A 71,929-nucleotide genomic window follows, 5' to 3' on the forward strand; every position below is an offset into this window, starting at 1 on the left:
CCTCTGTAGCCTGAAAACAAGAACTGAAAGGTTCAGGAGGAGTTTTTACCCACAAACAGTGAGACTCCTCAATCAAAACACAAATCGGACAACATGATGGACAATTCCATACACAGTATATAATTTTCTTTTGAGTTTTATCCTTATTTTTATTTGTATTTTATCATTTACATCTGTATTTACGTAAATACGTACACTATAGCTCTTAACTATTACAGCGTAATATTTTGCACGATATTATACATTTTTATACTTTTATATAGATATTTTTTTATTATAAGTTTAGTAAGATGCACAGTCGGGGGGGGAGTACTTTTTAGCCGGAAAAAACATTTCACTGTGTGTTGTACTAGTTATAACTACATGTGACAAATAAATAAAGAATTGAATAGAATTGAATTGAATTGAATTCCACCAAGCAGGTTATATTCGTGAAAATGCCTCTTTTGCCACATCATGCTGATGCTGGTTGCAGGTAAAAAACCAAGCCGAGTGAAGATAAGATATGATGCAATGTTTTTGGTCTATGACAGGAAATGAAAACACTGCAGCAGTAAGGGCTGAGAAAGCAGGCAATAAAGAGAGAATAAATGGTAAGCATAGAAACTAATGCTTAGGAAAAGCAGAGCCTGAGAGGCCTGGGATGTTTATCTGGGTTTGCTTTACATTATCTTTTCTTGTCACTGCCAAAACAAACTGGTCTGCAGGTAAGTCGTATCCCACCCAAACATCACTGACTGTGAAGCTTTTTCTAATGGCTTTTGAATGATTTCAGGGTTTAAATCATGAACCACGATGCAGTTGTATGATCATAAGATCATTATTGCAGTCTGATCATTGTGCTGATTATGTAAATTGGGACTATTTTAATACAGTAGCTGGATCCAAACAAAGGGATAATCCATCACTGAATAAGCTGACAATCCTAAAATGGGATGGTCCATGTTCTTCCTTTCTGTTCATTTATTCAAACTATCATTTATCAGCAGTCCCTGAAAAATTAATGCATTGTGGGTATAGTGCTCTTTCGCAGTTTAAGCACTCAAGACGCTTACTACAATGCTTTCTCATTCACCCAATCACACAAGCATTCATACAGTGCTTTTTTACCTAAACCTGAGAATTGTTAGCTAGCAGTCACACACTATGATAATTCAGGGCGACTCAGGTTTCAGTATCTTGACACTTGTACAAATGTATTGTAGGAGGCAGGGACCAATCCACTGACCTTCCACTTGGTAGACCACCCACTCTATCACCTGAGCTGCAGCTGAAGGAGCACATAAGAGGAGAGACGTGTAACTGGAAGCCAGAAATAACTTCTCTGGGGGGATTCAGCATACACATTGCACATGCCAAGTCTTCCCTCAAATAACAGTGCTGTACAGCATATAACTGTGAGGCTTAGAAACAAGGCCAGCTCTCTACTGTGTGCATCCTAGCAAAGGAAAGCATGGAAGACGCCTGCAGCGACACTCAGTCCACTCAGCTTCTCTCTGCTTGCTGTGTTTGATAACAAGATATGAGTATGGCACATAGCAGTCCAGAGCCTTCTCTGTGCATGTCGTCAGCTGGCCTCATCATTTCAGCACCTTTTCCTTTTAGCTCTTCATCATCACCTTCCATCTGTTCATTAGCCACCAAATATGAGTCAACTAAACCAGCAATAAAACAAAAAATCCTGAACCATATAAATGCATTTCAATGATCTGCACATGGCTTCTTTAAGGACAGTCAAAGTTCTTCTGTGGATATAGTTTTTGCTTCAATAATGCTGAGGTCCGGCCGTGGTGAGGCCATGACTATGACATAGGGCGATCGTGGCTCAAGAGTTGGGAGTTCGCCTTGTAATCGGAAGGTTGCCGGTTCGAGCCCCGGCTTGGACAGTCTCGGTCGTTGTGTCCTTGGGCAAGACACTTCACCCGTTGCCTACTGGTGGTGGTCAGAGGGCCCGGTGGCACCAGTGTCCGGCAGCCTCGCCTCTGTCAGTGCGCCCCAGGGTGGCTGTGGCTACAATGTAGCTTGCCATCACCAGTGTGTGAATGTGTGTGTGAATGGGTGGATGACAGGTTGTGTAAAGTGCTTTGGGGTCCTTAGGGACTAGAAAAGCGCTATACAAATACAGGCCATTTACCATTTACCATGACTAATATTGTTCCAGTTATGCTTTTACTGCATCGGCAGTGTGTTTGGGATTCCTCTCATACTGAAAATTGTGCTGCCATTCACACACGTTTGACATGGTATTGCATGGTTGTTAAAAATCTAATGGTGCTTTTTTGTTTTCGTAATTAAAATCAGTGCTCCAAAACCATGACAGAGCCTCTGCTGTGCTTCCATGGATTTTCCTTGTCTTTCTATCTGCATTGAATTTATTTAACATTTGATTTTTCTGAGAATCTGACATTGCCACAAAAAAGTTGGCCATGATCCAAAATAAATATTTGTGTTTTTACAAGAGCTTTGGAAATTTCAGTAATAACATTTGTGTGCAACAGCAAATAAATGCAGGATTTCTATGACAAAATGTGTATGAGCAGGATTTTATAAGACAAAGAAAAAATAGCAGCCATACTGTAGTTTCCAAGGACACAGACTTGGGGATATGAATGGAATATCAATGGCCTTTGGTCAGACTTTTCACTCCTTTTCTCTCTCTGGATTAAAAAAGAAGCACCAAGGATCCCTGCTGAAATCCTGTTTGTTACACTCTCATTCAGATGCACATCAGGCCACTGAGTTTCTTTTCAGTCCACTTTTGTGTCACCCTGGCCCCGCAGCTCATTTTCTGTGAATGTGTTCAGTGACTACCAAACAGCTCCCCTCCCTCCTTTTGCTCTGGACCACTTCTCCCTTTCACAGTGACAAAAATGTGCAGAGGATACATGCTGTGCATGGCAACACTGAGGCACATGATGCAGTACAATCGATACATACATACATAAATGTTCTATACACATTTATGTGTGATGATTTTTTGCTCTCTTTGCATGATTATTATTTGCTTGTATGACTTGCATTGTGGTGCAGTGTTTAGCATAACTCCTACTGGGTTCACTGCTGTGAACTAATATGGTAAATTTCCAGGGATCATATGAGACTGCAGAAAGAACAAGAACAGTGCTGAGCTCAGCAGGTTTCCGGTTCTTCACAAATCTTCAGCATACCTTTATTTAAAAAATGAATGGACATAAAAGTTGAGAAAATTGAAGGGAAAAATGTGTTTGCTATTGTGTGTTTAGGAGTCCGCTTGCCTGTGAAGAAAGAGTTGATTTAGGGTGCTGTAACTCAGTAATTCATTTGTGTTTATGGCTCTGTGTCCGTGTGCTCTTTTAATCCACGGGATCAGTGCTGAAATCTAGTTGAAACTCAAATTTGGATTATGCGAGATCTTACATAATGTAATCCCTGAAAAGAAAACAGACAAAATCTAATCTATGTCCTGGCAGAGTACATTGGAATTTTACTTAACCCACAGTGGGAGTCTCACAGTGGGTTTCAAGTAACATCTGTGCAACACCACCATTATTTACCCTGACCTGCTGTCAGGCACAGCTCACCAGCTGTATACTTTGATGTATATCTTCTACATATCTAGTTGCTAGATTGTTTCCTGAAGTATATACAACAGAATACAAGAAAGAAAACCAAACACTGGTGATTCACAATATTATTCGTCATTAGAATTTTTTGAAGTGCTGATTGAAGTCCAAAGATTCGTTGCATACTGTTTGACTTTACATCATCAATGACCAACTTTGGCAATTATATTTCATTGGTTTGTCTCAAATGTCCCAAAAGAATAAAGCAAGTCAGCAACTGAGATCTGTGCCTTGTCATCTTGTGCACTTGTAAAGTAACCCACAGAAATTACATAAAACTGTGTCCTCAATCCAGTTGCTCATAATGAATCATCTGGACTCGGCTGGTATATTTTTGGATCCAGTCTGCTTGACAAGCCTGTTGGACACACGAAGAGGACAGAAGAGGTCAAATGGGGTTTTTTTCTTTTGCTTTAGTGGAAAGGAGCTGCACTGTTATTATTCTACCCTTCAGATGTTTCTTTCTCCCACTCATTCATCACGTTCTGGCGTAAGCCCAAGTGTGTGTTTGTGAGCCTTCTTGCCTCTGTAAAAAGAATAACCAAAGGCACAATAAGTACTTTCCATTGCTATACTGTATATGTGATGTGATGCAGTTGTTATTAGCTATGATTACCTAGTGTGTTTTACTTACTGTAGTGTCTTTAAAATGTGCCAGATTAGTAAGCAAACAAAAATGCACATAGCCTGTAAGAACATAAACCAAAGTAGTCACTTAAAGAAATAATTTTACTAAAACAGCAAGCTTTGTTTTTTAACCTGGTCAGCGTGTACATGTAATAGCAAAGCAGTGGTGTCGTGAAATACACTTACTAGTCTTATAAGCTTCTAAGTCAAACCAAAAAAATTGCTAATTAAAGTTATAATTGGTTCAAATATAACTATAATTATACCTCCAACCTGAGTGTTAGCTAAAAACCGTTTCCTTCTGCAGCTACTTCTTATCTCAGCTTGTAACACAGTGCTTTACATTTACATGACATTTCAGTTTCAGTTGTATCCTATGGCGGTTTGTGACAGGCTGCTAATAATAAAAGCATGTCATTTGTTCCCATTTCTTTAGGTGAATCCACAAAAATGCCAAAGATAGTAGAGTTTGAAAGGAATATAATAGTGTGTTTGCCTTATAATTCCCAAAGAGATTTTAGCTGAAAACTTGACATATCTCAGCATGGTTTGCAGTCTGTCTTTAAAAAATCTGAGTAAACTTGACAATTGGAGGGAAAAAAGATGAAGTAGCCGACCTAATAAACTAACCACAGCACATATCTGCAAGTCATCTGCCTGAGAGAAAATTGAGCAAAGACCCAACACAGGACTTCAGAAATGTGTCTTATCCTTCAGGTGACTCATTTACTGTTTGGCTTACATCAAAAATGTAAGAGGTCAGGAAAGAGGCAAAAGTAGGACTTCAACATCATTGAAGCAGCGTTATCATCTTGACAGGGAACAGGAAGGAAAGGCAGCTAACATCTATCATGTACTAGGCTTAAACATGTTTATTTCTACTGTGAAGTTTCTCATGTTCACACAACACAGACTGACTCAACTCATCTCAAATGGCTATTTTTTTTTTTTTTTTTTTTGCTCAATTTTTAGGCTCAGAAGCTAAAACACATTTATGTACAGGCAGGTATACAATTAAAACTGCACAATACTTCAGGTCATGTGTTAGCCGTGTTAATCTGATTACCTTTCAAGGGTATATTCTACCCACAAAGCCCAATTCCAAAGCAATGTCACCACGTATTTGATTAGTGGTCACTCCTCAAGGTCATGCAAATTCATCCAAACCAGCAGAGCAAAACAACAGATAATAATTTGTGTATTGAAATGTGATGGTCATCATTTAAAAGCCTTTTTGATTTGCTATCAACTGGGTCATGGAGAAAGCATCTTAGCAGGAATCCGCAGACATTCTTTAGAAAGTCCACAAGGTTGAACAAAGGTTGAAAACTTTAGGTGGACATGGAAATGCGAGACATGAAAGTTCCTCACAATTCATCTATTCTGTGGATGAATTGCTGACCATAAATGTCAAACTGTGTGCGGGGGTGGCATGGGAACAATGAAAAGAACAAACAACAAGTGTCTCTCTCATAGATTCCCCTACATTTAAAGGTTTGTAAATGCTACATTGTGTACACCTTATGGCTTTAGCTAAGACTAAAGCAGTAAACAGCTATATATCCAAAGCCTTAGAATTAAGATAAGAAGATAAGAATGAAACATAAAAAGTTAAATGAAACAAATAAAAAAGAACATGATTACTTCCAACAACGCTTTGATGTTAGACAAGCAATCTGGAGGAGGAAGAAATCGTTTTTTAGACTTTTTAAAAGTTGAAAGTTGTGTCACATTAACTTTTCATATTTCTTTATTTGTTCTTCTAGCAAACTGAATACCAGCAATGTAGCCAGGAACTCTAAATTAAGCATGTTTTTATTCCAAATATCAGATGTGCAGCATGCCCAGCATGCCTGTAACCAAGATTACATAATGTCTGAGAGTATAGTGTATAATAGACATACAAAAATCTTTGTTTTTAAGTAGAATAGTCTATTTTCATCTCGACTCCAGTGACTGTATGAAGTTATTCTGAATCCTTCATTCATTTATGAATTGGCTGTTGTTACACGCCAACCTGTGGTCACTGGGGTCTGGTGCCTCCACATACCAGACAGAAAGGGAAATCTTGCCAAGGTCACTGGTGCATCAAAGGGATCGGATGATAGACCTTTTAAATTTCTTACTCGGGCTTTGGCAAAAACTAGTTGCACAACTGCCGAGGGACTGAGTGTGATGTATCGCTGTTGATGTGCAGTAGCAGCTAGGATGACATGCTGTATAAATGTGTCATAAGCTAAGACCATGCAAAGACAGCACAAGCTCTGCTTCTGTTTATCTGTGAAAGAGCTCAGAAATGCTTTTTTTCACCCACACAGTGGTGGGATCATAGCAGAAATACATCAACCAAGTAGAAGTCACCGAAAGTCTAAGGAACGACGAGATTTCTATCTGTATTTGGTGATTTGGAGCACATTGTTTTAGACTGTGTGCCAACATTGTGGAATTCTGAATGCTCCCAATGCTGCATGACCTACTTGCAGCTTCAGCAGCTTAAAGATGAGGGGCAATGTTATGAGCTGACATCTTTCTTCTTTTTGCTTATGTTCTAAAATGGGAATGTCAGCAATGTGGGAATATTTCAGTTCCCTCTAGAGGTTAGTTGAAGTTCAGCTGGCTATAAAGCATGCTGTATGTTGAGGAGAAAAGACTTTAAAACATCATCATCTCTGCAATAGAATCCACTAAATATTAAAAAAAAAATGTCTGAAAATACTTGCAGACTTTCACCTGCCTAATATGCTGTGTCTCTCGCTAGTATAAATCTTTCGAAGTATCCATGAAAACATGACACCCTTGTCCCCAGATGAGCTCACTTATGTAGCTCTGCAGTACACTACTGGCTCCTTGAGACAACTCTATAAATAGCACTGCACGCCTGTTTCCTGGGGCTCCTGGCAGAGCCCTAATGACTGTCTGCTCACCTTCAAAGGGAAACGCAACATAAATTCCCAACTGTGCCATCTCCCATCTTGCACTTATCTTAAATTGTGTCATTGATGAACACAGCAGAAGACACTGACGACACTAGGTTCATGTTGGAACACCATGATCTCCGTCGCCTAGGTTTGTGCCACAGAGTGAGGCTTTGCTGTGATGATGCAGGCTGCCATGAAGATGAAAAGGCAAATGATCAAAAGGGAAAAGCGATTAGTACAGCCGTTCTTGCATCTGCAGACATAAGAAACGGGTATGCTAGATAGCAGGGGGAGGGGAAGCATATTACTCGATGTATTCACTCACCCATCAAAATCATATTATTCAAGTGTTTCAATCAGTTCCGTGGCTACAGGTGAAAAAAAAAAGGCCAGCCATGAAATTTTCTCCTACTAAATATTCCACAGTTAACTGACAGTGGTATTATAACAAAGTGGAAGTGATTGGGAATGACAGCAACTCAGTCGCAAAGTGGTAGGTCATGTAAAGTCACAGAACGGGGTCAGCAGATTCTGAGGCACATAGTGTGCAGAGGTTTCTAACTTTCTGCAGAGTCACTCAGAGCTGCAAACCTCATGTGGCCTTCAGATTAGCTTATGAACAGTGCTTAGAGATCTTCATGCAATGGGTTTTCATGACAGAGCAGCTGGATCCAATCCTCACATCACCAAACACAATGCAAAGTGTTGGATGCAGTGGTGTAAAGCACACTGCCACCGGACTCTAAAGCAGCAGAGACAAGTTCTCTGGAGTGACAAATCACGCTTCTCCATCGGGCAGTCCAATGGATGAGTCTCGGTTTGGCCGTTGCCAGGGGAACAGTACTTGTCTGACTGCTTTGTGCCATGTCTATCTGACAGGGGATTACAGTGTGGGGTTGTTTTTCAGTAGTTGGACTCGGCCACTTAGTCCCAGTGAAAGGAACTCTAAATGCTTTAGCGTGTCAAGACATTTTGGACAATTTCATGCTCCTAACTTTGTAGGAACAGTTTGGGGATGACCTCTTAATGCTCCAACATGACCGTACACCGATGCACAAAGACATGGATGAGCAAGTTTGGTGTGGAATAACTTGACTGGCCTGCACAGAGTCCTGACCTAAACCCGATAGAACACCTTTGGGATGAATTAGACTGTGAGCCAGCCTTTCATGTCCAACATCAGTGTCTGACCTTACAAATGCACTCCTGGAAAAATAGTGAGAAATTCCCATAAACACTCCTAAACCTTGTGGAAAGTTCTTCCCAGAAGAGCTGAAACTGTTATAAGTGCAAAGGCTGGGTTAGCACAATATTAAAGTATTAACAGTGGGATGTCACTCAAGTTCCTATGTGTGTGAAGGCAATATAGCGTATTTTGAATGTTGCAGACAAAGAATGAAACATGTTTGTTTGCGTTTGTGTTATCTGTTAGTCTAAAAGTTACACTTCACAGTGACGCTACTGACTGTGATAGGATGTTGAGTCATTTTGAGTCATTGTGTGGAAATCACCCGCATACACCCGCTATTTATATTTAAAAACAAGTGTAGTCAGTTACGAAGAAAACACCTCCAATGTTGGCATTTCCGTTTTCAGCAGAACCTAATCATTATAATAGATCTCAATTTATTCATATGAAAAAAATAGTTGACCTTTACCTTTAAATTTGGAAGAACAAAAAGCAGACTGGCCTCAGGCTGAAGATGAATTGTACAATCACTACTCAAGTCCACAAGTTTTATGTAAATAATACACTTTAGCAAATAACAAAGTTTGTTTGCAACCACAGCGCACACCATCTGGTGACCTTCAGGTAGAATTCAGCTTTAAGGCACTTTTCATAAGCATAGAGTTAGTGTTGGGGTCATCACCAAGGACAACATAGACGTGACATGGTTCATTTCAAAAACCGCATTTAGGCCTAGACGGCTGGTGGTGTTTTATTTTATTTTTTTTAAATTTCCTTATGTCTTCCCACAGACATGTTGTATCAATTAGGCCCATGGTGCAGGAAACAGTTTACATTCTTTAAAGGACCAAAGAGCAGAATGACCCTCAGTTGGCCTTACAGTTTGACTTCTCAAGAGATTAAAAAAAAACCCACAAGAAAAAAAAATGCAGGAGCTGCATTATCACAGAAACTGGTTTGGTGGAGCTAAAAGGCTTTGGTGTGTTTCAGTCAACAGCCCAGCAGCGGTGACATAAAGGGAATCTAACATCAAGATCCCTGTTATGACATAAAAGAAAGACTGATTAGGAAGGCGTAGATTGGTATCTCAACAAAATTCCACAGCAAGAAACCATAACAACTTGGAGATTTGGATCAGTTGGGAGGAATGATTTGAGCTTGTGAATGGCACAGTTTAAGACGTTGCATAACATATGAAGAGGTGAGGGAGGCTGAGGCAGTGCGAAAGTCAATACAGAGGCATCGTGGCGGGTGCAGACAAAAAAAGAGCTAAATTAAACTGCGTGAGTGATAGGTGAACCAGTAAAGGTGGTGGCAGGCGACGGGGAGACTTGAAGATATAAACGTTCCCACTGCTTCAGATAATTTGAAGTTTTGTAGATGAGAACGGTGTTTAGGCCAGACTGCTAGCCGCCTATGTGGGTGTGTCGGGGGAGCCAACGAGATGTGATCTTGTAAAGATATTGTTATAATATAAACATTAGGGTTGTGGCTCTGCCAGCTTTGCGTCTGGTAGTTTATTTTCCATAGTCATGAAAAGTCACTGTGTTTAGACTGAGTATAGCCATCTGTCACAATCTGGGGTTTGACTGTGGATTCTAGCTTTATTTTTCTTTGTAGGATCTCCTCTGTCATGTTTGTTAATGTTTAGCTTTTTTCCCCTGTTATCTGAACTTTCTTCTACGTGTCTGCATGTGCTTTTTAAATCTCTCATTGCCATTTTTATTTTCTTGTGCAATAAGGTGGAATAATGTGTTTGCAATTTTCTAGAGATATCTTTTCACTGGTCAGTTAGTGTTTGGGATATAAAAGGGATCAAGTTAACATTTTGTCCTCAAAGTTGATGCGACAGAAGGAGGATAAATGTGCAAGGGTGAGGATTTGAGTGCCTTTGATGAGGGCTAAATTGTCAAGGCCGATTGACTGGGTCCGAGCATCTCCAAAACTGCAGCTCTGGTGGGGTGTTCCCAGTCTCCAGTGGTCAGTGTATCTACCAAAAGTGGTCCAAGGAAGCAATGGTGGTGAACCATGTGCTGCTGGTTCTGATAGAAAGGTGCCAGAATACAGAGTGCATCACAGTTTGGTGCATATGGGGCTGCATACCAGCAGACCAGTCAGAGTGACCATGGAAGAAGGTGGCCAGGTCTGAGGAATCATGCTTTTCCTTGGAAGGCCAGGTGTGTGTGTGTTGCTTACCGGGAGAATACCTGGCGCCAGGGTATAATATGGGAAGCAGGCAAGCTCTCTGAGGCAGTGGGATGCTCTGCTTGGAATCCTTGTTTCCACATGGACCCTACTTTGACATGTTCTACCAACCTAAGCATTGTTGCAGACCACGTGCACTCTTACAAGGTTTCCCCTGATGGTTGTGACTTCTTTCAGCAGAATAATGCGCTCTGGCACAAAGCAAAAATTGGTCAGGAATGATTTGAGGAGTACAACAATTAGTTTGAGGTGTTGGCTTGCCATCCAAATTCCCCAGATTTCAATTCAATTGAGCATCTGTGGCATGTGCTGGAGAAACAAGGATCTGTTGCTAACATCTTGGTGCCAGATACCACAGCACATCTTCAAGGCTCTAGTGGAGTCCATGCCTCGATGGGTCAGGCCTGTTTTGGTAGCAAAAGTAATTTGATGCTTGGTTTGTGTTTTTTATGTTTTTGAACTTATGTTAATCTTTTGAGTTAGCTCTAAGCTGTGTATCATATTTACTCAGTTACAGATAGATGACAGATACATATACAGCTGTGCATTTAATGTCTGCCTCCATGTGTCTCCATGATTTTGTCTTCAGCTTTCACAATTTAACAACTTGGAGGGATATCATTAAGGGACAGGTAGGTTGGGATTGATGAAATCATCATTTAAAAGCTATGTATTTACGCAGGATATATTTTTCGGATATTAAAATTTGCGTGATCATCTGAAACATAATGCCACAGCAGCAGTCTCATTATATCTTGACAGTTTTGATATTGAAATTAATATTCATAATGTAATTGTTGCTCAAACTCATCAGTAGGACATATAAATCACACTTATTTCTAGATTTTTGCCCTGTGGATAAAAATAAAAGTCTTCATCCTTTTGCTTTCCATCTGCCAAAGTAAAGTTAATAGTCCCATTATAGTTAATGGATTGTTCTCATAGTTTATCCAGGGCATCCTTTTGCCTCTCCATTGTCTTTGGTTTCTGGGAAGCTGCTAATGGGACGCCAGCAAAGGATTAGGTAAACTGTTATGACTAAAAACAAAAGAGTGTCCTGTTAACAACAACAGCAAACAGACAGGAGAAGAATGACAAGGAAAGAATAAACAAATAAGCACAGACATTTTCACTTTGTCACAAAAATGTAATACAAAGAATGAAAGTTTGAAGAATAGAATCTGATATGTATTTTTCAAACTTTGTGTTTTAAGTTATTTAGGTATTACAAAACGGGGTGATTAAATGCAACGCGAATAAATCTGTTATGCAGTAAATGCAAAACTAATCAGCTGCTGCTAACAGCCACTTTACTGCCTTACCTTAAAGGAGGGTGTAATCAGTGTAAGTGCAAGCAAAGTGGATTTGGACTCCCAAGTGCTTTCTAATCAGCCTAGATCAAGTTCGCATGAACATATGATTGAATGCTTTTGTTGCACACGTTCTTTCCTAACCACAGACACGCTGCCGCACCTGAGCCCAAGTGAAAAAACCTTCCCCATTAGATTCAACTATTTTTAATACTTGCTTTTTGTTGCAAAAGCAATACACTGTTCAATGGTTAAAACAGATTTGTTTTCAACATGATATATGGATATAATGGATAACACACATGCATGCGCTTTGCTGACTGATCCTGCAGAGAAACAGGAAGGAAATGTTTGCTTATGCACAATCAGCTGATGACCGCAACAATGTTTCCTGTTCTAATGACCTTCTGACTGTACTGCAGGTCCACTGTCAGGCTGCAGTAACGTCTGTAGTGTATGAATGAGCCATTCATAGTGGCTTGCTGGAAAATGAGGATATCCACAGATGATTTATCAGAAGAAAGCAAGCTCAGCCAAGGGCATGATTTACCCAAATACCAGTCTGTTAATCTGTCTGCAGCCATAACACACCAACACAGAGCCGTCAAAGTATAGCGGTCTCAGTTTGAGGGTGACAGATGGTCACATGCTGCCATCAGCTGGTCAAAACATATACAGCACTTTTGCTGGTTGTATAAAAATGACCACTTACTGCAGTCATCCGTAAATAAGTCAGTGTTAATGGGTTAAAAATCTTTTTAAAGGCTACGCAATTAGCTTAAACACTAAGTAACTTGAGGGATATTTCTCCAGGCTTCTCGAAGAGCATTCAAAGCTCTTCTTTGGATGTTGGCTGCCTTTTACTCTGTTTTCTGTCCAGATGATCCTACACTGCTTTAGTAATGCTAAGGTCCGAGCTCTGGAGAGGCCAGTCCATCACTGATAGTGTTCCAATGTTCAGCATTGGTAGAGTGTTACGGATCATTGTCATGCTGAAAAATGCCAAACACCTTCCAGATGGTATTGCATGATGGATCAAAATCTGATTGTACTTTAATGCATTTACAGTTTTATCAGTTTTGACAAGATCCCCAACACCACTGGCTGAAATGCAGCCCCAAACCATGACAAAGTCTCCACCGTGTTTTACACATCGCTATGAATAACTGTTCGTATTAATCACTAAACCTGATGGTTCATGATTTTTGCTCTAGTTCTTGTGTAAATTGGCATACGTCATTCTTTTCTCTTTAATTCCTTGATTAAGAAAGGCTTCCTGACAGCCATCTTTCCACTGAGACCATTTCTGGTGTGTTGACAGGGCGCACACACCTAAAGGGGAGGACAAAACAAAGACGAGGGTGACACTACACACAACATAACAAGGGGATATGACGCTCGAAACAGCCGTTTCGACACTGTGCTGAACTTCTTAAGCGGGGATGTTTCCAAACGCTTCTCCGAAGCGTGAGTCAAAACACCCAGATCACGTGACCACGCCTAGGATTTGGTGATCCAGTTCCTGCTTCTAGACATATCCAAGCGCAAACTCCCATTTTTTATTAACCAGAATCATTTGGACTTGTAATTACTGAATCAATGTTTTTTGAAGCGACAATTTTAATTAAATATGCGCATGCGTAAAAGAAAACAATACTCTATTTCATGGATTGTGAAAACTAGACAGAAGATTCTAGACTATCTAGAACACTATATAAGTATACAAAACCTATGTAATTTATATATCACAATATATAAATATCTTTTTTGAATGATTACTAGAATATAGATTGAAGAAAGCAAGAAGGTAAGAGACTGGTGGGTGAGCTCCATTCACTCCTATAAGCAGAAAGAGAGAGAGTTGCACACTTTCAACAGAAAATGTCATTTGTGGCATTAAGTGACTCCTCAATATATTTTTTTTTGGGGGGGGCGCTTTAAAAAAAAAAAAAATTCTCAAAAACAACTGGAGTTATGCAGGTTCACTATAACCAAAACTCCAGACTCACACTGAGTAAAACACAGTGTTACAATATGGAAAATCCATAGCAGTGTAAAGTTCGGGAAAGCTCCCTCATGGTTAGAGGTTGCTAAGCAGAGGATGAGTTAAACATGCCTGAAATGTATTTTTCCGATTGGTCAGAAAATGTGATCGATGTTAACTCCCAGAAAACTCAAACAAATATATCCAAAGTTTGAGGGCTGTGAGCAAAAAAACGAAGACAGCTGAACCCAAAACAGCTGTAATCCTGTGTGACTATTACAGTAAATACGGCAGTGTTTTCCCTCTGTTTTACTTAATGAATAGATTTATGGTGAAGAACGCGAACGTTAACAGATGGAGAATTTTGCTGATGACTACAGTCACAGATTGCGGTGTTTAACAGTCTCAGATTTTTTTTTTCCTTGTTTTGGGGGGAGATTTCTCCAAAACGTGATGATCAATTACTGACGGTTTGGTATAATAAGTAACTTTGTTTGGAATCGTGCAGGGTTTGCCTGCGTCGTTGTTTCACAGAAAAATATCGAGATGTGGCGATAGCAAAGTGGGCCAGCAGGTGTCACTGTTGAGATGGAGTTCAGTGTTTCACGAAGCCTTGCTTTGCCCATCACTAGGGATGGGAAACAGGTGGGAACACAGATGTCAACAATCAAGAGAGACAAGACAGGACAAGAAGTTGAATCACAGACAGATAAAAAAAACTACAGACAAGGCATGAGAAGACAGAGGAAGCATGAAAACTAAAACGAGGGACAGAATACAAAACAGCCTTAACTGAGAACAGGTCAGTAAAAATAAGAAGACCTCAAGCTAGAAACACAAAACACAGAGAGAAAACTAATGAGAACCAGAACTACAGGCTAATCACTGAGGAATTACAACTAACTTGACACAAAGGGATATGAGACAAGAGACAAAAATGGCACTAGACCAGTCATGGAAATTCAAGGGATACAAGGATCAGAAATAAACTAAAACCCCAGATCTAGATGTGAAACAAACCCTTTGAATATCAATATACAGAAGAAATCCTGAAAATTAACAAAACTGAAAACACTGCATGCTAAACAGAGGGATCCTAACATCAACAAACTGGGATTAATTGATTTCATCTCAGGTTCCGTGTCAGTGTTTTGGTGGGTTAAACAGCCTTACATACTTTAACATGATAAACTAATTATTTTTTTCCACAAGAGCTTGGTCTATACATTTAATTTTTAAGCAACATAAGGAACACTACACTGTTTTGGGGTTTGTTTGTTTTGTTTTGTTTTTAGTTAGTGTTATCATTTTATTGCCATTATTGAGGCACTGCAGGCCCATAGAAGTACAAGGCACTGTAGTTGATGTGTTTTCTTTTTTTACGTTTGCACTCTTATGTCTTCCACTTGTTCAGTTTCCTCAACTTTTTTGAGGAAACACTGAACAGCATGCCGAAATCTGCCAGATTATCTGCTAAAAACTCTTTGGGAATAACCATTTGTGGCTAATAATAATATTAATATTTTATACCAGTGGAACTGTCTCTCATGGCATTTTTTGTTTTGTTTTGTTTTTTTGTTTTTTTTGGCAAATTCAAACACAAATTATGTGTTCAAGCTACAGGCCGCTATTAACAAAGTGCTTAAAGATGCAACTAAAAACGGTTTCTTTGCTAAACTGATGTCATGTGTGGACACAACACCCTTGAGTTAGGTGCCTGATTCATAGGTCTGTGTCAAGTTGTTCAACCAATCAGGACTGGACTGAAAACAAGTGACAAAAAACTTCGAGTGTCTGGCTACGTCGAAGCAAACTGTATATAAATGAGGTAGGCTAAATGCTTTTTCATATATTATTCAGAAAATAACCTATGAAAGCCTATGTAGAGAAGTAAAATATAAAGCTATAAAAGACTGCTGTTATCGTTATTGTTGTTGTTGTTGTTGTTATTATTAGTGGTAGTACGCCTTTGTCACCAAGATTGCGCAAGAACTGACCGAATATCGCAGCACTAGGAGGAGTGAATAAACTGAGATCTTTTTAGAGCCTCGAGAAAAGAATAAAAGAAAAACCTGTTTCAATTTCCTTCCTCGGACCTGCCCACCCGTGCCTGCAGCCCACCTTCACGAATCGAGCACACCTATTAGGGGATGAGACTCAAACTTCCACGTTAACCAATCAGCTTTCTCGTTCACCGACGGCCTAGCAGTTGATTGGTTGAAAATCCAGCTTGTCAAGTCTGACTGCACTTGGACATTTCCGCCTTGTTATGTTTTTTTTTTTTTTTTTAACTACAGGGGCTTCCTATGAACATTGTGGGCTTCGTGTGGAGGTGAATCAGTGATCAGTAACTAATTTCGGGTTTTGATGAGGTACTTGAGTCTCGGTGACTTCTGAAATCCAGAGACATGTCGTCTTTAAGGTAAGCAGACTTTACATAAACCTCAAAATCCCTCAGTCTGAAAGTTTTTGAGTTTGTGTTAAGGCTGCATGATCGATAAATAAATAAAATTACGTCGGGTTATTTATTAATACGTTACGTTAGACTAGATTGTTGTTGATAATATTTTCTTTGCTGCGGGTTGTTGGAAGTTGAAAGAGTTTTCTGTTAAGTTACAGTTGTGTAATTGCGTGTTTTGCCATATCACTCCTGTGTTGCTGATTGTGACATTAAGTCTGCTTTCTCAACATCCCAGAAATGTCTTCCGGCGCAGCTGGTCTTGTGATGAAAAGCTGGAGGGAAAAGTTGTTGTCATCACTGGAGCAAACACTGGCATCGGCAAAGAAACTGCCATTGATCTGGCAAAGAGAGGTTCGTCTGACTGAAATCATGAAATTTTAAACCTTTCTTAACTCTCAACTGTTTTTTTTAAAGTGGGGATTATTTGTGTTACGTATCAGGATATGGAATTAGGAGGAAAAGGGAAATATTAGCAGGAAATGTTGACTTTTAGATGCACAGATAAAAGACTACAATGAAGTAAACCTTGGAGGAAACTCGTTCAAACCCCACATAGAAAGGCCTCACCTGACCAGCAGGTTCAAGGTCAGGACCTTCTTGCTGTGAGGCCACATTTGGATCCATTGCACACTCTGCTGCCTCTAAATTGGTTGCAGGTGCGGACGTGAATTTGGTTAATTCATGGATGGATGTTTCTGGCCATCCGTTGAGTATAAATCCATCCAGGGCATGGCGTGCCTCTCACCCTGTTCCCCCATAACCCTGAAGTGGATCAGCAATGGGGATCATAGTTACACACAAGATTTTGATAGTCCTAAAAGTTGGGAAATAATTTTTTTTACTGCTGACAGTGTGTGCTTGTGTTAGATGCCTGTCTAGGGTTTACCCCGCCCTATGTCAGTTTGGACAGTCTCAATAGCAGTTGCCTCTGCCACCATGAGTCCTCCCTAGTTATTGCTAAGCTCCAATAGAACCGCGCCGTGCCATCAAGAAAATGATTACGATAAAAACTGTTTATTTAAACACAGATCTGCCAGTATTGATTCTCCTGTAGATAAATTATAAGGAAGGCTAACACAAGTTCTATTGTTCTGTGTAAATTCTGAGCATGACTCAGGCGTGGCAATCCTCCACTCCCATGATGTAGTTATCATTGTCGTGCAACATGTGGCTGTCAGGAAAAGTAGCTGAGTAATGGAACAATTTGGAACCAGTTCCTGATTTAGCTCTTTAGGCACAGTTCTTGTTTGGTATAGTAAAATTTTTCTTTAGTTTTAAAGTAAAATACAAGGACAAAATGAACTCAGACACAGAGCATGAAGCAATGTGTTAGTGTGTCTTAATTAGAAGAAAAAATGAATAGTAGTGGACAATTATTCAACAATAAGAAGCTGAATTTTTGCACCTACCTTAGTGGGTCTTCTTACAGTCATTTTATTAAATTGTCTTGTTTTGTCAGAACAAAAATATTAGTTACACACAGCCATTCACTCTTATAATGAAAAGGCTGTTTTCAGTGGTCACTTTAGTAGTTACACCTGTTCAAGTGCTTTTTCAAGCAAATATCTAATGAGCCAGTAACATGGCAGACAGCAGTATTAATGTTAATTAATATTTTAAAAAAAGTATTTTTGTATGTGGACATGGCTGAAAAGGCCAACTTTGGTATGTGGTGTAACAGGAGAATTACACAATTAAGGTTCTGCCCAGAAATTAGCAATTGTGTGCTTTTCATTTCGACAGCAGTGTCTGAATAATGTTTAATCTGGGAAGGGTTAAAACGCCATTTCCAAACAATACGAAGTCCCTTATTTTATACTGAGAAAGATTATTAAAAAATATTCAGGACAGTTGCCAATTTTCTCAGGAGTGGATGTCCCAGAAAATTAGCGCCAAGGTTCAGTTCAGTTCTTTTTTTTTTTATTTCAAACATATACATTCACCAACGTTTCATAAAATCATTCCATACAGTTGTTTGAAAAGGAGTAGGCAGAAGTATATACTTATTTTGCCCTACCCCCTCAGGTTTACATCCTCATCATCTAAATTTGAACAACAAAAACGTATACAATGCCTTCAACTTAGAACATAACATCTCAAAAAAATATTTTCACATGTTCAACTAAAACTATATTTAGATTTGCTAATTTGCAGAAGAAAATAAACATGAGTTTGACTGCTGTCTTGGGTTAATTGCATTTTCTTGATTCTTATACTTATTTAATATTTCTTTTTTGAGTTGTATTTTAAACTGGTTTATATCACTAGTGACCTTTATTTCTTCTTTTAACTCGTTCCAGATTTTAACTCCCGCTATTGAAATAGACATCCTTTTCAATGTTGTTCTTACTCTTTGTAATTTTAAATTCCACTTCCCTCTAAAATTATACCTCCCTTCTCTTTCTAAGAACCATTTACTTATTTCGATTGGGAGCATCCCTTTCCTTACCTTATATATTATTTGCACTGTTTTAAACTTCACCAGATCCTGGAATTTTATAGCTTGCATCCTAATAAAGAGTGCATTTGTGTGAGCCCTATACCCCTCCTGATTTATTAGTCTAATGGCCCTTTTCTGCATTATGATTATAGTCTGAATATTACTTGTATATGGCGACCGTGGCTCAGGGGGTTGGGAAGCGCATCTGTAACCGGAAGGTCGCCGGTTCGATCCCCGGGCTCTCTGTCCTGGTCGTTGTGTCCTTGGGCAAGACACTTTACCCTACCGCCTACTGGCGCTATATAAGTCCAATCCATTATTATCATTATTATTATTATTATATGTATTTCCCCAAACCTCTACACAATAACTCATGTATGGTAATAGTAAAGCACAATATAACATATACAATGTTTTCCTATCCAGAAACTGTTTTACTTTCCCCAAGACAGCAATGCCCCGTGCTAACTTTCCCCTCACATAAGTGATGTGTGATTTCCAACAGGCCTTTTGATCAGTGATCACACCAAGAAATCTTATGGCATTAACCCTTTCTAGATATATATTATCGACACAAATTTCAATGTTAATGTTTTTCTTATAGTTTCCGAATAACATAAATTTTGTTTTATTTAAATTTAAGGACAATTTGTTTCTATCAAACCACTTGTTTAATATCTTCAACTCCTGTGTGATCACCTCCGGTCATGCAAGGTCATGCAAAGCTCAGAGAAATTGCAAAAAACCCAAGAGCTACATCTCCAACTCTGTGTTTCTTTGCTAGACATGCTGTGGTGCTGCTTGTTTGTCGGTCTTTCTGCCTGTTACTTTAAAAAAAAAAAATCTTGCTTTTGCAGTTCACTATATGTACTACAAAAGCATACGTGACTATATGTGCCTTTGGGTATCTCAGACAGATTAGTTTCAGTTTTTTTTGTGTGTTTGTCTTTTCCGAGAAATGTGGTTGTTTCTGATATCTTAAGTGATTATTGGTCTTTCTTACTGTCCCCATTAAAAGCTTCGCAAGTTATGAAAAATGTAATGTGCACATTTTGTCATGAGAGAGCACTCTCCACCCACTGAACTACACCTTGCTTTTATGTATTTTCGCCATGCATTCAGTGCATGTGCTGTTTTAACTCCCGTCTTTTATTTTTCTTTGTAGGGGCAGAAAAGGTGATCATAGCATGCAGGGACATGGAGAAAGCAAACGCAGCCGTGAAAGACATCATCGAAAGCTCAGGCAATGAACATGTCGTTTGCATGAAACTTGATTTGTCAGACAGCAAGTCTATACGAGAATTTGCTGAAGCCATCAACAAAGGTAAAATGATTCTCTGGCTAAAGAAACATCCATGTGAACACACATGAAAAGTTGCATATTTTTAAACCCCCCCCCCCTTTATTTTTTTCTTTTACTTTTTTCTACAGACGAGCCAAAGCTGAACATCCTCATCAACAATGCAGGTGTGATGGTCTGTCCCTTTGGGAAAACAGCTGATGGTTTTGAGATGCAGATCGGTGTCAATCACCTGGGTAAATAAAATCAGGCCTCAGTCACACCTGGCCTGACTTATACATTAGTACCGACTAATCCTTCTCCAGACTTTTTGATTTGGGGGGAGAGATTTGACAAATGAAGTTGTACCCAAAACAATTAGCACGTCCCAGGACATTTCCAAGATTTCTTTAAATGGGGTGAAAGAAATCAGAAAATAATATCTCAGGTAAAACTCAAACGGAAGCACACAAAACTGGTTGAAAATTCTTTAAAAGGTTTTTAATAGAGTTAATAAATTACAGTCTGCTTATGACAGGAAATATTTAATTTTACTCAGTGGTACAAGTAAATAACAGTGCCTCACATCCTAAATGACTCGAGGAGTGGTAGGCAGTGGCTTCAAACCACTCTGACCCACAGTGCTATGCAAAAGTCTTAACCCACACCTTCCACTTCCACTCCCTTCTATATATTCTTCTCCCAAGGAAGCAGACTTTTGTATTTTTATTATTATTATTTTGGACCTATAAATCATTCAAATATAAAAACTGACTCAACTTAACAAAGAGCCACTTTCAAATAGTATCTTTTGCCACTTTTATTTTGCAAACAGTCTGTCACAGTAACACATAATTTCTTCCCATTTGTTAGCTCTATCTGCAACAAAATGCCAAAGATGACACAATTTGACAGGCATAAAATTATATTTGTGTACCAACAAGGTGATTCCCAAACATTTAAAAGTCAAAAACTTACTATGAGCATTGGCCCAAGACGTTTTTTTTTTTTTAATGGTATCGTATGAACTTGAGTGCAATTTCCATCCGTGGCTGCATTAACATGTCAACACAATTTTGAGGGTTGCATTCAAATTTCAGGTTGGAGTAGTCCCACCCCTTTTGACTTGCCCCTCCCATCAGCTGTCAAATCCTTCAAAAGGTCACAAATGCATAGAATTTTTCAATACTCATTTCGTGATGTTGAAGTTGGATCTGACGCTTAAGCCTAAATGCAACACTTCTTTCATAATCAGCATTTTTATGACTTTACTGCAGAACAGTAAAGTTTAAGCACATGCTTTAGATATGACAGACAGACATGAAGTAAAAGGTCAACTTCCTGCGACAGTATGTCCTGATTCCAGCTTTTGGAATCAACTGATTCCGGAACCACTGATCATCAGTTGAAATGTTGTTTCCAACATGAATTTGTGTTAACTGACCATTAACATAATGCAACACTGGACAAACATGAGATGTCTCACCAAAATTTTACACATCACAGGTGTCCTCGTGGTTATTATAGAAATGTAGTTTTTAAAAAAGGGTTTTGCCCTTTTAATTATATTTAGGAAAATAACTTCACACATCATAAGTCTGATAAACATGCCCCACCAAAAGAAACAGACTCAAAACTTTTAACTGACATCTCGCACTTTTTAATTTGATGTTTTTGTGCAGAATTAGTGCAGCAGGATAGCATTCCTCTTGAAATAACAGGAGCCCCTTGTGTTGTTTGTTATTTAGTTTAACGTAATTAAATCATAAGCTGTGGGTGGTCTTTGTAACACATTCTGTCTTATGGTATTTATTTGATGTAGTACATTTATTGTGAAAGTCTTTACCAAGTTAAGGTAAGTATTTTGGTAAGTACAGTATTTCGTAATTAGTGAAGTGTCACTATTTCCAAATACCTTACCCTCACTCTGTTTTCTGAAACTGAAAATTGGATTTTTAAGTCATATTTCCTCCTCCTCCAGGTCACTTCCTGTTGACATATTTGTTGCTTGACCTGATTAAAAAGTCGGCACCAGCTAGGATTATCAATGTATCTTCCATGGCTCACTCCTGGGGCTCCATAAATCTAGAGGACCTCAACAGTGAGAAGCATTACAACAAGAATAAAGCCTATGCTCAAAGCAAGCTAGCCAACGTCCTCTTCACCCGATCACTGGCTAAACGATTAGAAGGTAAATAATGCACCTTACACGCTGTCATTTCTTTCTTTTAATTTGCCAGTTTTCTGTTCAAATCAAATGCATGACTAGTAGCTTTACTGTTGGTGATTTCATTCACTTTTTCCTTACTTTTAGGCACAGGAGTGACGACCTACTCTCTCCATCCTGGAGTTGTTCAGACTGAGTTATGGCGTCATCTGAACGGTGTCCAGCAATTCTTCATGAAGATGGTCAGTCCTTTTACCAAAAACTCTGTCCAGGGAGCGCAGACAACAATTTACTGTGCTGTTGACCCATCATTAGAGAAGGAGAGTGGCGGATACTACAGGTACACTTTTTGCTGTAACACACAGAAATTATATTGCAGCTTGTTACACATAATCTAGTAGCATATTAATACAGTGGCTTTCAACACTTAGTAGTTTTAGACCAATGAAAGGTAAACATGATGTTTAACTCATCAGCTCAGAGTAAAGAGTACTTTCTCAGATTTTGCAATCTGGAAACTAAATCAGATGAACAGTAAAGATATTTGCCATGAAGCAGTTATTTAAAGGTGTGAAATATGAAGAGAGATAAATGTCCAGTTAAAGTCAGAGTTTTCTGTGTCCCAAAAGTGTCTCTCTTTTAACCTGGACAAATCACTGTGATGACTTAAGCTGAAAACATGTTCAAGGTTTTAGTGAAAAATGTAATGCATTTAATACCATGTTTTAAATGCAATATAGATTCCCTGGTAGGTGAATACATGTCATATGTGGAACTTAGACGTGAATTACTAACATCACAAATGAAGCTAAGCTGCAACGTTACAGCAGTGTAAACTGTGCACATATTGTCACCTGAATGTGCTTCAATTCATTTGGCAATGCAGAAAACGTATGCATGTTTGTATACTTGATTCAAATCTGCTGCAAAGTCTCATTTTACACTCCTGGCAAAGCAGCTCCTAGAACACAGAATAGAATAGGATTTCCTCATTGTTACAGTAACATTTACAACAAAATTAAGTGCAATCTCAAGAGTGTAAAGATCATTAACAGCAGTCTATAAACTGTAAACTATAAACTGTAAAAAAAAAAAAAAAAAACTATGTAAGATAAATAATACAAAAGCAACCTGTCTCTATTCTCTCAAATTGCACAACCCCTAATTACACCGATCACATTCAAGTGGACATTGTAGCATTTTAATGCTTTTTATAGCTCTGAGAAAAAAACTGCTATTCAGTCCTTCTGTCCTTTCTCTAACTGCACTGTCTGGCAGATGGTAAGAGTTCAGCAAGTAGGTGACCAGGGTGAGATGTATCCATTATGAAATTTTTAGAATGAGAATCACTTTTATTGCCAAGTTTGTACACAGTGTCATGGTGCAAAAAATATTGTTAAGGTTCAACTATTAAGGAAGGAGAGTACAAACAACCATGGTCCAGAAGAGCTTGGTCAAACAATTGATTTTAATGAAATACACGCGTGGGAAGATCACTCCGTACGCAGACAGCAATTGATCTTCGACTAATCAAAGCATAAGCAGATATTTTATACCATCAGGGTTTGAATTTAATGACGCCCCCTCATGCGTCATCAGATACAATATATGCATACGTCAATTCAAAACCACAATGACTTTTAACACAGTTTGAAAAGAACATTGTCTCCGTCTTCATGGCAGATGTTTCCTGTCAACCTTTTGACTGCCGCTTCTCCAAACCCGCAGTTACAAGCAAACATGCTTAACCTCTCACCTATCAATGATTCTCTCTCTCTCTCTCTGTCTCTGTGTGTGCGTGCGTGCGTGCGTGCGTGCGTGCGTGCGTGCGTGCGTGTGTGTGTGTGTGTGTGTGTGTGTGTGTGTGTGTGTGCGTGCGTGCCTTACATGCTCTCTCATCTCACCCGTTGCACTTCTGACCTTTTACCAGAACAGAGGCTCATCCTTATGTGTAATAACCTAACTAAAACTATATGTACTATGTTGAATAAATGTTATAATCAAGAACCTCTACTAAAAGCTTAATAAAAGAATATAAAAGTATAACAGACAATTTGAATAACCTAGTTATTCACATAGCCTCGTCCAAACAGCTCCTCAGAATAACCTGCACTTAGACTCTGCTTTCGGTTTCACTTCTGCAAAAGGCACACTCTGCAAACCTGCAATTTCCTGTCAACTTAGTCTTTCTGAAACACACACACTGTTTAAAAATCTGAATGCAATATCAATGCTGTAGATAATATTATTAATGCAATGGTAATGATGATGATTATTAACAATAGCAGTAAAATTTCCCTGATCTCCACAATATATATAATATATACAACTTTATATAAATATTACAAATAAGTACACAGAAAAGGAGTGTATACAAACTACCTACAGATATAAATATTATAATGTATTAGATATTATAACTATAATGTTTAATATTTAAAGGAGAGCACACATTTGTTAAGATTAAAATGTCCATTCTGCCACACTAGATCTCAAGTTCAGCAGTTTTTTGTGGCAATTTAGATTGATCATTTAACCTGTCCCCACCAACTGCATGTCTTTGGACTGTGGGAGGAAGCTGGAGTACCCAGAGAGAACCCACGCAAACATGGGGACAACATGCAAACTCCAGACAGAAAGACCCCGGCCTGATGGTGGAATTGAACTTAGGACCTTCTTGCTGTGCGGCAACAGTGCTAACCCACAATTTGCAGGCAAAATATATGAAATAACAGCTTCTCTCCATTAAAGAAAGTCGGAAGCAAAATGAATTATTCAAATGCAACGCAGAACAGAAAGTATTTAAAAACTGCAGGATTGTATTTTTTGATTTTGTTAAATAAATAAAAAAGTGTAGATTATTCTACATTATTTGGTTACAACTGAATATTAAATTCCTAAAACATTTTTAATGGCAAACTTTTGATTCATTGGATGTTCTTCATGCTTGCTAGTGTACAAATTTAGAAAAAGAAGCCACTGTTAATGTTGATTTATAGTCTTTAAGCAACAGTGGCTGACAAGCAGAGTGTTATTTGCTCAGTAGATGTTAACAAACATAAAATGTTCGTGTTACACAAGTGAACAAAGTGCTCACGTGATACATCCTTGCTTACAGTGACTGTGCTCCTGCTAACTGTTCTGCGGCTGCCAAAGATGACAACGTGGCGGAGAAGCTGTGGGAGCTGAGCTGTAGTTTGCTCTCTTTAACGTGGGACTGAGACATTCAGAACTGAAAATAAAATCCTGGCAGTGTATTCTGTTTCTTTATTACCTGATGATTTCATTATAATGTAGGCCACGACAATCTTTAAACACTTCATTTTTATCTCAACAACACAGCTGTAAAACTTTATTCTGCACGCTGCACAGTTCTGACGTTTTATTTGTTCCTTGGAAAGAATTTATTATGGTCACATTTGCCTTTCACTCACACAGTGAAACTGGTAACTACACTGTAATTCTGTGAATAGCAAGTGTAAGATCAGTGGAAAGCTTATAATACTGATTTATAAAAAATTAAAAGAAGCTTAAATATTTGGTTTATCAATGTTTAATACAAGGTTTGTAATTAATTGGATAATATCTGCATGATAATTCATAATAGACTGCAGTCTTGTCTACATTGTTTACAGAAACTTTTCTTTTTACTTTCTGACATTAAACAGACTTATGGAGAGCGTTCATTTGTTTCTGTCTGCTTTCAAAAAATGTTTAGGTTAATTGTGTTATCGCTAGTATTATATTAGTCAACTGGATCAATATCACCTAAATTTTTACGGCCTCATTAATCCATAAAAGGATTTATAGTCTAGTTTTTTGCAATAAACAGATCTTATAATTGTTAGCTACACACAGTTGTTAATGTAATTTTCTTTACAGTAAGCTTACTGTAAATAACAGTTACAGTTACTTCACTGTAGATAGACAAACACACAGCAAAAATAAATAAATGTGCAGTAACTACTGTAAATGTAAATTTCTGTGAAATCCCGTCAAAGCAAATTTATAGAAAATGCTGTTTCAGCAGGATGTAAAAAGTGCTTACAAATACGATTCCTGTGAATCCTTTTACAGCTAATTACCCGCATCCATCTGGCAGTAAATTGCTGTAATATTTACAGCAACCTGTTTACAGTGTGTGACGCTTTCAAGATGCTTAAAGTTTAATGGTTATATGTGGCCACAAAAAACTAAACAAAAAATTTGTTTTTTCACTTTCAATAAAATAAATTTTAATCAGTATGGCTGTTATGCTTTAATGTCTGATATTGTGTGACAATCAATGTTTTTCTCCAAAAATGAGTGTTCATTTCATTCACCAATAATTGTCTTTTTTTTTCTGACGAAAACAGGATAACTATGATCACATGTATTGACAGTTTTGTCAACGAATAAAAATGAGGTCGAATCAGAACTAATTGAGCTGTATAGAAAATCGGGGCGAGTTTGGAAGTGATCAAATCAAAAGTAATTTCCTTGTTCAGAAAGGTTAGACCGGTGTTGTGCCAAACAGTGATCATCTGCAAGAAAGTGATTGCCACCCATGGGAGCGCGCACAGCTGCTTAAAGCTGTAGCGCCCAGATTACTTACAACTACTTCCGTGCAACTGATATAAGGTGCGGTAAGCTGAACACAGCTTCAACTGTCTGTTGAAAAATAGTAACGCGACCGCACCGCATTTTCTTGTTAGTAAGGGTAACAGCGTTGTAATGATAGGAATAGTAATTAGTTAGATTACTCGTTACTGTAAAAAGTAATGCCATTAGTAACACCGTTACTTGTAACGCTGTCATTCCCATCACTGGTACCAAGACATTGCCAGCGTTAGACAGTAGTAGTGGGTTATTTGGACTTTCAGTATAATACTGTACAATAGTTAAAAAGCTACAGTCTGTGAACTGCGTGTGCACCAATCATTTGTTTTTGTTTTTTTACCTGTGAATCATTCAAATATAAAAACTGACTCAACAAAGAACAACTTTTAAATAGTATCTTAGGCACTTTTTTTGCAAGCAGCCTGTCACAGTAACACATGAGGGGGAGTGCAATTTCCACTCATGGCTGCATTAACATGTAAATACAATTTTGAGGGGAGCGGTCACATTTCAGGTTGTACTAGTCTAAATCCTTCAAAAACAAATGCATAGAATTTTTCAGTACTCACTTTGTGATGTTGCAGTTGGATCAGATACTTTCGCCTAAATGCTACACTTGTTTCATAATCAGCATTTTTATGACTTTACTGCAGAACAGCAAAGTGTTAACACATGCTTTAGATATGACAGACAGACATGAAGTTTAAGGTCAACTTCCAGATAAGAGATTTGACGTTACAGTGTACTGCATTTTCACTTCCTTTTAGCCACACTCACTTCAAAATTCATTTTCCTCATCGTGTGTTTAACCCTGACATTTCCATAAATAGTAGTTATATTGATTGGCTTCTATAATTAGACACTTAAGCAATAATATGTTTAAAGAGGTAGATAGGGCTTTGGTTAAAAAAAAAAAAAAAAAGGAGTACAGTTTATCGACCCTGCTATCAGAACATTTTTCCCTACCAAGGTTTAGTAGGCCACTCTAATGAAACAAAAAATCTTTAATAACTTTTGTATGGTACCATTTTACAGTCTAAACACAACACTCCTTTCAAGACCAACATTTTTACTACTGCAGAACAGTAAAGCTGCAGGAAAATGTTGTGAACAAAAGGTAAGCCTTTATTTATGGCTGCTCAATATTGCAAACAGGTGGAACAGAGAAAACATGGGACAGGAGGGCACAGAGTAGACACCACACAACACAGAGAAGCCAAATAACAAACCCTAAGAACTAGAACTCCGGAAATACTAGGACAGAAACATAAATACTAACAGTGACAACCATGGATAACAAACAAACAAGAAACACAAATTAACCAGATACAAAACACTGGGTCACCGACCCAGGACCGTGACAGTTATATTGATTGTCTTCTAATATTAGACACTGATGCAATATATTTGAAGAGGCAGAAAAGCCACGGTTAAAATCAAAGAGTACAGTTTATCAACCTTGCTATCTGATCATTTTTCCCTCCTGAGGTTTAGAAAGTCACTCTAGTGAAGATATTTTTTTGTTTCAATAACTTCCTTGCCTGGAAGCTTAGTCGCTTTAACATGTCATTACTGTTATTGTTGTCTCTCACGATAACAGTTTAAAAGAAATCTGGATCTATGTAGTGCCCTTGACTTATTAGAGGGCACAAATGGACGACGCTGTATTACCCATGCAGGCTTCATCGATGCAATATGAAGTTACATTTCAAGTGAGGTACAGGTCAAGGTTTTCTAGTTACCCACATACCTAGATTACAATTCACCTGTCATTAACTGTTGTTTGGCTATTTCTGCTCTGAGACTGGAAAAAACAAAAGATTTAAGACATTTGTGTATACCTTCAAGTCTATATTGAGGACTTTTGACTTGTTGACTAGTTGCAACAATATTTACCAATTCCAGCTTTTGGAATCAGTTGATTCCGGAATTACTGATCATCAGTAAAAATGTTGTTTCCAACATTTCCAACCGCAGACAATGAATCCATGTTAACTGACCATCAACATAATGCAACACTGGACAAACATGAGATGGGTCATCAAAATTTTACACATCACAGGTATGCTCATAGTCCATCCATCCATTTTCTTCTGCTTATCTGGGGCCAGGTCGCGGAGGCAGCAGCCCAAGGAGAGAAGCCCAGACCTCCCTCTCCCCAGCCACCTCCTCCAGCTTGTCCGGGGGCAGCCGAGAGATATAATCTCTCCAGCAAATGGCCAAACTTCTCACCATATCTCTAAGGAAGAGGCCCATTTCCGCCACTTGTATCCGCGATCTCGTTCTTTCGGTCACTACCCACAGCTCGTGACCATAGGTGAGGGTAGAGACGTAGATCGACCAGTAAATTGAGAGCTTCGCTTTTACACTCAGCTCTCTCTTCACCACAACAGACCGGTACAGCGTCCGCGTCACTGCGGCCGCAGCACCAATCCATCTGTCAATCTCCCGCTCCCTTCTCCCGTCACTCATGAACAAGACCCCAAGATACTTAAACTCTCTTAAACTCTCAATTGGGGCAGGAACTCGTCCCTGACCTGGAGTGGTCACTCCACACTTTTCGGGCTGAGGACCATGGCCTCAGAATTGGAGGTGCTGATTCTCATTCCCACTGCTTCACACTCGGCTGTGAAACGTTCTAAGGCGAGCTGGAGGCCATCCCCCATTAAGCTAACAGAACCACATCATCCGCAAAAAGGAGAGAGAAAATCCTGAGACCACCCAAGTGGAAGCCTTCCGCCACTTGGCTACACCTAGAAATTCTGTTCATAAAAATCATGATCAGAGTCGGTGGCAAAAGGCAACCCTGGTGGAGCCCATCACCCACAAGGAATGAGTCAGACTTATTGCCGGGTATGCAGACCAAGCTCTTGCAATGGTTGTATAGGGACTTAATGGCCCATAGCATTGGGTCAGACACCCCATACTCCTGGAGCACCCCCCACAGGACCCCCCAAGGGACACGATCAAATGCATTCTCCAAGTCCACAAAACACATGTAGACTGGTTGGGCAAACTCTCATGCGCCCTCAGTATCCTTGAGAGGATGAAGAGCTCATCCAGTGTTCCATTACCAGGACGAAAACCGCATTGTTCCTTCTGTATCCGAGGTTCGACTATCGGACGAACTCTCCTCTCCAGCATCCTGGCATAGACTTTCCCTGGGAGGCTGAGGAGTGTGATTCCCCTGTAGTTGGAACACACCCTCCAACCCCCCTTTCTTAAAGATGGGAACCACCACCGTGGTCTGCCAATAAAAGGGTACTGCCCCTGATCTCCACACAACATTGTAGCGGCATGTCAACCAAGACAGCCCTACAAGATCCAGAGCCTTCAGGAACTCGGGGCGGACCTCATCCACCCCAGGGGCTATGCCACCAAGGAGTTGTTTAACTGCCTCAGTTACCTTGCCCCCAGAGATTGGTGGATTATCCCCTTCGTTCCCAGACTCTGCTTTCTCCAAGGAAGACATGCCAGTGGAATTAAGGAGGTAAGTATTTCTTCCACCACTTGACAATTTTCTCATTCGAAGTCGAAGTCAGCAGCGCTCTGCCCACACTATACATAGTGCAGGTAGAACACTGCTTTTGGGACAATCCATGTCCCAATTGCCAGTCTTGGTAGCCGGGGATCGGTCCGCCAGGACCTCGCTCCTGGCTGCTGCCTGGCTCACAATGCACCCGCTCATGGTTATTATAGAAATGTAGTTTTTAAAAAAGGATTTTGCCCTTTCAATTGTATTTAGGGAAATAACTTCACACATCATAAGTCTGATAAACATGCCCCACCAAAAGACACAGACTCAAAACTTTTAACTGACATCTCGCATTTTTTAATTTGATGTTTTTGTGCAGAATTAGTGCAGCAGGATAGCATTCCTCTTGAACGGATATAAATCATAAGCTGTGGGTGGTCTTTGTAACACATTCTGTCTTATGGTATTTATTTGATGTAGTACATTTATTGTAAAAGTCTTTAACAAGTTTGGGATACAGTATTTCGTATTTAGTAAATTGTTACTATTTCCAGATACATTAACTTCACTCTATTTTCTGAAACTGAAAATTGACAACTTTAAAGTCATATTTCCTCCCCCTCCAGGTCACTTCCTGTTGACATATTTGTTGCTTGACCTGATTAAAAAGTCGGCACCAGTTTGGATTATCAATGTATCTTCCATGGCTCACTCCATAAATCTAGAGGACCTCAACAGTGAGAAGCATTACGACAAGAATAAAGCCTATGCTCAAAGCAAGCTAGCCAACGTCCTCTTCACCCGATCACTGGCTAAACGATTAGAAGGTAAATAATGCACCTTACACGCTGTCATTTCTTTCTTTTAATTTGCCAGTTTTCTGTTCAAATCAAATGCATGACTAGTAGCTTTACTGTTGGTGATTTCATTCACTTTTTCCTTACTTTTAGGCACAGGAGTGACGACCTACTCTCTCCATCCTGGAGTTGTTCAGACTGAGTTAATTCGTCATCTGAATTGTGTCCAGCAATTCTCCATGAAGATGATCAGTCCTTTTACCTAAAACACAATTTACTGTGCTGTTGACCCATCATTGAAGAAGGAGAGAGGCGGATACTACAGGTACACTTTTGGTGTAACACATGGAAATTATATTGTTACTTGTCATTACCTAGTAGCATATTAGTACAGTGGCTTTCACCATTTGTGGTTTTGAAAGTTAAACATGATGTTTTGCAGCAGCTTATTGTCTTAGAGTAAAGGATACTTTCTCAGATTATGCAATTCAATATGAAGCAAGATAAATGTCCTGTTAAAGTCAGAGTTTTCTGTGTCACAAAAGTGTCCCTCTTTCAACCTACGTAGCTAAATCACTGTGTTGACCTACGTTGAACATATAAGCTATTCGAAAACAGATTATGTTCAAAGTTTGGGTGAAAAATGTAATGCATTTAATAGTCAAAGGAGCTTGCAAAGAAAAGCGTCTGGACTTCTTTAAGTTACTTGAAGACGTTTCACCTCTCATCCGAGAAGCTTCTTCAGTTCTAAGGTCAAATGGTGGGGAGTCCCAGATTGAAACCTAGTGAGAGTATCCCCCCGCAGAGGGACAAAAGGACCCACTGATGATCCTCTAATCGCCTGAGCCAAGGTGTGAAACTGGGTGTGGGACAAGGGCGTAGATTTGGCATGGACGGAAGGGACATGTCCCCACCAATATCCAGCGATTATTGAATTGTCCCCACCAATAATTTGATCTCTCCGAGTAAAGAAAAACAAAACCGATAGAAATTTAAAAACAAAACGATCTGTCAACATCTCATTCACCCAGCGGTGCAGAAAGAGTTAAATTACGCTCTCTACCGGAGTCCTATATCATGTGACAAATATGGCCAATGTGATTGGCTGTGCCTTTCAGGGAGCTCTGTTTAGTTTTAGCAGCGGCAATCCTGCGCTGCGAGGACCTGCAAGGAGGAGAGGAGGATGGCAGCAAAAAGAACCTGGATATAAGAAAGTATTTTTCAAAGAAACCTGTAAGTCACTTAAAGTCAAGTTCACTCATAAAATCTGTCCACCATAATAACGTTACAGGCTATGCAAGGCAATACATGCCCCTCTTATTACTCTTTCTGGGTTGCAAAAGAAACTTTTAAAAAATTTTCAGGCGAGAATGTAGCTGTGCAAACTTCAAATATCTGAACCGGGGAGAACAGCAAACTCCCGGCACATCTTTTTAGGCTTTGGCCCACATCAGTCTAAAATTGTATGTAATCATGAATAACGTGTTACCATGTCCACCAGGAGAGACTGGACAGTATAGATGTAAAACAAATATGCCAGCAGTTTATCTCAGTTAATGAGAGGAGAAGGCATGTGTTTGGCTCCTTCACATAGTGGACATTGAGTTGTTGTGTGGGACACCAGTAGTACATGTCTGTTGCTGTAACAGTAGTTCATGTTTAGAGTAAAACATCTCAACTCACTGACTTGATAGGGGCAATAGTGTGCCTAAAATGTTGCATAATTTTGCTAAGAAATCTTTTACTTTGTGGTAATCTTAGATGAGTAGTTTTATGGACAAAAACCACCAGGTCATTCAGTGTTCTCTTAGTGCTAATGTATAAGAGATGTTGGTGTAGTATAACTGAAGTAATGTTGCTAAGTCCTTCAAGTCATATTATTTTATTGTCATGACTGTATTTTAAGCTATTTTTATTTTTGTATGGAATATGGTTGAAGTAAACTAAAGTATAAAATACTTAGTCAGTCATTTGTTTAATAGTAACTTAACATTATATAATTCACATATAAAACTATGAATTGTAATTTTAAATGGTTTAAAAGGATGTAGAATAGCATATGTAGGCAAGTATATTTCTCCTTCTTTTTTTTTTAAATCAAGAAGCAAAGATGAAAAGGAAAGAACAAAAAAAACAAACAAAAAAAAAAAAACAGGGCAGGGTTCGATGGTTGAATCATCCGTCCCCACCAATGCCAAAACCAAATCTACGCCCTTGGTGTGGGACCCAATCAGCCTAGATTATAGATGGATGGATAGATATAGATCCATCTATAATCCAGTTTTGAGTTCCCTCCCCAGACGCCTTAACGCCCACTCACATCCTGGGCCATCTGACCTCAGGAATTCGCATGACAAGGTGGGGCCAGGTTTCACAATGAGCTCACCCAAAACTCTGGCTGATTGGGTCCCACACCTTTTATGTTAGTGTGCACAGATCCTAAAACAAATAAAGTTTATAACCATTGCCGATATCTGTTATCACTGACTGGGGTTTTAAGCTTTGTCAAGTCAGCTAATGCAAAGAAAACACAACTGTGATAAATTTCCAGTGTAGTACAACTGAATAATCAATTTTCAGCATCATTGCCTGAGCACTTATGGCCAGGCCACACCAATCTTTAAACACTTTTTTATCTCAACAACACAGCTGTAAAACTTTATTCTGCACGTTGCACAGTTCTGACGTTTTATTTGTTCCTTGGAAAGAATTTATTATGGTCACATTTGCCACTCACACAGTGAAACTGGTAACTACACTGTAATTCTGTGAATAGCAAGTGTAAGATCAGGGGAAAGCTTATAATACTGATTTATAAAAAATTAAAAGAAGCTTAAATATTTGGTTTATCAATGTTTAATACAAGGTGTGTAATTAATTGGATAATATCTGCATGATAATTCATAATAGACTGCAGTCTTGTTTACATTTTTTACAAAAACTTTTCTTTTTACTTTCTGACATTAAACTGACTCATGGAGAGCGTTCATTTGTTTCTGTCTGCTTTCAAAAAATGTTTAGGTTAATTGTGTTATCGCCAGTATTATATTAGTCAACTGGATCAATATCACCTAATTTATTACGGCCTCATTAATCCATAAATGATGTCTCACAGGTTTGTTGCCCATGGACAACATCAACAGGCATTCATCAGGTATAAAGTAACTGCATCCCCTTCATCAGGTTTTCATCATCTTTAAACTAGAGATGGCACGATACCACTTTTTTATGTCCGATACCGATATCATAAATTTGGATATCTGCCGATACCGATATGAATCCGATATAGTGTTTTTTTAAATATCTTGCTGCATTTTGTATAAGTTCATACTCAAGTTTAAAACAACAACTACACTAAAGCTATTCTGTTATACCTGTATGTCAAAAAAATAAAAAAAAATATTTCATAGTTCAGCAATACTGATCAATCTAATAAACGTAAACCTACACCATCCTCCCTATTCTGGTATTTTAAAGAGTACTTAGCGTAAATATTAAGCAACCTAACTAATAGGGTTCCAACTCCCAGCAACAACAAAAATAAAAAAATAGGGAACCACCCCTCACGCTCCACCTCATGATGCTTAATCGACGTAATCAACCTTAATTTGATGCAGTGTGGAAAAAAAATGCACAGAAATCAATTATTTTTCAATATATTAAAATATTAAATAGATTCAACATCTTTCTTCAACAAAATTGCAGACTGCACAGATGGTACCTTCCCAAAGAAAAAAGTACTATAGCTTACTAGGGTATATATATTAGACTTAATAGTCACTATATACAGTAATTGACTTCTATTCATTTTACATCAAATTAAAACTTTGGGTGTCAGATAATTATTTATTAAAAGCTCGACATTTTAAATGAGAATAAGAAAGAAAAGTATGTCTTTCTGCTCCCCTTTTCCCTGTTAATGCCCTATCGGCCCCCCTGGCTAAACTTTGCTAGATCCGCCCCTGCACAGTTACCAGTGTCAGCTGCGTAGAAAAAGATCCTGGTGTAGAAAGTAATATTAAATAAATTTTAACAACAGCTTATCAAGCTTAAATGTGCTGCTGTTGTTTATCCACTGGTTTCCTCTTTCTGGTGCAAAGTGGGCCAAAAGCAAACGAGAGAGACGGACTCGCGACAGAAAAGCCGATCAGCAGTTTCATGATTGAAGTAGCAGCAAGAAGAGGCAGTCGCTCCATATATCGCTTGTTAAGCTTAAGGCAGGAATGCTTTACAAACATTCAGAGATGGACTTACACACTTGCTTTACTTCTCTCGGGGATAACTTTGTCGGAGATGAAATGCTGGGTTGCTAGCGAAGCTCCACATGCTATCCAGACCACCAACAGGTCCCGCATGCCACAGCCGCTCTATCACGTGATGCATACTGCTCCAACGTGCTAACGTTCTGAGGTGAGTTACGGCGTGTTGCAAGTTTTGTGAGGTGCTTTCGTGATATTTAATGGATCGGATTACATTTTTTATTTTTCTCCGATATCCGATCCAGTAATTTATGTCAGTATCGGACCGATACCGATACGTAATATCGGATCGGTCCATCTCTACTTTAAACATTAAGCGCCCTCAAGTAATAATAGAAACAGTGATTTAAAAAACTTTAAACTGTGCAAAAAAGTTAATTTTCTTCAAGAGTAATGGATGAAAATCGGCCTGTAGGGCTAAATCTGGCTTATTTACTTAGTAATAAGTAATGTCACATCAAATAAACAAAAGCAAGAAAATATCTGATAGTAGGGCCAAACAGGTCAGGGGGGAAATGCTGCAGACCTGAACTGAACAGATAACAAATTGATAAATGGGCTTAAACTGTGACTCACTGCCAGAACAGGGTTCAAGAGGCCAAGTTATCAAAGGACACTTGAAATAAAACTGACAGCAGCTGGTGGGAATCCGAGAGAGAGAAAAGTGTAGGGCTTATGAACAGGTGAAGAAAACCTGTGAAGTCAACTCTATATTTTTATACTTTGACTTCACTGGAGCAACTTCACATGGTTCACAGTTCAAAATAAGTATGACCATATGGAAAATCTCCCCTCTATATGGCACAGTCTAAAGGAGAGAGGTGCATCTGCTGGTCTTTAAAGGCTCATTGGCGAATCTTCAAGCAGTTTAACAGCTTCACCTCTTGATACATGGTGCACATGAGGAAATGGGGTACCCTCACACAGATCTGAACTAGGGCTGCACAGTAGCTCTGGTTCGTACTGTCGCCTCACAGCAAGGTTTCTGCTGTAAATCATGACTGGGGCTATGTGGGAAACGTAAGTGCAAGTCCTACAAATGTGATGTTTCCTGCTACAGCTTTAAATTTATAGTCTAGTTTTTTGCGATAAACAGATCTTGTGTCATGCACGTTGATTTAATATTGATTATTATAATTGGTATCTAGACACAGTGGTTTCTGTCAATTTCTTTACAGTAAGTTTGCTGTAAATGAAATTATGGAAAATTACTGTAAATAAAAGTTACAGTTACTTCGCTTTAGATAAATAAACACAACATAATATATTTGCAGTAACTGCTGTAAATGCAAATTACTGTAAAATCCAGTCACAGCAAATTTATAGAAAATGGTGTTTCTGTCACAGTCTGGCTGGGGCAGACTGTATGTGTTGCAGAAGAGGACTCAAACGCAGACCAAAACGTGACGTGGATTAACAAAACAAGCCGTTTATTGAGGCTAGAAACGAGGGTACAAACAATAGGGCATAGGTGAACACAAAACACTAACCTAAACTGGGTGAACTAAAACTAAACCTGAAAAGACCTTAAGCATAGTGAACTGACAGAGATACCTGGAGATGAGCAGACGACCTGACAAGGAATGACTGAAAGCACGCGGACTAAATACACACAGGAGGATAATGAGGAAAGTGGGAACACATGGGGAAACAGCTGACACACATGAACATAACGACGTGACAAGGGGAGCGTAACATTAACAACATTGAACCTAGGGACACAGGAACCCTTCAAAATAAAACAGGAAATCTAATGAAACGCAGACCTGACAACATAAGACACATAGATAAGAAACACACGAAGCGAAGGGCAAGGGAGACTTCACAGGGTATGACAATACAAGGGGGAATTGATAAACAGATGCACATAGGAAACATAATAAGCTAGAACATACACTAACAGCATCAAAAGAACTGAAATTCAAAACACTGGGTCATAAGACCCAGGACCGTGACAGTTTCAGCAGGATGTAAGTGCTTACAAACACAGTTCCTGCAAATCCTTTTACAGCTTATTGCTTGCATCCATCTGCCAGTAAGTTGCTGTAAAATTTACAGCAACCTGCTTACAGTGTCTGAGGCCTTCATGATAACGCTTAAAGTTTAATGGTTATACGTGGCTATAAACTAAACAAAAAGTTTGTTTTTTCATTTTTGCTTTCAGTAAACTATATTTAAATCATTGTGGCTGTTATGCTTTCATGTCTCATTTTGTGTGACAATAAATGTTTTTCTCCAAAAACGAGTGTTTATTTCATTCACCAATAATTGTCTTCATTTTTTTTCTGACGAAAACAAGATGACAACTTTATGATGACAACTTTATGATGACATGTATTGACAGTTTTGTCTACGAATAAAAATGAGGTCAAATCAGAAGTAATTAAAGTTGTGTAGAAAGGCGGGGCGAGTTTGGAAGCGATCCAATCAGAATTTATTTCCTTGTGCAGAAAGATTAGATCGGCACGTTTGATATGTTCCCGGGAAACGGGGGTGTGGGTGGAGGGGCTCATTTATTCCCATGCTCTTCTCACGGAAATCCAATACAATTTCAGCATTTGTAAGGAGAAGAGCGCACCTACCAACGCATTTCGTATTTGATGTCAAGGAAAATAAAATGGAGCAACTCCTGCTGGTAAAAACAGACAAACTTTTACACTTTTTATTTTTCAAATCAAATGAGTCAACTTTAGATTTATTCTGCTATCATCTTGTGATGCCTAGTCGACTGAAACAAAAAATAATTTAATGCCTTAATTATGACTAAAACTAAATCCTAATTTGCTGTCAAATTCAACACTGGACCTGCTAAAGGTTAAACCAGCCTGAAGCCTGAACTCACACACTGGGTACATTACTTTATCCGTCATTACTTCAGCTCATTATTATTATTTATTACTGAGACAGACACATTATTTATCATCTAATAATAACTTATGAACGTCTGCGTTTCCTTGTACCAAAACATTAAATGTTCTGCTGTGTTAAGACCCTGAAATATTTTGATCAAGTTAATAAAATCATGGATTTCATTCATTTAATCATTAAACAGAAAGGGAGGGTAATAAAGACAATGCTTGTTGGCTGCAATTCTACCTTGTAATTTTGTGGGGCTGTGGTTTCTTGATAATGGTAATAAGATCATAACACTAACCAGGAAAACCAGTCTATTGTTCCTTATGTTGTTTAAAAATTCAATTCATAGACCAAGGCCTTGGGGGGAAAAATAAATAATTATTCATTGTTTTAAAGAATCTTATGCTGCTCAACATTTAACTTCATATTTTAAATTTCCATAAATTTGTATTTGTATTAATTTATAATTAGGTCAACTGTGATCATTTTGAGAAATTAGAGGAACTTTAACATACAGCATTTAATAAACATCATCCTAATAAGTAAGCTATTTGTTCTGTGGTATTATTAGAAACTATTTCAGTTCAAAAGTTACCTTAGAGATATTGTTACTCCTGGACATTCTTGGCTTTGAATATCTACTATGACCTTAACTTATCTAATCAAGTAATCAACAAAGTTATGTACAATCACTGTGGTATGCACATTGTAATATTGTATATGTAATAACACTTATGGCTTACTTATTACTTACTTGTCTTATTAATTAACAATATGAGTTAGTGTAAAATGTCTTTTTTTTAACCATTTCCAGATGTTTCCAGGATTTTAAACATGATAATTAGTTAAACTGAAACTGTGATAGGGCCATGCTATTATAGAACATATTGACTTGCCCATTAAACGTGGTCTAATCATTTGCGAGGCACCATAAATGTGTGCACTGAAGTCCTTCATCTCCATGGCCACGTATAGCATGAATCATTAATGTTTGATAAAGAAAAGAAGCTGCCTATAAGAACGGCAAGTCCAGCAGTGATACCATCAGTGAGGGAAACTGCCAACGGGATGGATGTAAGGATACAGTGTTGCATGACTAAACTGGACTAACTACACTGTTTCACTAAATAACTCGCTCCACTTTTTTCTGATCTGCTGCCATGGCGACTGCATGCTGACAGACTAAAGATTTCTGTTTTTTATATTTTTTTATTTTTCAGTGATTTTCTGTCACAATGGAAGAAACTGAAGACAGCATTGCAGTGGTGGGAATTGGATGCAATTTTCCAGGCGGTGAGGACACTTTAGGAAGTTTCTGTCTGTCTGTTATTATTTTACTACCTAATTTGATTGTTGTGCGTCACATGGTGTATAGTCAGATCCAGAAGTATTTAGACATGGACATTTTTGTGTTTTTGCATCTGTGCACCACCATGGTGGATTTGAAATCAGTCAAGATTATGAAAGTGCAGACTTTCAGCTTTGATTAAAGGGGTTTGACAAAAGTATTAGATGAATTGTTTAGGAACTGCAGTCATTTTCAGAGGCTCAAAAGTAATTTAACAGGTTGTTACAAAAAACTTGATAGCTGTCCACTGGAACACCCAAAAGATTTGTTCCTGAGGTGAAGGAGGCATTGCTAGGCTTAATCTAGTAGATTCTTAAAAAGACACAAATGGTGGTATACAGAGGCAAAAACTGTACCATTCCCCAAACAGTACATTAAGAACAGTGAAAAATCTTTCACTATAGTTACATAAAATTTAAAAAGTGTTTTATATGTATCTTCTCCCAAAAACAGGAGAGGGGCTTGACAATTTCTGGAAGGTTCTGGTGAACGGGAGAAACTGCTCTGTGCCAATTCCCAAAGAGAGATTTGACTTAAGCAGCTGGTATGATCCTGATGACAACAAGCCGGGTAAATCCCGCACAGCCAAGGCTGCTCTCATTGACGGGTATGGCCCCTTATCTCGTTTAGATCTGCTTATCTGTTTCACAAATGTGGGAGTGTATGTTTCATATTGTTTTATGTTCTTCAAAAAGAAAACGGCATATTGTTCAATTTGTCTTTTGTAAAAATGGATGCAGAAACTTTAATAAAAATATCTGAGGAAATCGCAAAAAAAAACCCCATTAAAAATTAAAAAAAATAAAAAATAAAAAAAATAAAAGTTTGGGAACCACTGTAATATGCCATGTGTTTTAATTCACTTTAGGTTGTATTGACCTATCTTTGTGACCTGGACCAAGTTATATTTGTCATGTCCAGATATGTAAAACTCCTGAATAGAAAGAGAATGTACTTTATTTTTCCACGATTTAGGTTTTTCCTTTCACAGTGTTTTACCAAACTGCAGTGTTTTGTCTTCAGCTCCTTTGTTTTAACCTGCAAATCTGCCCTTCATTTGCCTTAGTTTCCTTTCTTTTGGTGGAGTATTGCACTGAAATTGTGGACAAACCAAAAATAGAAACTGATTATAGGTTTGTACAATAGAAACAGCTGTACATGCATCACACTGTAAATGTAACACATGGGCGACTGTGGTTCTGGGGGTTGGGAAGCTCATCTTGTAAACGGAAGGTTGCCGGTTTGCTCCCCAGCTCTGTCTGTCCTGGTCGTTGTGTCCTTGGGCAAGACACTTCACCTACCGCCTACTGGTGTTGGCCAGAGGGGCCAATGGCGCGATATGGCAGCCTCGCTTCTGTCAATCTGCCCCAGGGCAGCTGTGGCTACAACTGTAGCTTGCCTCCACCAGTGTGTGAATGTGAGAGTGAATGAATATTGGAATTGCAAAGCGCTTTGAGTGTCTAGAAAAGCACTATATCATTATTATCATTTATGAGAAATAATCTAAGAAGGAAGAATTTAAACAGTAATTAGAACATCCCATTGCCTGAATCTGACCTTGTTATTTTTTTTGGTATTTTCAAATCAAATCAAAAATCAAATCAAATCACTTTTATTGTCACATCACATGTGCAGGTACATTGGTACAGCACATGTGAGTGAAATTCTTGTGTGCGAGCTTCACAAGCAACAGAGTTGTGCAAAATACAATAATGTAAACAAGCAAAATACAAGAATGGCTACATCTGAAACTAATAAATATATGTACAATATATAATATATATAATATATTATTATATAATATATAATTTCAGGTTTAATGAATTCGACCACAGGTTTTTCGGCATCAGTGACAGTGAAGTGGAACAAATGGATCCTCAGCAAAAACAGCTCCTTCAGTGTGTCTACAGGGCTTTAGAAAATGCTGGAATTCCAATGGAAAAAGCCAGTGGGACCAGAACAGGAGTGTTTTTTGGTAAGGCACAAAATGCTTGATTTTGTTTTTGTGTTTTGTGTTACAATAATGGGTGCTTGATCCAAAACAAAGCTACTGACACCTTTTTATACCAGAATTGCATTAAAAAATTTACATCCATTCAAATGAATAATGTTAAAATGATAAGTGCATGACCCATGTGTTTTATGTATCTCTGTAGGAATAATGAACAGAGATTATGAAACAAGATCTGCACATGTGCACCCAAGTGTGATCAACCACTGGACTGGCACAGGGCTTGCCATGAGTATTGCAGCAAACAGAGTCTCCTATGTCTTCAACTTCACCGGACCTTCGCTGTCCTTAGACTCCGCCTGTTCTTCATCCCTTGTGGCTCTTCATCTTGCCTGTCAATCAATAAAACAAGGTCTGTCCAGCATAGATAACTTCAGGTTAATTAGCAATAGAGTAACTGGTAGTAAATCATTCTGTAGTGTCGTATTTGTTTAGAAAGTGGCGTTAGCATTTAATTAGTTGGGATGATATGATGTGTTTTATCTTATCAGGGGATTGTGAAATGGCTGTCTGTGGAGGGGTCAGCTGCATCCTTGAGCCAAGACTGTTTGTTGCGCTGAGCAAAGCCAAGATGATCTCACCTGATGGAACCAGCAAACCTTTTTCCAGTAGAGCAGATGGATACGGCAGAGGGGACGGATGCGGAGTAGTTCTCCTAAAGCCACTGAAAAAGGTCAGCATATGCAGATTAATTATTTTTTAAAAAGTCAAATACTTAAGGAATTTAAACATTAAATGGACAATTTGCCAAAGTGCCAAACCCAGACGTTGGCCAATGTAGTAGCTCAACCAGCTGATGATCCATCACAATTCATAGATTACTATAATACATGAAGTACAGAAAGGAATTTATTAGTTGTCTTTCCATTGATTGGCTCTGTTGCACAAACTAATGATGACTTAAATCCACTGAGAAGTACAGCAGGGACACAAACTGTCATATTCATTACAGTTAATCTAGTTTAGCTCAAATCTGAGAAATATTCTCGTTGGAGTTGCAATCTTTGTGAATCATGGAGTAACAGACAGATGGGCGATGGATACCTCGCCATCGCATAGAGCTGTTGGTCCTTCGGGAGGATGAGCTAAAAGCACACCAATGACTCTCTTTAATTTTTTTTCATATTCAGTGATCAATTGCAAATAACTGCAGTGACCAACTGTACACTTTCTATCAAACGTGATTGACCTGCTTGCTTAGCGTTATAAAAATAGTCTCCAACAGTTTGGTTTAGTGTTAAATTTGAATTTCAGCTGATTAAACAGTTTTTTTGCACGGTTAGTTTAGTTTTAATCAACCAGCTTATATATAGGGAATTTTCAAATGTATTTTCTGTAGCTGTACAAGTGGCTCCATAGTACAGTGGTTAAAATATTTCTCTAAAATGTCCAGGACAAACATGGGCAATTGCATTTGGAAGAGCATGTGAAAAAATATCTGTGCCAAATCAAAAATATGGATCCATCCACTGTGTCAATCCATTGTGAAAAAGGAAGCAGTTAAAAGAAGGGTTTCTTTTTTATAGCTTTACACAAAATAAAAAGAAAAGCAAAATAGAGAAAGTTCCACTTAATTTAAGACAAAGTGGAAATCTCTGCAGTATTTATCTCAACAGCTGAGCAACTTACATCAGTGCAATCTAGTTTATATAATTATAACTATAAGCTAAAGTTCAAATATGTCGTGTCACATACAGTGGAACCTCAACTTACGAAATTAATTCGTTCCACAGGGTCTTTCGTAAGTCAAACTTTTCGTAAGTCGAAGTGTGGAGGTATGTAATAACGACAGGAGAGGTCTCAGTGTCTCACTCCAACTTTATTAACTGACTCTCAGAACTTCACATATAGTAAGCGCCAAAATCTCCACCCCAGCATTTCCATTCAACTTGGGTGTGAGTGGAGCCACCTGGTGGTCCACCACACATACCCCCCCGAACACACAGTTAGGTCTCTATTCAGTCCAGGACCCTGGGTCTAAGCAAACGACCCGAACGACTGAACCTGGGAGGGAGAGAACAGGCAGAGGAAGGTCCATCCTGTGAACGAGGCTGGTGAAGGCGAGCAGGAAAGGCAGGAGGAGGCTCAAACGCCGGTGGTCCGGGGGTAGTCCTGGGGGGAAAACCAGAGTCTGTCAACCCCATCGAAGGAGGGCGGCCACGGCGAGGGGCCTGGGCCGGCACTACATTACTGTTCAGAAGAACATGTGCAGGTTTAAGTCTGTCAACACACACAGTCTCCCTTCGACCCCCAAAATCCAAAACAAAATGTTTCTGGCCCGGTTCAATAACCCTGAATGGGCCGTCATACAGCGGCCGCAGCGGTGTCCTGTGGGCATCGTGCCTGACAAAAACAAACTTAGCAGTCTCTAAAGTCATTGGAACAAAGGTGTCAGGCATGCAATGGTGCACCGGACCAGGAACCCGAAGCGAGTGCAAAAGCGGGTTGAGAGATAGCACCGATGGATCGAAGCAGGGAGGAGGATTTTCGGGCAAGAATTCTCCAGGCACGCGGAGGGGCTGACCAAACACTAGCTCAGCTGGGGAAGCGCCGAGATCCTCCTTAACCGCAGCCCAAGCAAAACCCACGGGAGGTGGTCAACCCAATTGCCATCCTTTAAGGAGGCGCGAAAAGCAGCCTTAAGCGACCGGTGGAACCGTTCACACATCCCATTAGCTTGCGGGTTGTATGCGGTTGTGCGGTGGACTTTAGCCCCCAGTCCATCAGCCATGGCCGACCAAAGCTCGGAAATGAACTGGGGGCCTCTGTCTGACGTAATGTCCGCGGGTGGGCCAAAACGTGAGACCCAGGTTGACAAAAACGCCTTGGCCACCACTGCTGCGGTAGTGGACGCCAGGGGGACCGCCTCCGGCCACCTGGTGGTCCGGTCAACAACAGTCAAAAGGTGCGTAAAACCTTGTGACTGCGGCAGAGGACCCACCAGATCGACATGCACATGATCGAAACATTTGCCGGGTATGAAGAACGGCTCCAGGGGCGCCTTGGTGTGTGGCAAACTGGCATTTAGACGGATTAATAATCAGTCCATGCTCCGCCAAACGCTGAGAAACCTGACGCAGATGGAACGTGCTGCTCCTTCGAGCTGCTGGCCACCAGTATATCATCAAAATATACAAAAACAAAGGGCAGCCCGCGCAAGACCAAGTCCATCAACTGCTGGAAGGTTTGGGCGGCACCTTTCAGGCCAAACGGTATGCGCAGAAATTCGAAAAGGCCGAAAGGTGTAATTACGGCGGTTTTGGGGACATCCTCCGTGCGCACGGGGAACCTGGTGATATCCCCGTACCAAATCGATCTTCGAAAAAACCGAGGTCCCCGCAAGATGGGCGGAAAAATCTTGGATGTGGGGAATGGGATAACGATCGTTCTCTGTGACATTATTAAGACGGCGGAAATCCCCACAAGGTCGCCACCGACCATCAGATTTAGGCACCATGTGTAACGGAGAAGCCCAGGCACTGTTCGAACGCTGCACGATGCCCAGACGCTCCATGGTGGCAAATTCTTCCCGAGCGACAGCCAGTTTGGCAGGGTCGAGGCGGCGCGCGCATGCGCGAACACCGGGGGCCCTACTGTAGGTATGTAATGCTCCACCCCATGCTTCGTCACCGTGCTCGAGAAAGTGGGGACAGTGAGTGAGGGAAACTCAGAAAGCAAACACTGAAAAACGTCACCCGAATCTACTGAGTTAGCATGCACCACAGGCTGAGCACCCCGAGTCAAACAGGGTAATGAGGAAAATGACACAGCATCAATTAAACGTCTGTTAGCAACATCAACCAGCAGTCCGTGAGCACAAAGTAAATCAGCGCCTATTATAGGCACAGAGCCAGCAGCAACAACAAAGTTCCACTGAAAGTCGTGGTCGTGAAAGCAAACAGTCACCAACCTTTCACCGAAGGTTTTGATGGGAGAGCCATTAGCTGCTGTTAGCAATGGCCCGCAGCCCTCAGCTAGCCTGTCCGAGCCAGCCGGGGGAAGAAGGCTCTTCTGTGAGCCGGAGTCCACCAGGAAACGCCTCCCCGAGGGTGAGTCCTCTAAGAAAAGCAGCCTTTCCTTGTTGCCAGCGGTCGCGGCTGCTACAGAGCGCTGACATGCCCGTTTCCCTGGGTCTGGAAACTGCAAGGCGGGAGACAGCGGCGTGCCTTCGCTCCAAAACACTGGTGATAAAAACAAAGCCCCTTTCCGCGGTGCCGCCGTGCAGCGATTCCGGCCACCGTGGACGAGTCGGAGGGCCCCTGGAGCATCGGTGAGGGGGCGGGGGAAAACGCTGGTGAGTCCTGAACAATCGCCTGGACGCCGAAAGTCCTGGTAGCCAGGAGGATGCGATCCGCCTCTTCCGCAAGGGAGCGGTAATCCTTCGTGGCCAATAGGGGGGAGTTGGCAAGGCCAGCGCGCACTGGAGCCGGCAGCTGTCGGAGAAAGAGGTGGGTGAAGAGAAATCCTCCGTCAACCACGCCCAGCAAGGACAGCATGCTCTCCATGAGCTCGAGAGCGGTGCCGTCGCCCAGGCCCGCGAGGGAAACGAGTTTCTCGGCCCGCTCAGCATCAGAGAGGGAGTAACGCCGCAGCAGCAGCGCCTTGAGGGCGGCGTACTTGCCTTGGGCTGGGGGGTCCCGGAGGAGAGTCATCACGCGGCAGGTTGACAGCGGGTCAAGTGAGGCCACCACATGGTGGTATTTAGTATCGTCGGCTGAAACTCCACGAAGAGCAAACTGAGCTTCTACGTGCACGAACCATGAAGGAGGATCGTGAAGCCAAAAATCCGGCAATTTAAGCGCTACAGCAAACGCAGCCATCGGCGGAGGTGAAAGTCCGGCGGCAGCCGATGCTTCCAGGCCGGAGCTGGCTTCGTCGTCAAACCTTAGCATGTTCACTACAGGGCTCACCAATGTGGAGGTATGTAATAACGACAAGAGAGGTCTTAGTGTCTCACTCCAACTTTATTAACTGACTCTCAGAACTTCACATATAGTAAGCGCCAAAATCTCCACCCCAGCACTTCCCTTCAACTTGGGTGTGAGTGGAGCCACCTGGTGGTCCGCCATGGAAGCACCTTTTCCATCGCCTTTTGAGTGAGGCGATGCTGGCTGAAGACGAAGTTCTTGGTGGAAGCTGAAGAAAGCATATGCATACATACGTACGTGTACATGTACATAACATTAAAACTAAAAGTTACACTTATGTTAATTAATGTACGTACGTACACTGTGCAATGATATTTTTTTAACATTTTTTTTAAATCGCTCATATTTATGCCTTATGCCGGCCCCATTATGAATGAACGATAGGCTAATTGCAAACGAAAAGCACACGAAATAGCGCACTGCAACAACAATACGTCTTTCACGTGGAACAGCGAAACGCATTTCACAAACGGATTTCGTTACACGGGCATTTTGACGTATCACGGGCAAAAATATTACCGTTAAGTGCCTTCGTAACTTGAATTTTTCGTTAAATGGGGTCTTCGTAAGCCGGGGTTCCACTGTATTTGACTCTGGTGTTAGATGTTCTTTATCAATACACACTTTTATTCCTGTTTCATTTTGATCTTTTTGTTGCTTGACAGGCTCTTCAAGACCATGACTATATCTGGGGTATAATCAGCAAAACTGGTGTAAACCAAGATGGCCGCTCTGTTACTCCAATCACCAAACCATCCATGACACAACAAGAGGAGCTTCTCCGCAGAATCTATTCAGAGTCTGACCTTGCAGATGTCCAGTACATAGAGGCACATGGGACTGGAACCCCAGCTGGAGACCCAACAGAGGCAAGAAGCATTTCCAACGTCATTGCTAAATCTAGACCTCCCGGTTCAAAGACACTCTGGATTGGCTCTGTAAAGAGCAATATTGGACACACAGAATCTGCTGCTGGAGTCGCTGGACTCATTAAGGTTCTCCTGATGATGAAGCATGAGACCATTGTTCCTTCGGTGTTCTACACTGATAAGGCTTCCAGTGTAGATGCCACAGCACTAAACATTAAAATTCCTAAGGAACCAGAAAAATGGGAATGCTCTAGTGCAAGAGTTGCAGGAGTTAACAACTTTGGTTTTGGGGGAACAAATGCACACGCCATTGTCACACAGCACATCCAGTCATATTCTAAGCAAAGGCATGATGAGAAGCAAGTCAAGTATTTTGTCATATCTGCAAATTCTTCAAAATCACTTAACATGATAATGGAAGATACCATCAGTCAGCTACAGGCAGAAAACCGGTTTGATCTAGATTCTTTGCTCTACACGTCAGCTTGCAGAAGAACCCACCAAAAACATAAATACAGAAAAGCCATCACAGTGTCTTCTGTAGTTAATCTAAAAGAGAAGTTAATTGCTACTGTTGGCAAAAATATCAGTGTTGCCTTCTCAGATCCAAGGTTAGTGTTTGTCTTCTGTGGAAATGGTGTCACCTACCATGGTATGTGCATGCAGCTACTAAAAAACGAGCCTATATTCAGAGAAAAGATCAAAGAAATTAAGGAACTTTTCCAAAAGCTCAGTCCTCTGGATATACTGGATACTCTTGAGAGCGAATTTGAGAGCAGCGACTTCAGAAACCCAGACGTTGTCCAACCCCTCCTCTTTGCTATTCAGGTTGGGATTACTACCTTGCTCAGGCACTGGGGAGTCAAAGCTGATGCAATTCTTGGACACTCTGTTGGTGAAGTGGCAGCCGCTCACTGCTCTGGTCTCTTGTCTCTGGAGGATGCAGTAAAAGTCATATATTTCCGCAGCACTCTCCAGAGAAAAGTCACCGGGGGAAAGATGCTAGTGATCAGCAACATGGCTGTATCAGAGGTATCTTCACTGCTCCCTCCTTACTCTGGTAAAATTTGCCTTGCTGCATATAACAGCCCACAGTCCTGCACCCTTTCAGGTGAGGCAGACGCAATTGAGCGCTTCCATAAGGAGCTAAGCACCTCAGCCAATAGTCAGAATCTGTTCCTTCGTGTGCTGGATGTCCCTGCTGCTTATCACAGCCACATGATGGACCCAATTCTACCAGAAATTGTGGAAAAAATTGGCATCTTACAGGCAAATGATCTTGACACGGAGTTGTTCTCAACAGTGACAGGGAAGGAAGTCCAGCAGGGAGATTTCTGCACAGGTGAATACTGGGCTAGAAACATTCGTGAGCCGGTTGCTTTTGAGCAGGCAGTACAGTCAGCAACTAGAGGAAAGAAGCACACTGTGTTTGTTGAGATAGGTCCAAGAAGGGCACTGCAGAGAAACATTATGGAATCTCTGGGAAATGACACGGCTGTCCTTGCCTCTGTGCAGCCAGAAAGAGATCAAGAATCAGTCATGTCTGTTGTCTCTAAACTGTTTGAACTCGGCGTTCAAGTAGATTGGAACACCTTCTATAAAGGCTATGAGACAGTACCTCTGCCTTTTCCTAAATATCAATTTGACTGCTCAGACAAGGATGTTATCATTGGGGCAGCACAGAATAACACAGCAAGCAATCATCCTGTGCTGTGTCAGACGGGAAGTGAAAGCAACATTTTCACTTGTGATCTAAAGTCTGACTCTTCTTTCTATTTGAAAGAGCACAAGCATAATGATGTACCCATCATCCCTGGTGCTTTCTATGCTGAGCTGGGTTTAGCTGCGTACATGGCCAGTGCTAAACCAAAAGTACCTCTCAGTTCACTGCAGCTCAGTGTCAATTTTCACAGACCATTTGTTTTAACACAGAATCCACCTGAAATGAAAGTGCAACTAGAACAAACAGAGAGGGAAACCAGATTCACCGTTTTCTCCTCATCTGTAGTTTATGCATCAGGCACTGTGGTTTCAAAGAAAGAGAGGCTGATTGAGGAGCAGCGCATTTCACTAAGCTCCATCAACAAACGATGCACATCTGTAGTGAGCTTTCAGGAGTTTTATGGGTATCTCTCTCAAGGAGGCTTTCAGTATGGAGACATCTTTCAGAATAAGAAGGATGTGCACTATGGAGATGATCTGAAAGAGGCTTTTGCAAAAGTCTCAGTTCTAGAAGAACTTCAGCCTCATTTGCATGACTACTGCATTCATCCTGTCTTGCTGGATTATCTAATGCAGCTTCTCCCAGTTGCAGTAGAGCACATCTTTGCTGGCAGGCCAGGATTTCCTGCCAAAATAGGAAGTCTTACAGTCTTTGAACCTTTGCAAAATGAGATGACTATTTATCTGAGAGCAGCTGATGTGGGCACTGATCACTTTGGGGTTTGTGGGTGTTTTGCAGACAAGGAAGGCAGAGTGTTGGTTGAGGTCAAAAATGTCATAATCAAGTACCTAGGCAGTCGTTCTCATGTGGTAGATGAGTACTTCTACCACAATGCCTTCGATGTTGTCCCAAATGATCACATTGCTACTCCTCCTCCAAAGGCGTTGGTGTTCTGTGATACTTTAGGGATTGCTGATGGTCTAAAGAAACATTTGGACTCAGCATCTACTTACATTCCCATCACATATGCAAAGGACATCTTGGGCAATGGTTTCCCTTCTCTTCTGGCAAATCTTAAAATCAGAGATATTAGAGAAAACTTTGATGAGGTCTTATTTTTGTGGGGCAATGAAGACTTCACATCACGGCCAGCTGAAATCATCCTGCAGAGTCTAGCTGACTGCTGTGAGATTTTCCGCCAAATAGTTGTTGAGCTAAAGCGAATTCACTTCCCAAAATCAATTAGAGCCATAACCTACCGTTCATCTGACATCACAGTAGATCACGTAAGTCCAGGTTTTGCTCTTGTTGGTATGACACGATCGTTCGCTGCTGAGATACCAGATCTTTCTTTTCAGCTGATTGATATGAGCAGGATCTCTCCTGAGGACATTGCAGCTCTGTCTGATGCCCTAAGGTCATACCCATGCAGCAAGCACCCAGAACTGGTGGTAAAAGATGGACAGGTCTTGAAACCTTCCATTGTGCGCACCCCACTAGAAATCAATGACAATAAGATTGGCACTTATACATCTACAGTGTCTGAACCATGTATTTTTCTGACAGCTGATCCACATGAAATTATGAAACTGAGTGCCATTTGCTCTGACGAGGAGGCTGAGCCGATCAGTGATACATTCATTGAAATCCAGCCCAGTAAGATATGTGTTCACTCATCAGACTATTTCCCAGTCAGCACTTCAAATCTAAAATTCGGCAAAACACTGTATTGGAACAAGCACTCATCTCAGAAACACAAGCTGCTCGCTCTTGACTTCAGCGGTACTGTCATTGCAGTTGGAAAAGATGTAAGAAAATTCAAAGTGGGAGAACATGTTGCTTCCTGTTATCCTGTGGTGGCAGCAAGTAAGATCAAAGTACCACAGGAAGTGTGCTACAGCACCAAAAAGTTCCCAGTCCTCAGAAAAACACCTTGTGTTTCCTACTTTGTGCTAGCATGGGAAATCCTTCATCGAGCCTTGCTCGGAGCCAAGCGTAATATAACAATCATATGCTCTGTGCCTGATTCTGCACTATTGAAAGTCTTGGCACTTAGCGCTTGCAAATCAGGCTGGAATGTGAATGTTGAAACGCAGTGCAATGGGACTTTTGTAGGTGCCAGTCAGTTGGGTGCAGTTGTCATTCTGCCTCCATTTGATGAATCCCTAACTGCTCAAATTTGCAACTTTCTAGGGTTACAACATGTTGTAATCGTATGTGAATCTCCGAAGCAGGATCTAGTCGTTGAGGAAGTGTTCCAAAGTGCAAAGGAAGGTGTTCATGTACAGATAATTCAGATGTCAGTCATTTTCCAAAAGGGATTCCTGAGAACACACAGGCCATACCTTTATCACTGGCTTAAGTCCTTAAACCTTAATGGGAAATTGGCTCTTGAAAGCTTTACCTTTCAGAGTGCAAAATCTGAACGAAAAAGCATTGATTCAGCAAAACCAGACTCATATTTCAGCTCCAAGAAATTGGCTGTCGTAGCTCTAGAAAATGATGTTGGCAGCACACTGTCTGAGATTCCACTTCTTCCAACAAAAAAACGGCTTTTTCGAAAGAGGTCTGTGTATGTAGTGGCAGGTGGTCTTTCTGGTCTGGGCTTTGAGACTGTTAAGTTCATCTCACAAAGAGGTGGTGAGTACATTGTCATTCTCTCCAGAAGCAAGCCCACACCAGAAGTCCAGCAGGAAATCAACAATGTGGAGAAACAGTGTGGAAACAGCATCACCAGCATGCAGTGTGACGTATCTGTTTATGAGAATATGCACAAAGTCATCAATGTCATTGGCAAGAAGTTCCCTGGTTTTCCGATCAGAGGTGTGTTTCACAGTGCAGTAGTCTTGCATGATGGACTGATTGAGACCCTTAACAGATCTCTGTACGAGAAGGTTTTCAGGCCAAAAATAAACGGTGTCCTGAATTTGCACTATGCAACAAAGCACTGTCCGTTGGATTACTTTGTATGTTACTCCTCCATCTCCGCTTTCCTGGGAAATGTATCGCAAACAAACTACGCAGCAGCCAATACATTTCTCGATCTGTTCTGCCAATACAGGCGCAAACTCAGCTTGCCTGCACAGTCTATCAACTGGGGAGCTCTGAACCTTGGTCTGCTCTTGAACAAAGAACATTTCCAGCGTTTTCTGGAAGCAAAGGGAATAATGATTTTAGATGTGGCTGAGATTTATCAATGCTTGGAGCAATGCCTTGTGCTCAACCGACCCCAGCAAGCTGTTTGCAGGTTTCACTTCAGAAACATCAGATACAATATCCTCTCCCAAAATAACGCCTTGTCTATGCGCCTTTCTGCATTAGTTGAGGCAGCCTTCCAAAAATCTAGAGAGACTTACTCTGAAACTAAACAAGCTGTCTCCGTCTCTCCAAAGGACTATGTTGTTTCTCTACTTAGTGAGACTATTGGCATGGAGCAGAGTGAGCTGAAAGATGATTTACCACTTTCATCCTTAGGCATTGACTCTATGCAGGCTATGACTTTGCAAAATTTGATCTTTCAGGGGAGGGGTGTGAATGTGCCTTTGGTGAAACTATTGGATCCCAATGCAACTATTGCAACAATGGCAGCTCTACTGAGTGAAGGAGCTGAAGGCGAAAGTGTCAGTGAGAACCCAGAGTCTCTACCAGATGAAGCTGAAGTTTCTACCAGACTGTGAAAAACTGAAATAGAGATATTACTGTATAAATGCAATCAGCCATCACAACACAATAATGGATTCAATCTATATTTTACACTGAGATTCAATTAAAACGTATTAAAATGGCCATTGTAATAAAGGAAAGTTCATATATTAATCAAACTTTTTTACAGTACAGTCCTCTGTGGTGTTTTTTTTTTTTTTTTTTTAGTTCATGGGTTTATGTTTTTCTAATGCAGTTTTTTAACAAATGTCATCTATTTTACTAACTGGAAGCTTTAAAAGGATATTTTATATCACTGTTTTAAATTCCCAATATGGTACAGAAAAACAGCATTGCAACTACACATGTAACTCTTGATAAATGCTTTTACTGTTAACACACTTACTTTACATAATTTATGTTGTATTATTTTTTGGAATTTAAATAAATGTTTTATCTTTTATCTTGTCTTGTCACATCTGTCACTGGGTTCTCTCTATTTATTACAGCTTGTTTGATATAAATTATTCTCCATCAGGTGATGGTCAGTACTCATCACTGTTAACACATTAATTCAGAATTTTTGTCAACTTCATGACAGTAATGGAAAAAAGCTTGCAATACAGCAGCATGTCACCCTGTATAATGACTGTGGTGTCATCTGCAAACTTCAGGAGTTTGACAGCCGAGTTCTTGGAGGTGCAGTCATTGGTGTAGAGGGAGAACAATAGTTGTGAGAGGACACATCCTTGAGGGGTACCAATACTGAGGGACCGAGTTTCAGAGGTGATCTCCCCCATCCTCACTTGCTTCTTCCTGTCTGATGTTGCTGTCATTCGGAACTGCTACATCTATCACTACAGCCATCTTCTTCTGTTTGTCTACCACCACTGTGTCTGGTTGGTTAGCCATCACCATTTTTTCGACGGGACTTCTGTATCTGGGATAAGCTCGGTCATTCTCCACCACCCTTGAGGGCGTCTCCCATTTTGACCTCGGGACTTCCAGGCCATACTAGGCACAGATGTTTCTGTGTACTAAGCCTGCCACTTGGTTATGGCGTTCCATGTATGCCCTGCCAGCTAGCATCTTGCACCCTGCTGTTATGTGCTGGATTGTCTCAGGCGCATCTTTATAGAGCCTGCACCTGTGGTCTTGCCTGGTGTGATAGACCCCAGCCTCTATGGATCTTGTGCTCAGAGCTTGTTCCTGTGCTGCCATGATTAGTGCCTCTGTGCTGTCTTTCAGTCCAGGTCTTTCCAGCCACTGGTAGGGATTCTGGATGTCAGCCACCTTCTCTATCTACCGGTGGTACATTCTGTCCACGGGGTGGTACATACCATGCAGTAGGGGTGGGAGAAAAAATCGATACTGTGTAGTATCGTGATATTTTGTTTGCTAATAATGTATCGATACAGGGACAGCAGAAATCGATATTTTGTTACAAAAAAGGTTTTTGTGCTCTGACTTCAGAGCATGTTGATCCTTTTTCTGAGCAAGAATCCTGACATTCCTTCACTGTCCAAATGTGTTTAACTTTTTTTTTGGCAGCAATAAACATGACAGTTTACTTATTTTAATTTAAGACATGTTTTATTTTAATTAAGTTTAAAACTTTTTTATTTAATGTAAAATTATATTTTGTTTTGATTTACTTTCAAATTCTTCAGTTGCTGAAGGGGCTGCATAGTTTTCACAAATTGCATAGTTCAGAACAGCTATAATTGTACCAGATGGTTGCATTCAGTTAAGTTGGGCTAGACTGTAATACAAACCGTGCAGTTTGTCAACAATAAAACTGACTGAAATGAGAGAAAGACTGAGTGCGAGACTTTGATATTAGATAAAATGAATATTGATAAAGTTTACCTTTATGTACAGAATCTGAATATCGCAAAATATTTTAAAAAATTGCAATAATATCGTATCGTGCGTTAAGTATTGTGATAATATCGTATCGTGGGATGTATGGTGATTCCCACCTCAACCATGCAGGGGCTTACACGATGGTTCATCGTCTTCCTCTTCTTTCTTGGGTTTCTGCTGCCTGAGGTATTCACTGAGCATTCGGTCGGTTGGGGCCATCTTCCTGATGTATTCGTGGATGTTCGTTGTCTCATCCCGGACTGTGGTGCTGACACTCACCAGTCCCTGGCCTCCTTCCTTCCGCTTAGTGTGCAGCCTCAGGGTGCTGGACTTGGGGTGAAACCCTCCATGCATGGTCAGGAGCTTCCTTGTCTTGATGTCAGTGGCTTCTATCTCCTTCTTTGGCCAGTTTATCCCAGCAGGGTACCTGATCATGGGCAGGGCATAGGTGTTAATAGCCCTGTTACGTCCCCTCTTAAATGCTAGGCGATGAGGGTGGGGGGACAGTAACAGTTAGATCCAGGTGGAATGAAAAAGAACGCCAGGCAGAGGTATTTAATATAAAATAGATCTTTATTGTAGGCAAACACCTCAATAATTATAAATGGCAACAACAAAAGGAGACAGCACCGCTGCTTTAATAAGAAATCAGGGAGGTCAACCCAAAGTGGTAATGACCACTCAACAAAGAAAGCAACAATAAGGCTTCAACAGAAAGAGACAGCAACGCTGCTAACAAACAATATCCAGGCAGGCCACACAAACTAATGAAGGCCGCCGTCACTCATGGGCAATCACTGCTCAGTTAAGCACTACTCACACACCAGAGCCACACACCAGAAGGCTGGTCACACGCAGCAGGCTGTTCCACACCTAAGTCAGTAGCACACTCTGACCAGCACAGAGGAAAACCACCAGAAACCTCTCCCTCCCCCTCCACACTGCTCTTCTCCAGCTTATATCAACAAAGGGGACATAGGCGTATCCTTGTCTTGATGTCAGTGGCTTCTATCTCCTTCTTTGGCCAGTTTATCCCAGCAGGGTACCTGATCATGGGCAGGGCATAGGTGTTAATAGCCCGGATCTTGTTCTTACCATTCAGCTGACTCCTCAAGACTTGTCTGACCCAGGTGACTGATAATTGCTCTATTCCGTAGTCAGTATCCATAGCCAGCCTTGTCAATGATCTCACTGAGGGGGTTAAGGTCTATGCAGAACAGCAGCAGGGACAGAGCATCTCCTAGGTACATCCCGCACTTGATGGTGACTTGTGCTATGGGCTTGAAGTTGGCTTCTAGTGTTGCCCGCCGCATCCCCATGGAGTTCCTGATGAAGGCTCTTGGGGTCCTGTTGATCGTGTATAGGTCTAGGCACAGAAAGGAATTTTTGCCAATTCCTTTCTGTGCCCCACTCATGTATTGAGCCATGTGCCTGTTCATCTTAGCCGCTACGATGCCTGACAGGAGCTTCCATGTGGTACTGAGGCAGGTTATTGGTCAGTAGTTGGATGGGACCGGTCCCTTCTGGGGGACCTTGAGGATCAGGACTGTCCAGCTTTCAATTAGCCATTCCTGGTGTGTCTCGTCAACTAGTAGCTGGTTCATTTGTGCTGCGAGACGCTCATAGAATGCAGTCAGCTTCTTCAGCCAGTAGGCGTGAACCATGGTGGGGGCTGGGTGTTGTCCAACTAGTCATACTGGAGACCCTTTCTTGGATGTCTGCCACTGTGATGGTTACTGGGCCCTGTTCAGGGAGGTTGCTGTGGTCTGCCCTCAGATCCACTAGCCACTGAGCACTGCCGTTATAGGTTGTGTCCTTCTCCCATATATTCTTCCAGCAGGGCTGGACTGGGACAAAAAATCAGCCCGGGCATTTTGACTAGAGACCGGCCCACCAGGTATTATAGGAAAAACCATAAAGCCTTTGAATGAAAACAAACGCTGTTGTGACAGTGATGTACACTGTCTTGTTGGTATATGTATGATTTCTATACACTTTACATCAGATAAAAACTTTAGTTGTAAGATTTGGATAATTATTTGTTAAAAGCTAGACATTTTAAATGAGAATAAGAAAGAAAAGTATTTTTTGTGTCCCCCTTTCCCTGTTAATGCCCTACCTGGCCCCCTGGCAAATGTTTGCTAGACTCGCCCCTGCACAGTTACCAGCTGTCAGCTACTTAGAAAAGGATCCTGGTGTTATTTGTCTCTCAGAAACAGTTCATAACTTCTCTTCAACTCATTCATGTCACCTAAAAGGTGAACCTGTTTCTCCATCACCTGTTCAGCTCTGATGATTCAGTAAGGACATCTCCTGGTTTCATCTTCATGTTTTCCTCTCACCACATGTTCAAACTGATATCATGACCAGTAGCTTTTATGCTGTGGCTCCAGCAAACATCAGCTGATACTAGAAATCAATATTAAATAAATTCTAACAACAGCTGAGCAAGCTTAAACCTGCTGCTGTTGTTTAGCGCGACATCCGCTGGTTTCCTCTTTCTGGTGCAAAGTGGGCGATAAACAAGAGAGAAAAGCCCATCAGCTGATCATTGATCAGTTTCATGATTGAAGTAGCAACAGGAGAGGGAGGGGAGAGAATGAGAGAAGAAGAGGCAGCTGACAGCGTAAAGACACAGAATAACCCCAGATTTGTCTCTTTTTCCATTCTAGCTGAAGTACGGGACAAATTGTGTTCCTTTTCAGCTCAATACGAAACGTGCAATATTTTCTCTGAATACGGGACGATTCCGTTCTTTTAGGGAACGGTTGGCAAGTCTACTAACTAACCTTATGAATAAAATCAAGTTCACTATCAGTAACATCATAGCACCCACCCAGCTGTATAGAAACTCCGTCATGCTAGCTAGTTATTGTAACTGACTGTAAAAAAGTCAGCACAAGAAAATAAACTACACTTCAACTTGGTTTATATCTGACCAAGATAGACTGCAGGTCATAACTTCTTACCTGAAGTTCAGTTCACCTGACACTCGGACTGGCAGCCGCCTTGGGTCTCTCCACCTCCTGCCTCCCCTTACTCTCACCCACCTGCTGGCCTCTGTGGAAGCTCCGTCACAGCCACCACCAAACAACTGAGTTATTTTTACACATCGGCCAGCATCTGGCCAATCCACCACCATTCATTGTTTATACCGTTACAAAAAAAACGCCACAAAAAACCATTGGCCCATAAAAACGAAAAATCACCATCGGCCTACCAGGCAAATGCCGGGTATACCCGATGGCCAGTCCAGCTATGGTCGTGCCATCAGTTAACCCTTTGCGTTCCAGCTGTGGCACACGTGCCCAGGGTTGCCGACCCCTGACCTAAAGCAATGTTGTAAAGAAAAGTGCACCAATGTATCCGCAACAATGTGAGAGACTGATAAAATCATATACCAAAAAGGTACTCCAAGTCATTCCTGCTAAATATGGTCCTGCAAGCTGTCAACTTAGGTTTTCACAAAGCTCTTGGCTTAATTTTTGTTAAGTAATGACACAGTGTAATATGTAATATGTGTTGTTCGATCTGAATAATCAAATATATTTTAATTATTTTAAGACCTGGTAAGGGCCAAGTTTTTTCGTAATTGACTGAGGGTGTAAAGTTGGCTCAAGAATCCTTTGGGCAGTGACACAGGTTTTGTAGTTTGGGGCGTTTTATTTTTAAAAAAAATTTGTTTTCACTTTTGGAATTTTTAGACACAATCCCACATTTTCAATGGTTGAACAAACAATTGGAAGAAACAACATAAATTTCAATGGTTGAACAAACAATTGGAAGAAACAACATAAATTTCAATGTGGATTATTCTAAAAAGATGAATGTGTCACAGCGGGATGCGTCGGTGTGAAGATGAGGTGGACCTAGAAGCAGACACGGTGGAGACAAAACGGAGTTTCCAAAATAAAGCGAGCCTTTATTTGGCTGAAAGAATGAATAAACAAACAAAATAGCAAACAAGACTCAACTATGAACTAAACTATGACTTTTTAAACTATGACCTTGACGAGGAAAACATGGGGGTACATATGCAGATGACGTGATGCTGAACACAGGGAGACTGTGGACTTAAATTCACACATGAGGTGATTAGGGGAAGTGGAGACACATTGAGGACACAAACATAATGACAACACGGGGGACAGTAAAACTAAATACAATGAGCAAAGAACACCAGACGCAGACATGACATGAACTTGAGAACAAGATAACACAACAGACATGAAACATGACAGGTAGACACACTAAACAACAAGGAGAACCTACCACAGGCATAAGTGAGAGTACACTGAGGACAAGAACATGTAGTAAACAGAAAGAGATACATAACTCAGAATGCATAGAGTAACCTAAATGAAAAAAATAACTCAAAGCAACCTGATAATACAAGAACTAAACCTCCTTACAATATGCCTAGGAACACGAATATAATAACCCCAAAATGCTGGGTCATAGACAATTACAGCTGCCAGTCTTTTAGGGTATGGCTCTACCAGCTTTGCACATCTAGAGACTGAAATCCTTGCCCATTCTTCTTTGTAAAACAGCTCCAGCTCAGTCAGGCTAGATGGACAGCGTTTGTGAACAGCAGTTTTCAGATCTTGCCACAGATTCTCGATTGGATGTAGAATTTGATTGGGCCATTCTAACACATGGATACGTTTTGTTTTATACCATTCCATTGTTGCCCTGGCTTTATGTTTAGGGTCGTTGTCCTGCTGGAAGGTGAAGCTCCGCCCCAGTCTCAAGTCTTTTGCAGACTCCAAGAGGTTTTCTTCCAAGATTGCCCTGTATTTGGCTCCATCCATCTTCCCATCAACTCTGACCAGCTTCCCTGTCCCTGCTGAAGAGAAGCACCCCCAGAGCATGATGCTGCCACCACCATATTTGACAGTGGGGATGGTGTGTTCAGAGTGATGTGCAGTGTTAGTTTTCCGCCACACATAGCGTTTTGCATTTTGGTCTCATTTGACCAGAGCACCTTCTTCCACATGTTTGCTGTGTCCCCCACATGGCTTGTGGCAAACTGCAAACGGGACTTCTTATGGTTTTCTGTTAACAATGGCTTTCTTCTTGCCACTCTTCCATAAAGGCCAACTTTGTGCAGTGCACGACTAATAGTTGTTCTATGGACAGATTCCCCCACCTCAGCTGTAGATTGCTGCATTTCGTCCAGAGTCAACATGGGCCTCTTGGCTGCATTTCTGATCAGCGCTCTCCTTGTTCAGCCTGTGAGTTTAGGTGGACGGCCTTGTCTTGGTAGGTTTACAGTTGTGCCATACTCCTTCCATTTCTGAATGATCGCTTGAACAGTGCTTCGTGGGATGTTCAAGGCTTGGGAAATCTTTTTGTAGCCTAAGCCTGCTTTAAATTTCTCAATAACTTTATCCCTGACCTGTCTGGTGTGTTCTTTGGACTTCATGGTGTTGTTGCTCCCAATATTCTCTTAGACAACCTCTGAGGCCGTCACAGGGCAGCTGTATTTGTACTGACATTAGATTACACACAGGTGCACTCTATTTGATTTGATTTTATTGATTAGCATTCAAATATCTCAGTGAAGACAGAACAAAGATCTACCACAAAGCAAGAAAGCATGAGACAAGGCTAATCAAAAGGTATTGGCTGAAGCATTTTCTTATTACGCCAACCCTTTTAACAAAAGATCTTTTTGCATGCAGCTCCTGTACACAGGGCTCGAAGCAAATAATAAAACAAAGCAAAAACAAAACAAACAAACAAACAAGAAAAAAAAAAACTTTCCACCTTAGATAAGTAACTACATCAAAGCAAAAGAATCAAGAGGTTTTTTTGGTTTTGTTTTTTTTTTTTTTTTGCCCTTTTCATTCTTGATATATATATTTTTATAATACTCTATTTTTAAACATATTTTTAAACAAGGAAAATGAACTACACCTTTTTAAATCACTGTCATAACTATTCCACAGGTTAACTCCTCTAACAGAAACACATCTCTGTGTGGGAGAGCGCCTTTTCGTTGTTGTCGTTGTTGTGCTAAGCTAACAGGCAGAATGCTACAAGCATAGCTCTAAAGAATGTAGCATCATGGGCAGTGTAGTCCGTGCTGCAGGGAGAATGGACTGCCATACACGTAATGGGTCTGTGAGCGCGAAGAGGGAGAAAAAGGGGAGTGGAAAGGTACGAGTTGTCATCGAGGAAAAACGGGAGCTGGAAGCATGTAAATATAATAATAACCACTACAGCCAAGAAGAGTGCCTGACGAGCCCAGTTGTAAGTAAGCTATTAAGACTCGACTGTACACCGTGTTCGTGTTTTCCTCAGATAACAATAAGTTCCGTTGGAGCAGTCTTTCAACGCCTCTCTCTGTCTCTCGCAAGAAAAGTTGACCCACACAACAAAGTAAAGCTATTTTTCGGCTACGAGCCGACAGGGACCCCGCCGTATTAGCCAGAGGTCCCTTTACTACAGTTCGGAGACACGGACCTTCAGTAATAGTAATAAATCACACAGCAATAGTACATTCACGTTGTTGTAAAAAGCATGATAATGTATTAAGTAATCTAAAGTATTCAGAATACGTTACTGTCATTGAGTAACGTAACGGAATACGTTACAGAATACATTTTGGGGCATGTATTCTGTATTCTGTAATGGAATACATTTTAAAAGTAACCTTCCCAACACTGTTTATACATTATCTGTGCCATTTTACAGGGAGTGCAGAATTATTAGGCAAATGAGTATTTTGTCCACATCATCCTCTTCATGCATGTTGTCTTACTTCAAGCTGTATAGGCTCGAAAGCCTACTACCAATTAAGCATATTAGGTGATGTGCATCTCTGTAATGAGAAGGGGTGTGGTCTAATGACATCAACACCCTATATCAGGTGTGCATAATTATTAGGCAACGTCCTTTCCTTTGGCAAAATGGGTCAAAAGAAGGACTTGACAGGCTCAGAAAAGTCAAAAATAGTGAGATAGCTTGCAGAGGGATGCAGCAGTCTCAAAATTGCAAAGCTTCTGAACCGTGATCATCGAACAATCAAGCATTTCATTCAAAATAGTCAACAGCGTCGCAAGAAGCATGTGGAAAAACCAAGGTGCAAAATAACTGCCCATGAACTGAGAAAAGTCAAGCGTGCAGCTGCCAACATGCCACTTGCCACCAGTTTGGCCATATTTCAGAGCTGCAACATCACTGGAGTGCCCAAAAGCACAAGGTGTGCAATACTCAGAGACATGGCCAAGGTAAGAAAGGCTGAAAGACGACCACCACTGAACAAGACACACAAGCTGAAACGTCAAGACTGGGCCAAGAAATATCTCAAGACTGATTTTTCTAAGGTTTTATGGACTGATGAAATGAGAGTGAGTCTTGATGGGCCAGATGGATGGGCCCGTGGCTGGATTGGTAAAGGGCAGAGAGCTCCAGTCCGACTCAGACGCCAGCAAGGTGGAGGTGGAGTACTGGTTTGGGCTGGTATCATCAAAGATGAGCTTGTGGGGCTTGTGAGGATGGAGTCAAGCTCAACTCCCAGTCCTACTGCCAGTTTCTGGAAGACACCTTCTTCAAGCAGTGGTACAGGAAGAAGTCTGCATCCTTCAAGAAAAACATGATTTTCATGCAGGACAATGCTCCATCACACGCATCCAAGTACTCCACAGCGTAGCTGGCAAGAAAGGGTATAAAAGAAGAAAAACTAATGACATGGCCACCTTGTTCACCTGATCTGAACCCCATTGAGAACCTGTGGTCCATCATCAAATGTGAGATTTACAAGGAGGGAAAAAAGTACACCTCTCTGAACAGTGTCTGGGAGGCTGTGGTTGCTGCTGCACGCAATGTTGATGGTGAACAGATCAAAACACTGACAGAATCCATGGATGACAGGCTTTTGAGTGTCCTTGCAAAGAAAGGTGGCTATATTGGTCACTGATTTGTTTTTGTTTTGTTTTTGAATGTCAGAAATGTATATTTGTGAATGTGGAGATGTTATATTGGTGTCACTGGTAAAAATAAATAATTGAAATGGGTATATATTTGTTTTTTGTTAAGCCTAATAATTATGCACAGTAATAGTCACCTGCACACACAGATATCCCCCTAAAATAGCTAAAACTAAAAACAAACTAAAAACTACTTCCAAAAACATTCAGCTTTGATATTAATGAGTTTTTTGGGTTCATTGAGAACATGGTTGTTGTTCAATAATAAAATTATTCCTCAAAAATACAACTTGCCTAATAATTCTGCACTCCCTGTATATTCAACTAAATCATAAAATTTCAGGGTATTCAGATTAATAAACAAAATGTTAGTTGGTTCTATATAGTTTGATTGGTTTATAATTCTTATAGCTCTTTTTTGTAACTTGAAAATAGGAAGTGTTCGTTTTATATGCCTTACCCCATATCTCCAGACAGTAAGTCATATATGGAAGCAACAGAGTACAATAAAGTGTGTATAATGATTTTTTGTTCAGGACATGCTTTGTTTTATAGAGAATAGCAATGGTTTTTGACATTTTTGTTTTCACATGGTTTATATGAGACTTCCAACTCAGCTTATCATCAATTATCACTCCAAGAAATTTATTTTCGTACACTCTTTCAATTTCAATTCCATTAACCCTGATTTTAGATACATTTTTCATTTGTCTAGTGTTAAAATAATCAATTTTGTTTTCTTTATATTTAATGATAACTTATTTACATCAAACCAATTTTTTAATATATTTAACTCCTTTTCCGCTGTAGTCAGAAGCTGTTCAAGGTTTTTACCTGAGCAGTACAGAGTGGTATCGTCAGCAAACAATACACATTTTAACAGTTTGGGAACACTACATATGTCATTTATATATAATATAAATAATTTAGGGCCCAGCACAGAGCCCTGAGGAACACCACAAGTTACTTTCAACTGCTTAGATTTTACATTATTGAATTCGACATATTGATATCTTTCATCCAGGTAACTTTTCATCCACTTGTATGCTAACCCTCTTATGCCATATCTCTCTAGTTTATTCATTAATATAGAATGATTAATTGTATCAAACGCCTTTTTTAAGTCTATAAAAACACCAAGAGAATATTCCTTATTATCTATAGCATTAGATATCCCTTCAACAAGTTCCATCACTGCCATCGAAGTGGACCTTTTCACTCTAAGCCATATTGGTTATCACTTAGGAGATTATGCTTCTCAATATATTTATCAAGTCTATTAACAAATAACTTTTCTAAAATGTTTGAGAACTGTGGGAGTACTGATATTGGCCTGTAATTGGTAAACTGACATCTCTCTCCGTTGTTATGGATTGGAATAACTTTTGCCATTTTCATTTGTGAGGGAAATACACCAGTTCGAAAGGACAGATTACAAATGTATGCGAAAGTTTGCACTATATATTCTATAATACTTTTAACTAATATCATGTCAATACCAAAACAGTCAGTGGACTTTTTATTTTTAAATGTCTTCACAATGTTAATTATTTCTCTATGAGTTGCAGCACCAATAAACATGGAGGACACATTCTGAGTAATATGTTTATTTAAGTCGTTATTATTTCTTGACTCTGGAATTTCTTTTGCTAAATTAAAGCCAACATTTACAAAGAAATCATTAAATTCATTTGCAATGTCTTTAGTTTTATCAAGCACAGTATCTTTATCTTTTTTAAAATAATCTGGATAATTCTTATTTTTTGAGCCCTTTTTGATTATACTATTTAATATCCTCCATGTTTCTTGTGTGTTACTTCTACTTTGCTCCAATAATTTGTGGTAATATTCTTTCTTACTTGTTCTTATAATATTTACTAATCTATTTTTATATAACTTGTACTTTATTTCAGCATCTTTTGTCCTCTGTTTTATGAATCTCTTATATAGATTATTTTTCTTTTTACATGCATCCTCTATCCTCTTTGTGATCCATGGCTTATTTGATCTGTGATGCTTTCTAGTGATTTTCATTAAAGGACAATGTTTTTCATATAGTGAAATTACAGTTGATAAGAATGCATCATATGCACTATTTGAATCTTCATTTGCAAAAACCTCTTTCCAATTGTGTTCCTTTAAGTCCACCTGGAGGGCAGCAATGGCTCTTGTTGTTCTATGTCGTAGCATATCAAATATTTGATTCTTTTGTTTAGTTTTAATCCCAAAATAATTTTGAAAAATTGCAAAAACAGGAAGATGATCACTTATATCAGTTATAAGAAGTCCACCTACTATTTCATGGTCAATTTTATTTGTGAATATATTATCTATCAATGTAGCTGTATCAATTGTTATTCTACTTGGTTTTATAATTACAGGGAAAAGGGAGTTACTATACATTGTATTTATTGAAATGTATGACCGACAATGCATTTGCCATTTTAATATTCATATTGAATTGGTCATCTGTATACCGTAGTACTCACAAGTATTATTGGTGTTATTGTAGAAGTGGGTATCTGGGTCAATGTTACTTTCAGGGTCATGCATGTTGTGCTCTGCATAGTTAAATGTTTTGAAGTTCGTTTTCTCAGTGTGTGTGGCAAAATAACCACCTTGACAGTCCTTTTCATAATCAAATTCTTCCTCTTCAATATCTCTGAATGGAAACCTATAATCTGTGTCCAAATTTGTCATTTATGTGTTTTTGTTTTTGTTGTTGCTGTTTCCATTGTTTTTGAGCCGTAAGGCCAGAAACACTTACCATACCCATTGTTCATTATCCAATCGTCACTTTTCCAATAGATTCCATAGCAGATTCCTGATTTTTTATATTGCTCTAAGTCTTTGAGTTCTCTTATCATCACAACTTTCACTTCTTCGGGATTGCCATTTAGTCTTATCTTTACTTTGCAGTTCCTCGTCCATGCCGCTTGTGTCTAGGGATGGGTATCGTTTAGGTTTTATCCGATACCGGTGCCAAACCGGTACTTTTGAAACGGTGCCGGTGCTTAAACGGTGCTCAAACCGATGCTTAAAGAATGGAGAACACAAAATTGGTCCAAAAACCTCTCATGTTCAGCTGTTTTTTTATAAAAAGATGTTAGTTTTTTTCTGCAGCTATGGGGCATATATGGTATCACTCTTGGCTGGAAGCAGTGTATAAACAATGGAAAAAACACAAATTTTGTCCAAAAACCTCTCATGTTTAACTGTTTTCCACTTCTTCTTTGGTCATTTTAGCCTTTTTGGCCAGGGTGAAGAGAGTATCTGCCATCAAACAAGAAGACAGCCGCATGTAGCTATGATGATGTTTGCTAGTTCACCTTACATGCATTAATGTAATAACGTGGTTAGCCTACTCAACGTAAATTACACACGAACAACATTAAGCTACTCACGCAGAGAAGAACGGCTGCTGCTGCCGTCATCATCCTCATCATTTCTGCTACACTGGCAGGGATAGGGGCCAGGACTCTCCTCTTCGGGTTTTTGGGGGATGTTGCTCCGGGTCCGATAACTGGCAACCCACCCGCAGTAGATGCGCTCGGTGTGAGGTCTCGCAGCAAGCTATCAAATACGGCGCATTTCTCGGCTTTTAAAAAAAAAACGCTATGCGTCGCCAGGTGTTTCATCGGATTTGAGGTGTTACCTCCTTTGACAGTATCACAGTATCAGCTTAAAGCACTTGTTGCTGCTGAGTTTGCATCTTTTGCTGTGAAGTACAGCCAGACTTTTGACCGCTTCGCCTTGGGCATTTTTAATCTGTAGCTCTGCTCTAAAAGAACGTACGTACCTGGACCCGCCTACTATCCTCGGAAACGTAAAATGATTGGCTAGAATCTAAAGTGTATCACAGCTCAGGAAAAAAAAGCACCGAAATAAAGCACCGAAATGTGCGCTGCTTTTCGGTCTGGTTACTACCGTTTATGTCAGAATGCACCGGACACCGGTACCCATCCCTACTTGTATCTTATTTTGTTTTCTCAGGCTGCGTGCCTGTCTTGCAATTTCAGCAGTCTTTTTCGTTAAATGTTCATTTAAATACACACCAGTCCCTTTTAGCTTCTTACCCTGTTTCAGTAACTCAATCTTTGTTTTGCGACTCACAAACCGAATAATGATTGATGGCTTTGTTTTACTGTCTTTTCTGGGGAGCGTGTGGCATGCTGCAATATGATGGCTCTGAATACTTACATTCTTCGTTTGAAGGAATTTTATCACTTGCTGTTCAAGCGTTTGCAGCTCCTCTACCGGGCATCTTCACCGTCTTTACCTCTGCCAGCTGTTACTCTGGCGTAGGTTCGGTGTTGCGTCTCCAGTCCACTTATGACTAAATCATCCATTCTTGTGTATTGTTCAAGGTCCTCGATTCGCCGTTCCAAATCGTCTATTTTCTTGTCCTTGTCCTTTATGAGCTTTTTTAGTTGTTTTATTTCATCCATTAGGTCATGTAGCATACCTTGTTGTTTAGCCACTTTGCTCAGTTCATCAGACATGAAATTAAGCGATTTCCTAATCTCCTCCAACTCCTCTTCGACTCCTGGGTTTGCTTTTTTAGGCCGATTTTGAAAATGATGAGATTGGTATTTCCTTGTGATGGCCCGTTGAAGTCACTGTCGATTTACTTGTTGGTGCCTTGCTAGAGGAGCCTGGGCCCAGTGGCTGCTGGAGGATCCTGGGCCTGGTGGAGCAGGAGGATCCTGGGCCTAGTGGCTGCTGCAGGAGCCTGGGCCTGGTGGCTGCTGGAGGATCCTGGGCCTAGTGGCTGCTGGAAGAGCCTCTGTAATCAGAAGGTTTGTGGTTTGGTCCCCATCTGCTCCGGTCTACTTGTGCAAAATACTGATCCCAAGATGCTGTCTGATGCATCTCATTTAGTCATCAGTTATTAGTCTATGGGCAACTGACTGCACTCAGACCAAAGGGGGCTGAATAATTACGCACACACCACTTTGCAGTTATTTATTTGTAAAAAATGTTTGGAATCATGTATGATTTTCGTTCCACTTCTCACATGTACACCACTTTTTATTGGTCTTTCACGTGGAACTCCAATAAAATTTATTCATGTTTGTGACTGTAATGTGACAAAATGTGGAAAAGTTCAAGGGGGCCGAATACTTTAATTCTGCGATCATCGATTTTAGTTGTCTTCTGTGGTCTTTAAAGTCTTGAGCATTGACCAGCGGATTCCTTCTTTTTAAGAATCTGCCAAGTTTTTGACTGGGCCTCTCCTGAACCTTTATAGGTTTATTTAGTTTTTTAGCCTGATAATGGCCTCCCTCGCTTAAATTGGTATCATATTTGAATTTCAGTGAAAAGCTATATAATACAAACTCAAGACTTTTAATCAACTTCAGATGTGTCTGCTTCATTTATCGTGAAACAATAAGGCCTCCTTATTGTTTATCCTGGCCATGAAATTGCTTGTCCTGCTTGTCTAATTAATCGGGCCAATGAAAATGGCTGTACTTCTTAAACGGATAATGGCCTGTCCTGAGCCTGGTTCTGCCAGAGGTTTCATCCTGTTAAAAGGGAGTTTTTCCTTCCCACTGTCACCAAAGTGCTTGCTCATAGGGGGTCATATGATTGTTTGGCTTTTCTCTGTATGTATTATTGTAGGGTCTACCTTGCGATCTAAAGCGCCTTGAGGCCACTGCTATTGTGATTTGGTGCTGTATAAATAAAATTGAATTGAATTGAACTTTAGGTACATGGTGGTAGTGTTGGTACACTCTCAGAAATAGAGGTACGAGAGAAGAACATTTTTGTACCTATAGGTACATTTTTTTAAATGTTCCCTTAAAAGTACAATACTGGTCTTTAAAAGTCCAGAAATGCCCCTTTAAAGGTACAATTTGAAATAAAGTACAAATCTGTACCATTTTGACCTGTACTGCAGTGACAGTGGCAGAATGTGGTAATGGGTCAGCATGGGAAAATCTGGATGGGCCTGGTTAATTGTAAAATTCATATGAGATGTGAGTGTGCTCATAAAAGCTACATGTTATAATCAAATCTGTTGGTCCTCTCCTCTCTACGTAAATTATCCTATGATGCAAAGAATATCTGTAACCTACCTTTGTGTAAGTTATGTTAAATTATATTAAAAAACACACACACACACACAATGACATGCAGGCACAACCAAATGATGTTAAAATAAAAACTGGTCCATTTCCATTTTAAGTTCCAGTTATAATTTTTTAATGTTTTAAATCTTTCAAAAACGTGAAATCATTTTACTGTTATGTTTGGCCATTTACTTTTTTGCTTTTACTACATCCTAGAATTGTTCATTAATTGTGAGGTTTTTATGGAATTTGCAACATCAAGTTAAACCGAGGTTCTTTGGAAGTTAAAATGTCAAGCAGATTTTTATGTTACGGTGACTACATTTTGTAAGTTACAAATATAGTTCGCCAAGACAGCATAACGGTTTCTAAACAACTGCGCATTAATACCACAATGTTGTATTTTCATGTGTCAAGTTCGCAACGCGCATTAATCCCAAAGGCCGAAAAGGCAGCAGCGATGAGTGCTCCGCCTCCTCGCTGACTAGCGTTGATGCAGAAAATGACTCTCAGGGGGTTATCCACGGAGGAGCTCCTTAAAAGGTTGATGGAAGAAGGCATTGATGTGTCAGACGACGAGGCGCAAAGATTTAGAGGTAAGTCGGGTGTGATTTTGTGTTTTTATAAAAATTACAACGTGTAATTTTACAGTAGAGTTAGCGAAAGTCCGAAGAGCTAGATTTAACATGGGCGAAAGCTAGCAGTTAGCTAAGTTTTAAACAAAGAAAGGTACAAATGTGGACTATTTAGACTGTTGGTGGAATGTTCAACGTCTGTCTGCCCGCGGTATTCGAGTGTTTTATCAATAAATAGTGACGAACCGTGTACAACAATGTAAAAAAATCAATAATTTCTCAAAACATGCTAGTATGTAAATATAGCTATTAACAAAATCGTTTTCTAAGCAAAATTTATCGCATCTAACTTGTTTCCCGCTCAAAGGGATTTTAAACAATGGAAGGTACACATTTGTACCATTCCACCTACTTAGTGGGATTTTCGAATATGAGAGCTGTAAGCTCTGCGCAGGGACACTTACTTACATTTTTATATTACCAGTTAATTTATATTAACAATTAATCAAGAGAATTAATTGTAACTTCCTTTTGGGGAATATAGACAGATTCACAATGATAGCTTATTATTATTATTATTATTATTATTATTATTATTATTATGTATTGACCATAATGTCACTTTAAAACTAAATTTGAAAATGGTTTTATTTTTATTTCATACTGTACTTTATATTTCAGATAACGATGTAGATGGAGAGACGGTAGACTGTGGACTCACTGAGACCATGGTTGCATATCTTTTTGACAAGTCTTTCAAAAAGCAGCTGAAGTTCAGAGACTTCACAAACCGCTACAAGGAAGTCATCATCACTTTACAACCGGTCGACCCATTTGAAGGTACAGTTGAAGGTCCAGTGTCCCAAGCAAACCAGAGGTAGGTTGTGATAAATGTCTAAATTTGCATATGCATTTAAGTGCTTGCAAAATGGCTAGTTAATGCTGTTTTCCTACTGTATTGCAGTTCTATACCTTCTTGCCGTAGACTGCCTGCAGTTATTTCCATTCCAAAATTCCCACAAGATGTCCAGAGTCGCTTGGATCTCAAAGAACCAGTCCAGAAAGAACAGAAGTACCGAAACAAAATAATTGGGACTCTTTATGAAATGCTGTCACAGTACACAATGTAAGGGTTCCTTTCTGAATAATTACATTAATTTCTTAATATTAATATTGCTGTTGTAAGAGAGGCAGAGAACAAATGCTTAGCCCATCTGCCTCCCAATCTGGAGACCAGCGTTCGAGTCTGGCGTGACACACGGTTCCAATGAACTGGCAATAGTGGTAAAACCATACATCCTGTGTCTCCAGACCTTGTCTGGACTATGATATCCAAAGTGTTCATTTTCGAATTTGCTCAAGAGTAAATTAATAATTCAGGACTGCAGTCAATTAATTAATGAAGTTTGGGAGAGGTGTGGCTGTTTGTCCACGCCCATTTTTAAGAAATTAAAATCAACTTTAGCTACATTGATTTGACATTGGTCTACAACATACTATTTACGGTAATAACAATATGATTAGAAGAATTGAAGAACAGAAAAGCCCCCAGGAAAGGATAAGAGTAATCAGTGTACTGTGGGTTGTTTTTCTTATGTTTGAAACAGGTACCCAACCCACTCAGACTACATCCAGGTCATCAAAGCCCTGATTGTGAAGTATCCTTTCTTAAGAGATGTACATGGAAATGGTTATGTGAGTACCTCTCCTTTTTTGTTTCTTTTATAGATTATATTAATATAAAGTAACCATAATTAACTACTTATATACATTTGAAACAACTAGGACACCTGGCACAGCCAACTCAAGAGAAAGTTCAAAGCAGAACGGGCTCCCCTAATCAGCAACGAAGAAGTGAACCGGGTTAAAGAAAAGTTTGGACGCACGCAGAAACATCGGACCACAGAGGAATCCAGCAGCTCCTGTCTGAAGAGACTGAAGCCCTCTCTCGTAAGTCCTCACACCCTCAGCCTCTAAGAGCTAAGGTAACATATGTAGTCTTATTATGTTCACTGTAAAGCTAAAAGTAAACATTAATTGAAAGAAACATGTTAACAGATAACATTAACATAGAAAAAGGAACTTCACAGTTGATTTAACAAAAGTCAGCTCAACTTGCAATTCCTATTCAACATTTTTGCATTTTTTTCAAAGCATTTGGTGTACAAATTACCGCATTTCGAGTAACATTAACTTATCAGAGTTTACTTATGATAATACTGATATCTGCTTTGACAAAGGATTCGTGCTTTGTGGGGGAAGATGCAGCCTCCGTTGATGCTCATATCAAGGTGCTAAATGATCAGCACAAGAAGCTACATCCTGACACAGCACTGGTGAAAGACCGCATGACAAAAACCTTTGCATGGAGACGTCGAGAGGTAGCTGAAGGAATGTGTACTGTGGACCTATTAAAGAGATATCCATTCCTGGGGACATCTGCAGGGGTAAGAATTGTTAAGATGATTGGGGAAACGGCTAATGATTTTTTTGTCTCTAAATCTGATTATTATTTTCTGTACTAACTGATTAATCAATCTGTTCATTATCTTTAGAATTTTTGTTCAATGGTTAAAGCACTTTACATTTATCTCCAGTCTGTGTCTTTAAACATGTCAAAAGTTTAAATCCTCAATGTAAAATGTCATTCTTTTGTCTATTCTGCTCTTTTCATTTCCAGTTGTGTGATGAGGTTGATTTAATGCATCCCTGCCAAGACAACATCTGTTGCCGCTTTAGCGAAAACTTCACTGCTGTTCTTCAAATGACCAAGGATTTGCCACTGAAGAAGGTCTACATGGAGGCAAGAGAGAATGCACTGGCTGAAGACATTACAGGTGCTAAT

At 40.1% G+C, this 71,929-nt stretch overlaps 3 protein-coding genes across 6 annotated transcripts in view; all 3 read left to right on the forward strand.

Annotated features, from left to right (window-relative positions):
- The first annotated feature begins 14,495 nt into the window (after positions 1-14,495).
- Positions 14,496-25,866, forward strand: rdh12l (retinol dehydrogenase 12, like). Of its 2 annotated transcripts, XM_076888268.1 has the most exons (9): positions 14,537-14,637; positions 15,564-15,663; positions 16,133-16,257; positions 16,532-16,647; positions 19,902-20,060; positions 20,168-20,272; positions 21,997-22,206; positions 22,330-22,522; positions 25,301-25,866. In XM_076888268.1, the coding sequence occupies exons 3-9, from the start codon at positions 16,244-16,246 to the stop codon at positions 25,401-25,403; spliced, it is 900 nt and encodes a 299-aa protein (XP_076744383.1). In that variant the 5' UTR covers positions 14,537-14,637; positions 15,564-15,663; positions 16,133-16,243; the 3' UTR covers positions 25,404-25,866. The 2 variants fall into 2 exon arrangements, with proteins under 2 accessions (XP_004551959.3, XP_076744383.1); XM_004551902.4 differs by lacking the exon at positions 15,564-15,663 and having other exon boundaries at positions 14,496-14,637.
- A 122-nt stretch (positions 25,867-25,988) lies between these two features.
- On the forward strand, positions 25,989-53,025 carry LOC143420328 (phenolphthiocerol/phthiocerol polyketide synthase subunit C-like). Of its 3 annotated transcripts, XM_076888266.1 has the most exons (9): positions 25,989-30,271; positions 30,883-31,083; positions 31,207-31,378; positions 39,389-39,461; positions 39,970-40,123; positions 41,331-41,491; positions 41,673-41,879; positions 42,019-42,200; positions 47,121-53,025. In XM_076888266.1, the coding sequence occupies exons 4-9, from the start codon at positions 39,404-39,406 to the stop codon at positions 52,662-52,664; spliced, it is 6,306 nt and encodes a 2,101-aa protein (XP_076744381.1). In that variant the 5' UTR covers positions 25,989-30,271; positions 30,883-31,083; positions 31,207-31,378; positions 39,389-39,403; the 3' UTR covers positions 52,665-53,025. The 3 variants fall into 3 exon arrangements, with proteins under 3 accessions (XP_076744381.1, XP_076744380.1, XP_076744382.1); XM_076888265.1 differs by having other exon boundaries at positions 25,989-31,083; XM_076888267.1 differs by lacking the exons at positions 25,989-30,271; positions 30,883-31,083; positions 31,207-31,378 and having other exon boundaries at positions 39,324-39,461.
- Positions 53,026-68,764: 15,739 nt separating this feature from the next.
- Positions 68,765-71,929, forward strand: part of LOC106676776 (sterile alpha motif domain-containing protein 3-like) — a 7,098-nt gene continuing 3,933 nt past the window's right edge. The window contains exons 1-7 of the mRNA XM_076888583.1: positions 68,765-69,105; positions 69,766-69,961; positions 70,070-70,210; positions 70,692-70,779; positions 70,870-71,034; positions 71,325-71,531; positions 71,765-71,921. Of these exons, the coding sequence (XP_076744698.1) occupies positions 69,003-69,105; positions 69,766-69,961; positions 70,070-70,210; positions 70,692-70,779; positions 70,870-71,034; positions 71,325-71,531; positions 71,765-71,921 (1,057 nt within the window). The 5' untranslated portion in view covers positions 68,765-69,002. The remainder of the gene's footprint in view (positions 69,106-69,765; positions 69,962-70,069; positions 70,211-70,691; positions 70,780-70,869; positions 71,035-71,324; positions 71,532-71,764; positions 71,922-71,929) is intronic.

This window comes from Maylandia zebra, linkage group LG9 (genome assembly GCF_041146795.1).
Source record: "Maylandia zebra isolate NMK-2024a linkage group LG9, Mzebra_GT3a, whole genome shotgun sequence".
In the NCBI taxonomy this organism is placed as follows: domain Eukaryota; kingdom Metazoa; phylum Chordata; class Actinopteri; order Cichliformes; family Cichlidae; genus Maylandia; species Maylandia zebra.

What these genes read in the sequence shown, in the direction of transcription:
- rdh12l (XM_004551902.4), top strand. An exon ending in ACTGGCTAAACGATTAGAAG is followed by an intron (nt 22,207 to 22,329) that starts GTAAATAATGCA and finishes CCTTACTTTTAG; the next exon opens with GCACAGGAGTGACGACCTAC. An exon ending in GAGAGTGGCGGATACTACAG is followed by an intron (nt 22,523 to 25,300) that starts GTACACTTTTTG and finishes CCTTGCTTACAG; the next exon opens with TGACTGTGCTCCTGCTAACT.
- LOC143420328 (XM_076888265.1), top strand. Translation starts at nt 39,404, where the DNA reads ATGGAAGAAACTGAAGACAGCATTGCAGTGGTGGGAATTGGATGCAAT. An exon ending in CTGTCAATCAATAAAACAAG is followed by an intron (nt 41,880 to 42,018) that starts GTCTGTCCAGCA and finishes TTATCTTATCAG; the next exon opens with GGGATTGTGAAATGGCTGTC. An exon ending in TCCTAAAGCCACTGAAAAAG is followed by an intron (nt 42,201 to 47,120) that starts GTCAGCATATGC and finishes GTTGCTTGACAG; the next exon opens with GCTCTTCAAGACCATGACTA.